Below are 72,089 nucleotides of genomic sequence, written 5' to 3' on the forward strand. Positions count from 1 at the left end.
ATGTGGATCAACTCAAGATATATGTGCGTGTGTGTGTATATGTATGTATATATATATGCACACACACACATAGATTGGTCATTTAGTTTATCATGCAGTGTATGTGCATATATAGTATTGAAAAATATCAAGACTGATTCCTTTAGTAGTTTTCTAATGAATGTGACAGTGTCTATGCATGAAGAGTTATTTTTAATGGACAAAGGGTTAGCTTAAGTGTAAGGAATCCTTTTGATAGGCGGTTAAGTCTCGTGTTATTTTTCGATTGACGACACCTCGATCTCGTAGAAATACGAGGTTACGAGCAAACGGAGGGACCTAACTCTATCTCGCAGGGGAAGCATAGTCATCCTAAAGGAAATTCTAATCCCCAGCACGAAATGTGTGTGGAGATGGAACAAGACCCACACTTGGTTCAAGGAAGCCAACGCCTTTTTCCCCCCCGTATTTCATGAGGCACGGCCGCTGGCTCAGTCCCCTAAAACAAGTCTTATTCGGGACTCTACTATTCCCTAAGTATCATAAGTTACGACTAGTAGAAAGCTACCCGACTGATCGGGTCCACCCATCCTTAGAATGGTACCGTCAGGGCATCCGTTCTCCCACTTTCCACACACTCACCCGTTCAATTGTTTTCTAATTAAGTCCTACCACACTGTGAAACACTTAAAAACAAATTCCTTTGTTAATTAATTACACTTGATTCCTTAAAAGAAATCTTCCTTAGCACAACATTGAAATCAACAAACATACTTACAGTGAAAAATATTTACAAAGACCCTAGAACCGAGCCGATATTCCAATCCAAACTTCCATGTCCAAACCATAACCACAATCCAATCACAACCACAACCACAACCATAACCACAACCACACCGATGATCTAGAATTCGATCTTCCAGCCTCAACCAGCTGAATAAACCTCACGGACCGTCTCCCCTCGTCGTCAGCCAGCCAATGAGGGCCAAGCCATCCTGTCACCCCCTCAGGTACTGCCGCTTGTACCAAACCCTCTTGCCCTTCGGAGGAGACGTCTCCTCATGAGGTGGGGGTTAAGTCACCGCACTAGCCTGGACCCATAGAACTAGGCAGCATATATACATCACCCTGGTGGTGAAATCCAATTCCCAGTGGCATAGGAGGGGATTGCCCTGGGCCGACTCCCGGCCTCGCTATATCCTCCGCCCGACTACACAGGCAAGCACGGAGTTAGCTAAGGGGGGGAGAAGCTGTACCTGCATGTTAGCAATAAACCAGTAGTATATCCAATAAAAAGAGACATAGCCTTTATTCAATGAATTCACACATTAACAAAAACCATCGTTTCGGAAAGACAATGATTCAAAAGCAAGATTATTTTCTTATAACTTTACTTAAGAGTAACCATAAGGTACTTTAGGCCATCTATACTAGGGGTTTAACCTTGGTTCCATTCCTATTATTTCGAATCTTTGCATTAAGCTTTATAAGAGAGAATTTTACTTAAACTTGTTAAATGACCAACCTGGTTATCGTTTTCATGCCTATTCGCTTCAAGAGGGGCGAAGTCGATTGCAGGGACGCGATTCGCTTCATTCCCTCCTTGGGCAGCGCGTGGTTCTTCATTTCGGCGGCGTTTCGGTGCCATAAGAGCACTAGAGTTTTAAGAGGATAGAGAGAGAACGGGGTGAATATAAGAGGTTGGGAACTTGGAGAGAAAAGAGAGAATTCTACTGGTTCAAACGGATTCAAAAACGGAGTCCGTTTGGGGTAGGAAAAGCTTGTTGGGCTTATGGGTAGGAAAGACCTCTTAGCCTAAGTTTAAGTCGCCGCATATGGGGGGGGGAATTGAGAGGTGTCCTTAACTTGGAGAGCTCTTGAGAAGAGTGTACGCCTAGGGAGGCCTAGGGAGGCCTAGGGAAGGCCTTACTCTTCCCTAGGCCTAGGGAGGCCTAGGGAAGAGTGCATGGTTAGGGAGGCCTAGGGAAGAGTAAGGCAAGGGTTGGAGGACAAGCACACTTTAAGTCTATTTACACGGGGGGAGAAGAGTGTAGGACATGTCCTAGAGCTTGAGGGAGGGCTTGCGTCTAGGGCCTTGCTGGGGGCTTTCTCGGAGAAGGGGGCTGGGAGGGTCCTTTTATAGGTGCTGGAGGGTGGACGTCCGGGTGCGGGAAGGGGACACCTGGGTGGTGTAGGTGTCTGGGAGAGAGTGTGGGTGCGAGACACCTGGGGGTGGAGGTGTCTCGAAGAGAGAGAAAGTGTGACACATGGGGGTGGAGGTGTCCCCAAGAGAGAGAGAGCGCGATACTTGTGGATAGAGGGCTCTGGGAGGAGGGGGTACGTGTAGGGGTGTGCTGGAGGGTGCGTCTAGGTCGTGTACACACTTGGGTGTCCCGGGTGGATTGTCGGTCGTTTCACGGGTGGCGCTCATGGTGGGGCCCACGCCGGCCGCCCGCCGTCGTCCCGGGGGGGGTCAAAAATTTTTTTTTGACGAAAATGTCCAGCCTTGCCCCATGAGACCATGGGGGCGTGTTCCGTTCGTTGATTAGACGCCTGGATAGTTACTATTTTAGGTCGGAAGTTCGCAGATTAAAGGCTTAAAAGCTTAATTAAACCCATTCCGGGTACCCGTTTTTAGTTCAGAAAAAACTATATTAAGCGTAAAATTACGTGTAGATTCTAAATTTGGATTCAAAATTACAAATTTCTAAGCAAAAATGGCTCATTTTCCAAAAATAGAAGTTTTTTGATCGTAAAAATGATAAACTGTTATATTTTTCAACTCTGAAGCAAGTACATTGTTATTTACAATGGGTATGTTACATTAAGAACCATAGAGTGTTTAATCCATAGAGGTGAAAAAGAAATCATTTACATTCACACATAAAGCTAATACCATAGAGGTACAAAAAGCAATCTAATTCACACTAATTCTTCTAGGATACTCAGATATATATATATATGTATATATATCATACACACTCGTGTATATATCATAGTAATTCTCTCCACACATACACACATAAGATAATTATATATACACATACATATCACACACACGCACGCATATATAATTAGTAGATACATACGTACATATCATACACATGCGCACATATATATATAATTAGAGTCTAGGGTTTAGGGTCTAGGGTTTAGGGTTTAGGGTTTAGGGCCTAGGGTTTAGCATCTAGGGTTTAGGGTTTAGAGTCCAAGGTCTTGGGTTTAGCGTTTAGGGTCTAAGGTTTAAGGTTTTCGGGTTTAGGTTTTAGGAGATAGGCTATAAGGTTTAGAGGGCTAGGGTTTAGGGTTTAGGTCTACTTTTTAGGGTTTAGGGTCTAGGCTGTAGGATTTAGAGGTTTAGGGTTTAGGGTTTGGGCTTCAGGGTTTAGGTTTTAGAGTCCACGGTGGTCTGGGATTTAGGATTTAGGGTCTTGGGTCTAGGGTTTACGGTTTGGGGTCTAGGCTATAGGGTTTAGGGTTTAGGGTCTAGGGTCTAGGGTCTAGGATGTAGGGTTTAGGCTCCAGCGTTTAGGGTTTTAAGTCTTGGGTCTAGGGTTTGGGGTTTAGGGTTTGGGGGTTGGGGTTTAGGGTTAGATGTTAGGGTTTAGGGTTTTACGGTTTAGAGGTCTAGGGTTTAGGGTTTAGTATTTAGGGTTTTGTGTTTAGGGTTTAGGTTTTGGAGTCTATGGTGTTTGGGATTTAGGGTTTAGGCTCTATGTTCTATGGTCTAGGGTTTGGGGTCTAGGCTATAGGGTTTAGGCTCTAGGGTCTCGCATCTAGGGTTTAGGGTTAGGGTTAGGGATTTAGGGTTTAGATTCCCAAGTCTAGGGTTTGGGGTTTAGGGTTTTAGGATTTGGGGTATAGGGTTTTCGGATTTGGGGTTTCAGGTTTAGGTGTTAGGGCTTAGGGCTTAGGGTTTAGGGTTTAGGGTTGAGGGTTGAGGGTTTAGGGTTTAGGGGTTTTAGGTTGCAAGTGATCCAGATGAGCTAAGGATAATCAAGGATGCTTTGAGAATTCACTGGAAGAGCAAGAAAATGAAAGAAGGAAGGCAATGGACCATAGAGGAAAGTGTTTTGCATCTCTAAAAAAGCAACTTGGGCTAGTTATTGATGGAATGGACCAGAAAAAAACTTACTTACCTCACTTTCCTAGGCTGCCTCTAAGGACATTATAGAAGACAAAATTGTGCAAATGCACTTGGTTGGTTGCCTTGTACACAATGCTCAAGTTCACTTGAGGGTTTTTTTCACATATCTAAATATCCATAATAACACAAATCTAACCATCACAATCATTCATCATGTGATAGCTAATTGGTAAGGTGCATTGCCAAGCATATTATATTTACAACTAGATAACACTGTAAGAGAGAATAGGAATCAAATAGTTCTTGGATACCTAAGCATGTTAGTTTCCTTAGGGGTGTTTAAGAAAGTGAAAGTGAATTTTCTACTTGTGGGTCGTGCACTCATGACCATTGATCAAATTTTTAGCACGTTTTCAAAAAAATTCTCTCGCCACAATGCCTTTAGTTTGCCGACCATGATGACACTTATAGAGAAAGTTTACATACCAAAGCGAGTGGTAGAGCATCTGAAAAGAGTGTTAGCCTAGGAGTAGATGACAAGGGGATACAAATTTATGGAGAGAGAGAGAGAGAGAGAGAGAGAGAGAGAGAGAGAGAGAGAGGAGAGAGAGAGACAGAGGATTTATGGTTTAGGGTTAAGAGCAATACTTATTACCACCCCCCTAACTCTTAACTTCTCCATTTAGTTATTTTAACTTTTCCTTTTGAATTGTTTTAGCTTAATTCAAAAGGCAGGCATGCACGACTCCTCACTTCTTACCTTGTTTGTAAAGTGCTTCATTATGCTTACACTTGAAGTGCATATCATTGCGTCTCACCACTTGCCATTTAGGGCCACCTTACAAGGTGTGCATCTATCAACACTAAGTTCTTTTATTATGTGGTATTCCATAAAGGCCAACATAATCTAGAGACTTGCCTTATAAGACAGTGGCATCCATATATGAATGTAATTTTATTTGAGGAAGGTCGTTCAATGCTATTCATTAGGCACTTCTTTCTTCTAATTCTTGTTTGCTTTTTTCATGTTGTGGGCCTACTTTTAAGAACTTGATGTGGAAAATGAAACAAGCTATAGCAATAATCAGATCATGGGGGGACTTGATTGAAGATACTTGGCTCTTTTAAGCATGGTGATTTTCTTATCCACCCACTACGATTTCTTATTTTCCATAGTCAATCTTATGCAAGCGGGCAGCTTACCTTCTTCTATAGCTTTCTTCTTGCACAGTTTTAAGTTGGAATCATACAAGGAAGGATGTCATATGGGGGGCTTGAAAGAGTTGTCTTATTAAGTTTGGTGCGACTATTCATAAGGAAGCATGGCTAGTCATTCATTGCTTGAAAATTTTGTAGTATGTAAATTGGAAAAAGTAGCTCTAAAGCTTGATAAGTTGTGAATTATAGTGTGAAAGTACTATGATCTATAAAGTGGCCATAGTTTTGGTATTTTGAGAGAGAGAGAGAGAGAGAGAGAGAGAGGACCTATTGGCTTTGTTGGCCCAAGGGCTAATTTTAGAAGGAATCGTAACCATAATAAATGGGTGGACCATTTATACATATAATTTTCATTATCTTAATAAATATCCCAAGTGTTCACACTTGTGTTTTATAAAATTTCCCAAGCCTCTACACTTATAGCTCAACATTTGTGAAAAAATCACCCCAAGTCTCTACACTTCCATGTTAATATCCTAAGACAATAGCCCAACACTCTACACTTAAAACTTAAGAAATGATCCTTATTTTTTTACCATGGAGATGATCAAAAGAAAGGCAAACAAGAATTCAAGAGATGTGGAGTGGTGATCCACAAGACATAAAGGAGGGTACCCTTATTGCTACCCTAGTTGAGGATGATCTTTTAAAACATTTGTTTTGGATTGGCAAGGTAATAGCTACTAACAAATATGAAATTAACAATCATACATTGTCACTAACAGTGCATTAGATGAGAACAACTCGTGCAAAGGCATTTGAGGGAAAGTATAGCTTGGCAATGGTAAATACAACAAAAGAAAAGGGCAAGCACAAGAGGGGAAAGAACACTACTAGCGCTAGTGTACTACCACTTGATGAGGTAGATATTTTGGTGTATAACTTTCCTCTCTCAAAAGTAGGTTACTTGAGAAACTCAACCATTTCTATTTTACAAGAGAAGATCCCTTGCTTCAATAACTTTGAACTTGGTAGCACATCCTTGGGTGTGCTAACATGACAACGAACCCAAGGAGTCTTAGCTTCAGGTGTACACATAGAAGAAAAACATGTCTTTGTGGATAGGGATGAAGAGGATGTCTTGTGTACCTCCTCAAGAGAAGTCACACTAACCAGTGATGGTGATGGTACAGGTAGTAGTGAGGTGATGAGGAGTCATAATTATGCCATGACTTGAATGTCTAGAAAATAGCTCATTTTTTAGAGTTGTATTAATTACTTTTTTGGATTGAAGATGTCAATGACAAATAGTCTCTATTTGGGTATATTTTTAAAAACTTATTATTAGATTGTTAGTTGTAATCTCTAAAAGCAAGAAAAACAAAATCTTTTTTTTTCATTCCATTTTTTTTTTGTAAAAAATGCGCAAAGTGTAATAAAGTAGGAACTTTATTCAATAGGGTTAATAATGGGACAAGTCCATGTATAAAAGAGGGGACTTGGACCATGGTTGTAACTTTTGATGATCATTTTTAGAAATGGAAACTTATGTTTCTTGGAGCTCATGGCTTCTCTCTTGGCTTGTGGAAGGCTATTTCCATTCTCTTGGTGAGAGACTAAACACACTTAGGCATCATGTTTACATGGTGATTACTCATAATTTTCATGCATTACATCCCTTCATTCCAATTGGTATCAGAGCTCTTGATTTTGATCATGGGCATGCATGGGTTGTTGGGAAAATTTGCTTGAAAATTTGAGTTTCTTTTAATTTTTTTCTCTTTTCTTGTAATCCTTGAGTGATTCTTGACAAATCTTCTCTAATCTTGATTAATCTCATGGGGATGGTGAGCATTTCATGTAGATTGCTTAGATTTTGAGTGATTTTGGCCATTTTTGCCCTTTCTGGACCAAATCTGGGGGTATGGACCAAATTTTTTTAAAAGTTTTGGACCAAAAATTGGGGGAAATCACTAATCCTGCTTAAGCATCACTAATTCAAAACGTTTTGATTAAGGAAGCTTTCCTGCAAACCCTAGCTATGGTGGGAGCAAACCGGGTCATTTTGGAGCACCTTTAGCACTTTCTATGAGCAATAGGGTTGCATCTCCACATGAAGGAGACTCTCTGAAGAAAACGCGCTGGTCGGGCAGCCTAACGGCGCACGGCGTCAAGAATAAGGCTAGGAAGCTAAGCTAAGCTTAGCTTAAGCTTAGCTAATGCTTGAGATAGCTTAAGCTTAGTTGATTGGTGACTTTGGGGGCTATTTGCAAGCTTCTTCATGGGAGAATGGTGGATTTTCTTCAACTCCTCCATGGCTGAAAATCAGAGGTAAAATGGCTCAAATCTTCATCTCCATCAACAAATCTCAAGCATTGAAGCTTTTCCGGGACCATTGGTGAGTTGCTACATCCATCCTTTGCAAGATTTGAAGCATTTGTGAGCAATGGAATGAATTAGGGTTTTCCACATGAAGAAACCCTAATTTTCAGAAATTAGCCATTAAAGCTTGACCATTCACATGCCAATATTGCTTCTCCATGCATTATTGATGGCAATGGTGAAAGGAATTGATTCCACATGAGCTTGGCCAATTCATAGATCACATTTTGGGGGATTTTCTTCATTATGTCTCAATTGGCATGCCATTGATGGAATAGCAAGCTTATGCAATGTTTTTGGAGTCTCTCATGCTCATCTTGATGCCATATGGACACTGTGGATGCTATACATAGCCATGCCAATGCTATGTTTTACACATGGGCATAAGAGAGCATTTGGGAAGCATGCATTTGTCAATATGATGTGAAAGGGATTGTTGGAATGCCATTGCAAATGCCTTGATTGTGGTTAACCAATGCTTATGCAAATGCCATGGTGAGGGCATTGTGAATTGTTGGTTTGTGTTGGAGCTTTTGGATGATGGATGGAGGCATGAGTCCATGCTTTATTGATGAGTTCTAAATTGTAAAAGGGCATGAGTCATGCTCAATACTTGTAAGCCAACAAACTTGTTCTATCATTTGATATTATCCACATCATTTTGTACCTACACTCACCATTGCTACCACCTCAAGTTTCTATAGAATCTAGCAATGTGTGAGGGTACCTTGGCATTGGTTGGAGAGGCCAAGGGGAGAATGGCTTGAACTCTTTGTGCCGTGATTGCCTTGGAAAAGCGGTACAAAGGGGGATTAGGTACACCGGTGTGAAGACATGGCCTCAACCTTCACCTTGGAGGAAAACTTGGTGAAGGGGTGAGAAGAGCTTGGCCGGGAGATCGGCAAGCTTCAACGCGCGTCCTCAACAATCCTCACCATCGACTTTGTGGATGCATTTGGGCAATGGGGCCCCTTTTCTGTCATATTGTGTGGATATTGCAAATGCTTTGATGGACAAAGAGTGCATATGATCGTTCATGACATGGTGGGATACAAAGAGGATTGCATTGTGATTTGAGAAGTTGCATTTCCATTTGAGATTTGGTTCCAATTACAAAGGAGACTATGGCGGAATTTTTCCAACAAGGGAGCCAAACAAGCTTATTGATTGGAGATTTACCCCATGGATACACTTGAAGAGTTATTCACAACTACCAAGGGGAGAAACACCGATCATTTGTAGCCGGATTGAGCTTTGGGACAGAATTTTGGGAATTTCTGGGATTTCACAAAACCCTAATTCAGTCCTAGGGTTTTTGGGATTAGGTCCGAGTGATTACACGACTCTATTCTACTCATTGAGAGTTTTCAATTGAGCCATAGAACCCCTTAATCGGATATCACAATCTCGGTCAAAGTAGTCATGTTGACTTTTTGGTCAAAGTCAAACAGAATATACTTCCACTTTGACTGAATCAAAATGCTTTTAGGGGTAGGTTCTATCTTCCGTTAGCTTCCTATAGAGCCGTCAAAATCCTAATTCCGACATATATTTTGCATTTTAGAGCCAAATTACTACTTTCAGCTGTCCCGCACAAACCCTAAAACAGAGAGTACTTGCCCACACCTAATTCTTACTGTGTTCATTTGGGAGGATAGTAGACACCATTACCTACCCATAGAACCTTCTTTTGTCCAATTCCGACATCATTTGGGCATTCTACCAACATCTTGCATTTTCTTCACTATGCCGAAGGGAAGACCACGCAAGGGTGGCGATGTGCAAGAAATGATCATTGGTGATGAGGACATGGAAGGTAATATGGATGCAAGGGATGCATTCATCAATGAAGAAAATGGGGGCAATGTACATAATCAAATTTCTCAAGGGACACAAGCGGTGGTCAACCATGACACCCTCATGCAAATGCTTGTACAACGGTTGGAGACCTTAGACTCCAAGCTTGATTCTCATTTTGAAACATTATCCTCACGGATTGGTGTGATGGAGGACAAGTTTGGGAAGTCTCAAGCACAAGAAAAGCATGGGAATTATGGTGACTATGAGCAAAGAAAAGGCAAGGGCATCTTGAATGAGGATTCCGTGAAGGCCGTACAAGAGGATCCATTGGGAGCATCCACTCGGGGATTCATGGCGGATGCACGGAGACCTCTTGTCAAGGATATGTTTCCTCCTTCTTTTCATTCGGGTTTGTCTCACCCTAATGCATCAAAGGGTCCTACCTCTTCTAGGGCAATGCATTCAAGGGAAGAGGATGAGGCGTTTGTGAATGATGAGGAGATTGCACTCGATTGGAATCAAATGTCCTTTGCCCAAAGACAAAGGGATGCTCACGAGAAGTGGATGGAATTGTCGAATATCATCAAGAGGGATTACAAAGACTTTGCACAATTTATGGAGTCATACTCAAAGATGCAAAGATTCAAGCCCTCTACCCAACATGATAACCCATCCCACATATCTTCCAAGGATGTCAAAGACAAAATCTCACTATCAAAGTTCAAAGGTGACGGGTCATCTCCGCAAGAGTTGGAGGAGTGGGCTACCAAGCTTGACACCTATTTTCAACTTTACCCAAAAAGTGAGCGTGATATGGTACAATTTTCCTCCTTACATCTTGAAGATTATGCTCATCAATGGTGGAGGCACTTGGTCAAACAAGGGAACACGCCATCAACTTGGGAAGGATTGAAGCGGGAGATGAACTTGGCCTTCATTTCACCTTTAGTGCTTGACCGATACCATGAAGAATGGTATGAGCTTTGTCAAAAGGGGATGATGGTGAGAGATTACATCAAGAGATTTTTGAAGCTTTCAATGTACGTGGAAGGCTTGAGTGAAGACATGAAGATGAAAAAGTTTGTACATGGGCTTGAACACTTCATCAAGGCGGATGTGTCGGCTCAAAGGCCTAGCTCTCTCAAAGAAGCTATGAGGTTAGCCGAACTCTATGAGCCAAAGTACAAGAGGTCTCAACCCATGACCTTCACCAAAGACACACTCAAACCAACCACTACTTCTTACAATTTTGGGAAAGGTCCTACCTCTACATTACCATCCTCTAATCCAAGAACTCCTACATCATTTGGGGGTGGACAGCCAAAGAATGGGATACATCAATTTGATGCCAAAAGGAGTAGTGACTTCATGAAGAAGAAGCCCTTTCAACCCTTCAAGAAGACTCAAAGAATGGATGATCCAAAGATTGAGGAGTTGAGAAGCAAAGGGCTATGTTTCAAGTGCAAAGAGAGGTGGTCACCCGGGCATGTGTGCAAATCAAAGAAGATTGTGGCCACTATGATCCTCATGGATGAGGAAGAGAACAAGGATGACTCTCATGACATTGAGGAATGGGAGGATTGCAATGAAGAAGCACATGAGGAGTCACTTGAAGACCATTCTTTCATCACGGAGGATGGTGAGTTTCCGTTTGATCCGGGAGGTGGAGTTAAGGAAAGCCTTGTGGATGGAGACATGCCTACCAATGCAGAAATTTCAGCTTGCATATGCTCTATCTCACAAGAGTTGTTGGCGGGTTGCAAGAACCCAAGCACACTAAGGTTGGTGGGGACCATCAATGGGAGGGTTGCACATATTCTTGTGGATTCCGGGAGCACTCATAGCTTCATCAACTCTAAATCCATCAACTCTCTCAAACTCAACACAAAGAAGTATACATGCTGTAATTTCTGGACAGCTTTGGGAAGGTCTACTATTGGGCCTATTTTTCTACTCCAACAAGCTTCATGGCGTATCCTAATGAAAGATTATGATGTGGGCTACATATGGCTGAGTGTACATATCATTTTCAGCCCAATATATGGAGTCTAAATGAAGGATTTTCAAGGGTCTTCATCGACTAGAAGGGCTGTCATAACAGTCCCACTCATACACTTTGGGCTTGAAGCTTTGTGGACTTGTATACATCCGGATTTTCATTGTATATGTGCTTTGGATGTACTTGAGAACTCTTAACCACTTACATTAGAGTCTCATACTTTGAGATTGTACATGTTATTGATTTTGAGGACAAAATCTTTGGGAAGGGATGGTTTGTAATAAAGTAGGAACTTTATTCAATAGGGTTAATAATGGGACAAGTCCATGTATAAAAGAGGGGACTTGGACCATGGTTGTAACTTTTGATGATCATTTTTAGAAATGGAAACTTATGTTTCTTGGAGCTCATGGCTTCTCTCTTGGCTTGTGGAAGGCTATTTCCATTCTCTTGGTGAGAGACTAAACACACTTAGGCATCATGTTTACATGGTGATTACTCATAATTTTCATGCATTACATCCCTTCATTCCACAAAGTGTCTTAAATATTGTCATTTTTGGCTACGGATGCAAGACCACTTTCAAAAAAAGGCAAAATTTTTCTTTTTTTTACGAAATCTTTGAAAGATGCTAAATGTTTCTCATTTTCATGAAATATTACCTAGTTTGCAACAACAAAGAGGTAGGCATAAACTCTCTTGAGATGTAGTGTGTTCACAGGGAACAATGTAGCGTGCCACATAAGCACCCAGTGTTGAATACTCCTAGTGTTATTCTTGAGAATGATGGTCATAGGTTAGAGTACGTGACCATAATAGCAAATTAGCATGAGTGGGCCCACATGTGCTTGAAAGACAATTCAATATTGATGTTGTGGAGACAGATGTCAACAAGACCTTGTGGGCTATTTGGAGAATGGAACCGCATAGCATGGTCATGTGTTTTGGTTTATTACCAGAGAGCAAGAGGAAGTTTGGGAAATCGATTAACCCTGCAAGAAAGTTTGTAAATGATAAAGTTGGGAAATTGATTTGGTGGGCACTCTTTTGGATCATCAATGATGTCATGAGCTTTGTATCTTGAGCCTTTAAATTGAAGCCTCGTCTAATAGAAAATCGTGTGGTTTATGCTTCACCTATAATGCTTATGTTATTCTAATTATGTCTTTATTAAGTCTCTAATTATGCTTTTAATTATTCTCAAGCCATGGTGGTTATTTTCTTTAATCTACCCTAATTTCATCACGTGTCTTACTTAGCCTCCTTAACATTATTTTCCACACTAGTCCACTAGTGTCAGCCAGTGTGCACTCCTTACACCACATGGTTTTCTAACCTGCATATAAGGCTTCAATAGTGGGAAGGTAACTTGAAAGAATTGGTTTATTCTTCCAAATCATCATTGAGCTTTTCAAAAGCTCTTAGCAAGCAGCATTGCAGAGTGTTGGCATCTTCATAGCATCACTAGCCAAGCTTGAAAGAAACGGTCTCCATTGTACACCATTTCAAGTATAGCACATAAGCTTCATCGCCTTCCTTATCTGAGGCCCAACTCAAGAAGCATCATTGCCTATCACCAATTACATGAGAGGCACATAATTAGACCATTTTCATTATAATCTTGATAGATCTCCATCGTATCCTATAGCTCCCACTACATGTAGTGTAGGCTTTAACCCTTACATCTCCATAAATCTCGTAGGCAGTGGGAAAACCTTCCAACATCTTTGTGAGAATGCTCTTATGCAATTGTTCTACCTCCTCAGCTCCACCGATGTGTCTACCAAAAATAAACAATCTAGGCATATAATAAACCTCAGCGTTGTGCAACAATCTTCAAAGTGTCTTCTTGATAACTCATAAGCTGGTAAAGTATCTTATCCTCACAGCCTGTTATGGCTCACTGTAACCCTCTTGAAACACATCCAAAAAGAGATTACCTGGTGAACCGCAACTGTCATGAGGATATTTTTGATGGTCGAGCTCCTAACCCTTGAGGTCTCCAAGCTCTACAACTCTTTGAGAAGAAATTCCACTGCGCCTCCCACAAGCGTTGTCACACCGCCGTGTTGCACTACGGGTACTCGTCCCTCCTCACACCTCACTTCACTCACACACACTCACTAGCATACATTAGGAAGAGAGATTGGCAAGAGGATTAGCAAGAGCAAGACTCAATTGCACAATGGGAGAGTATGTTGTATTATGAGAGGAATTCACTTATATACATGGCCATAAGTGTTCACACTCACTTAAATTATTGTTGGCCGGGCACGTTAGGCTCATAAGAGGCCTAATGCTATTGTAATGACTACTCTCATAATATATCCATGAAGTACATCACTTTGGACTTCATCCTAACTTGTTACCACATGCTCTTGAAGCAAGAATTGCCACATAAATACTCTGTTATACAACTACGGGCGCTCATCCAAGTGGTAGCTTTGGACACCATTGCTTCATATCTTGATTGTATGACCCTTTAGTGTATCTATCGTGACTCCTTGATGTAAGATAATGGTGGTAGATCTTGTTAAGCCTAGAATTGGGTTAACATCCCTCCCTTGCTGATGGCGATCGCGTCCTCGTGATCGCGTTGTTGAAAAACTTTGTGTGACGAGAATGGACAAGCTTTGTCGATGGCTTTGATATGTTGATTGACGCTCAATGGTCTTTGTCCCTCCGGAAGGAATAAGAAAATCTAGTTAGTGAATGAAAAGGTTAGTTGTTTATTGGGAATTCCTAATGGGGTGGGGTTTTTTGCAAAATGATTACATTTTTATATTTGTGTGAGCCTCTTTTTTTGGTCACTTTTTTTTGGCAATCATAAGCAAGGTTACATGTGATTTGTGCTAGTGGGGATGCTAAGAGATGTTAATAATGGGAGAGAAGTGGGGGAAAGATCCAAAGGAACGTAGACTTAATCATCAGAACGAGATGGTGATTGTCAGTTCCTCATTTAATTCATTGAAGCAACATTCATCATTTGGCCTTCTATGATTTCTCTTTATGTGGCAGGATTCTTATCAAATGTTGTTGAGTAGGACCTATTATTATGTTCTTATAACCATGTGCTTTTTATTTTTTAATGTATATTTAAGTGCTCTTATAAAGAAGATATACATGAAGTACAAGAATTAAGTCATATAGACTCTTATTGAACTGCTCTGTGTTGAAGTAGCCACTTGTTGGTGAGGATTGAAAGAATTACGTCGACTTGCGTGGCTAATATAAATATCTTCACTAAGGATTGAAGGTCATTGATTTGTGAAGATGGTTTTGTTGTTTGGAGAGGTTTGGAATTTGAAGAAAATATCTAGGAGATGGGTTGTACCATTGACCAGGCCACCATGGCCCCCTATCTAAAGATGTACCTAGAAGTTGTCGATGGTGAGGCTTTTGTGCAAATGTTCTCCTATGCATGATTATGGATATCTACTCATGGAGCAACTATTTCATTAACATAGCCAAAGAATAGTAAGCTATAAGCTTAATAAATATATAATGGCTATTGAAGATCATTTGGAAGGGCTTAGAGTCCTCGCTCGCTGAAGCTCCCGTTCCACCCTGCTCTGCGCACCTTCGCTCCCCCCCCTCCTCGCGCCCCCCTTTTTTTCCTTCCGCCCCCCGCTTGCTCCCCTCTGCTCGTCGCTGCGCCCCCCCTCTCCTTCCTCGCTGCTGCGCCGCCCCCCCCTCCTTCCTCGCCGCTGCGCCTCCCCCCCCTCTTCGCCAGTTCGCCCCCCTCCCCTCTTCGCCATTTCGCCCTCCCTCCCCGCTGCCGCCTGTTCGCCATCCCCCCCCGCTGCCGCCTGTTCGCCCCCCCGCCTCTTCGCCTCCTCACGCCCGCCTTCATTCAGCAGCGCCCCGCCCCCCTCCTTCTCGCGTTGTCGCCGCCCCCCCCCCCCTCTGGGCCTCTCCTCCGTTTTTCGCCGCCCCTCCCCTCCCTCCTCTGTCGTGCTGCTTTTCACCCCTTGGGGGGTTTTTGTTTTTTTTTCCTCATCGTCATCCGTCCTTCCGCCTCTTGGTGTGCAGCCCGCTTCTTGCAGGTTTTCCGCTTTCGCCTCGCCTTCACTTGAGCTTCAGACTCTGATGGAGACTCCTCCCGCCTCGCCTCAGAGGGACTCTTCCGCAGCCCCCTCGCCCGCCCCCGCGGTCATCCCCATCAGGCTTTCTCTTTCGCCGGAAGAGGAAGCGAGCCTCACCGCAGAGGTGGAACGCCTTCAGGCTCACTCCACCATCTGCCGTATAGTCGGCACTCGCCCCAGCAGAGGGGAGATCAGGGATCTACTTCAGGCTCGCCTTCTTGCAGATGTGGGCAAGATCCTGGATGTACAGCTCTTGGGCCGGGGACATTATCAGATCGAGTTCGAGGCCGCCCAGAGCGTTGCCAAGGTCCTTGCCATGAGTCCTCTGGATATCAGGGGTGCTCGGGCTTTCTTCAGGCCTTGGCAGCATGGATTTGACCCAGCTGTGGCGGAGCAGGGAGAGCGCCTCTTCCATATTACAGTTTGTTTCCCTGGTCTCCGCCGGGAGTATCTTCCGCTCCTCTCCAGGCTCGGAGCATTGGTGGGCTCGGTTCTTGAGACGGGCCCCTCAGCAGCTTCAGTGGTGGCCAGAGCAGCTGGGCTACCTTCGGTCAGAGTGTTGGTATCTGACATCTCCTCCCTTCCTAAGGTCATTCAGCTACCTAGGATAGGGGGGGGGGTGGATAGATCAGAGAGTGGAGTTCTCGGGGCTCCCGAACCAGTGCTTCATTTGCAGGCAGGTCGGTCATTTGGCCAAGGCCTGCCCTCGCAGGAGACCTCGGCCCTCACCACAGCAGCAGGCCACGGATGGCCCGCCCACAGATTCGGCTCGGCAGGCTGCCTCAGGGACACCTGCTCAGGCCACAGAGACCTCGGAGTGGCAGCCTGGACAGGGGCGCCGTCGAGGGAGACAGCCACAGCAGCACGCCCAGGTACCGCTGCAGCAGCAGCCACAGTCTCAGCCTCACTGGGTTCCCGTGAGGAACAGATTTGCTCCCCTTCAGGAGGAGACCCCTACAGCGACCGAGGACCAGGAGATGCCAGCTCCCCCTCCTTCACCTCCCCCACACCCATCCCCTCCCACCGCCTCGCTTCCACCATCGCCTCCTCCCGCCCCCGCTCCGGTCTCGGCAGCGGCTCCCTCTCCTCCTCCCTCGCCTCCCCCTCCTCCCCCTCCGCCCGCCTCGCCTTCCCGGGAGGTCCTGGCAGCTCCCTGGCGCTCACCTGCAGTCCGGAGGGCGCTGAGCACTGACCTCGCTCGAGCATCACAGAGGAGACCTATGCCGATTAGGGCCTCACGGATTTCATCTATCCGCAGTCGGCTGAGTCGCCTCGGCATTCGACAGCGCTCGGCGGCGTTTGATTATACCTTCACACGGCTTTTTGGAGCAGAGGGCCCCCATGAGCCAGCACCCATCCGAGTGCATGTAGTGATACCTCCGGCCCGCGGGGAGGAGGCACTAGACTCAGCGGTGGCCTTCTCGTTCCCTCTATGTGGACCTTGTGACCGGGAGTGGACTCTAGAGCTCGCTCTCAGCACGTTGAAGACTCAGGCAGTTGAGTTTTCTCATCACATGAGCGATTTGGAGGTTACAGATGTGCTAGGCCGACTTTGGGAGTTGGCTCATTTTGTCTTGGATCCCGGGAGTGTGGATACATCCGGGATTCAGCATTTGGTCGTGCGCATAGTTGCAGATTTGGCACGCGACCCAGGATATGTGAGTATTCACGAGGTTACTATGTCAGAGCAGGAGGCAGTCGCCATGGGTCACAGCCACCACTGGCGCCTGATCCGGGATTCTTGCAGTACACCGGGTGGGCAGACTCGCAGCCGTTCGGATGGGGACTACTCTCCATCCAAGCCGCTTGCGAAGGCCCGCCGCACGGCTGAGACAGCATCCACCTCAGTAGGACATCCATGAGGATCATCTCATGGAATGTACAGGGCCTTGGCGGAGCACACTTTATACGCTATCGAGGCTGCTTGAGGCAGGAGCTACAGAGATGCCTGGTTGGTGGCAGCATTGACATTCTGATGATGCAGGAGCACCACTTGGGTGAGAGCAGAATCCGAAGATATGGTTCGGTGATGCCTGGTAGATGGGACACTTTCTGGTCTGCAGGGTTTGGTCCTTTGGGTGGACAGGGAGGAGTATGCATGGTTATTGCAGATGCATGGCGGCAGGCCATTGTGGATCGAGGGATCATTGTGTCTGGTAGAGCACAGTATGTCATTCTGAGGATGCATGATGAGCTATTGGGTGTGCTCAACATCTATGCGCCCAATCATGCTAGTGCCAGAGCAGAGTTCTGGACTCAGGTTACAGATGCATTGCCAGAGGCCGCACATTGGTGTGTTGGGGGAGACTTCAACATGCTTGAGGACCCGGCAGATAGGGTGGGAGGCAGTCATGTTACAGTGCACGGCACGGAGCTTGCAGCTTGGGACCGGTTTTGTATGACACTGAGGATCACTGATGCATGGCAGCATGGGGCGTTCTCCCGGTCTCAGGACAGTCTTAGTTTCTCTCGGTCGGATCGCCGGCAGGGAGGGACTAATCTATCTCGGATTGATCGCTTTTATGTGGGCGATTGGTTGGGGGAGCGAGGGGGCTCTGTCGGCATTCTTGCTGGCACCTCATTTTCAGATCATGCGCCAGTTATACTGACTTTGGAGGAGGGGACACGGGAGCCCAGCTTGCAGTTGAGGATCCCAGAGAGGGTACTTGCAGACCCCAGTCTCGCTGAGGACATTGAGAGGATCTGGCATGATAGTCAGTGCTCTGACCAGGATGTAGCGGGCCAGTGTGCCCAGGGACTCATTGATCTTAGCTCTTTTCTACACGCTGCAGCTTTGACACGACTGGGAGAGATTCGCGAGCGGGAGCAACGGCTGAGACGCAGCCTTGCTTCGCTACAGCGCCTTCAGGAGCAGCAGCCTGCATGTGAGTGGGTGGCGTCCCAGCTGAGCCAGGCACGCCAGGAGGTTAGAGAGGCAGAGGAGCAGAGACATGAGTTTTACTATCGTCGTCAGGCCTATCAGTGGACGCAGCTTGGTGATAGAGTGACTGGGGAGTTTTTTGAGATCACTGGACCCCGTCATGCGCGAGCAGGGGTTCGCCAGCTTGGTAGACCGGATGGATCGATAGCTACTGAGCTCGGGGAGATCAGAGCCATTGCCACTGCTTTTTATCGTGACTTGCTTTCAGCGGAGCCAGCCACTGAGGATCGAGATGTATGCAGACAGACTGTGTGGGCCCATGTGCAGAGGAGGGTCACAGACCATATGCGCACAGTTCTAGGTGCACCTCTGTCAGAGATTGAGCTTGCCGAGGCCTTGAGGGTCCTGCCCGCGACATAGTTGCCCAGGGGAGGACGGACTGACGCCGGCCTTTTTTATGCGCTATTGGGACCTTTTGGGGCCAGGCCTCCGCAGGGGCTTTCAGCATGTTTTGGACACTGGGGTGATGCCGCAGAGCTTTTCCGAGGGCTTGATCTATCTTATCCCCAAGGGAGAGGGAGTATCAGATGATATTCGGCATTGGAGGCCTATTACGATCCTCAATACTGTCTACAAGGTCTTGGCAAAGGCCTTGAGTTTGAGGATCCAGCCCTTCCTGGGGGAGTTGATTCATGCTACTCAGACAGGATTTGTCAAGGAGCGCAGTATCCTTGACAACATCTTTACTTTCTGGGAGGCGACGACCCGAGCTAGGTTTCTTGGCGAGGACTTGGTCGTGATGCTTCTCGATTTTGAGAAGGCATACGATAGAGTTGATTGGGGATTCTTAGAGGGCACTATGCTACGCCTGGGCTTTGAGCCAGGATGGATCAGAGGGGTGGCAGCTTTGTATTCCACAGCTCGCAGCCAGGTGCTGATTGCAGGAGGTCGGGGGCCGAGTTTTGAGCTGACCAGATCAGTCCGTCAGGGGTGTCCTCTCGCCCCTTTCCTTTTTCTCTTCTTTGCGGAGGCTATGAGTATGTATTTGACGGCAGAGGAGGTTGGTTTGAGAGGACTTCAGCTCCCAGTCCGGGGGGAGGATTTGCTTGATGCTGAGTTTGCAGACGACACGGGCTTATTTTTGCATGGCCAAGAGGCCAATCTTATTCGGACAGAGCAGTCGCTCCAGGTTTTTAGTGCAGCTTCGGGAGCATTGATCAATTGGCGCAAGACAGTGGCCTTTTGGATCAGTAGTGCTCCCACTCCGGCATGGAGTCCGGACCCCGGTTTTAGATGGATTCCTCCCGGCACAGCAGTGTGGTATTTGGGATGCCAGATTGGCCTCGATTTGTCACCTGAGCAGCAGATTGCCCCGCTTCTTCTTAGCATTCGGAAGAAGCTATTGTATTGGAGTACAGCTCGACTATCCTTGGCTGGGAGGGTGGTGGTGGTAAATCAGGTGCTGTTAGCGACTATGTGGTACATTACGTCTTGCTGGATTTTCTCGAGCTCTTGCATCAGCCAGGTAGAGAGGCTGATCAGGAACTTTCTGTGGTCTGGGCGGGACGGTCAGCCAGCTAGGGCAAAGGTCGCATGGGCAGTTATTACACTTCCGCTGGCTCAGGGCGGTTTGGGCATTATAGATCCAGTCGATCAGAGTAGAGCCTTATTGGGGAAGCTTATTGTTCGGGGGTTGCTTCCAGGCGCTGAGCCTTGGAAAGAGCTCCTCTTGCAGCGACTACAGGCCCGGGCGCCTCCTGCAGGGGGTACTTGGGCACCAGAGATTCGCTGGATCTTCATAGAGATGAGGAGGACAGGCCTCAGTAGAGGATGGGAGGACAGATTTGCTTTGAGTATCCTGAGAGCTTGGGAGCTGCTGAGACCGGGGCTCTCTCAGCGGCCTCCTTCTTGTGTTGAGGAGCGGGCCAGGCAGCCGCTCATCTGGAGCCCAGCGGTTCGTACAGAGCAGGGTCATATGCTGGGTTCTCGGCCTCGTCTAGCCTGGGGACCTTTAGCGACAGGCCCAGCTCGTAGTTTTGGAGACGGCAGGCTTTCTGCAGTCTACCAGAGGAGACCCAGGTGGAGAGGTTGAGTCACTTCAGAGGGGGGTTGATTATGAGGGATGATATTCAGGAGGCACTTATAGAGGAGTGGTTCACACCTCTCGAGCCAGTGGCCCCACGGTGGATGGGAGCCTTTACACAGTTGGAGATCCTGATTGCTGTCAGAGCTAGCACTGAGGATGGCAGATGCCTCTATTATGAGATTCAGGATGAGGGCCGACTCCAAAGAGTGGAGGTGGAGTCGCCTTTGGTTGCAGAGTGCACCTTTCAGAGGATTCGGGTAGTGGTTGCCGCTTCTCGGAAGTGGCATATTGACCCCGACCCTGCTGACGTGCTCCCGGATTGGCGTATATGGGCATATGCAGCGCGCCCCTTGGCCCGGCTACAGTGGGACCCCGGAGAGTACGAGTGGCATGATCCTTATGCATCCCTTGAGGCCACAGAGATCACATTTTTCCAGTATACTGTTCGGCTGGGACGGCATATTTTGACGGCGAGGAGGACGGTTTCTCCAGCGGCAACGGGGCATTGGCGATTGCAGGGACTATCGCAGGAGTTCCTGGAGGATTTCTGGGCTCGGCTCTGGGCTAGTCGTCAGGCCCGCAGGATCTCGGCTTTTCAGTGGCTGGTCGCCCACAGGGGCTCAGCAGTTGGCACTTGGCTTGTTTACAGCGGTCTTCCGGCGGCCTGCGTCCGATGCGGCCACCCTATGGAGACACAGAGACATTGCCTTTGGGACTGCCCTCAGGCACAGCAGATTTGGCTGCGGATGCTGCGTATTCTAGCCCCCCTCTCTCCAGAGGGTATGTTTACGTGGGGTGCCGCTGCTTGGTCGACTTCGTCAGGGCCTGCTATGGGCTATGAGATGGAGCAGGGCAATCAGGCCATCAGATTTATTAGGGGCCAGCCTCGCCTGGTTCCGGCACCGGATTTCTCGTCCGCCAGCTGGACACAGGAGAGGGATTTACGATGGGAGCTCCTCAGCAGCCTCACCATCTGGTTCACCTGGAGGGCCCGGTGCTTCACGGCCTTTGAGGGGAGATTAGAGCCACCAGCAGAGACTGTTCGGGGGATTTGGCAGGAGTTGATCCACACCCTGCGAGGACAGTACGACCGCATCCCGGATGAGGCGATCTTACGGCACCAGGCCTTTCATACCACTTGGCGCTGCGGCCCGTTCTACACCCTACACATGGGATCCCCCCGTTGGCACTACAGGCCACCTGTTTGGCTCTTCCCCCCCCCCCATTGTATGATTTAGCCGCTCAGTCCTTTAGACTGATGCTTGTATGTTGCAGCACCTAGGGAGAGTCTCCCGGGCTGCCATGATGTATTCACTGCTCTTCTCTCTGTTAGGAGCAGGAGAGATCTCTTTTGTAGCCCTACGGGCGTTTTTAACATAACTAATGAAAGGATCTTTTCTCGGAAAAAAAAAAAGATCATTTGGAAGGTGAGATCGCTTAATCCGTGATATGGCTTAAATCATGAAAGCGTAGGTTCTTAAGCCATGAGACTATAATTCATGAGAAACCTGATCTTGTGAGATTGTAGGTTTTTTGGCCATGATAGGATATTCTGTGAAATGGCTTTATGACGGTCCCGAATCTAGCCATATCTTAAGCGCATAACTTAATCTAAGCAAGCATTGAAACTCACTTAATCTTGCTGATTTCTACATAGTAATACAATCAAATCAACCCTATCAAATAGCAAAAGAAGCATGCATGTCATATCCTAGATTTGTATCATATAAGAAAAGAACTCTTCATCTTATGTGAGTATTTACTTCTAAATATCTCCCCTTTTTAACGATTAGCCTTGTCCTTATTCAACTCTTCATCTTATATGAGTATTTACTCATTTTTGGGGGTTTTTCTTTTATTTCTTCATTTATGTCCTCCTTACATTTGGATGAATCTTATTGGTCCATAGGAACCTTAATTTAAATTTTTGAAAAAAATCTTCACTCCTAGGATAATGCCTCTTGAATAGATTATACTTAATTTCTAATGCACTTTCTGAAAATCTTTTTTGAACTTCTGTTTCAGGGAAACTTATTTTAATAAGATGAGATATTTTTCTATCCAAAAATATTCAAAATCTAAATATTCTCTCTCTAGAATATTTTCTCTCTCTAGGCTAAAACAGTTAGAAACAAGATCTTTTATATTTCTGAAGAGGGATTTAATTACACAGGAAGATGCTGGACATCTTGAGAGGCTGGGGAGGAATCTTACAATACCTAAAATCTAGTCACAAACTAGTTAAATCTTGGATCTTCTAATTCTTTAACTCTAGAAGTGTTTAATTTATGAGTCAGACTAAGGCAATTGACAATAGTTTGTGGAAAAACCCTGCCTCTCCTCTTTTTGCAGTGTTTTCCCATTGTTGCCATGGTTAAGCATGTCATACATCAACTTAGATTCTGCCATATACACGCTTATCGGTATATTTATTTAATCTCAAAAGAATTTAAAGCAAAATAATAGAAAGAGTGTTTGTGTACTTCCTCGATATATTTGCTGATGTCTTAATTGATTGGGAATCCATGTCTACTCTACCTTGAAAATAATTTTTCTTATTAAACTATTATACTTGATATAGTACTTGAGAAGTCATATACTTTTAACTTTCAAGAAAACTATAAATATCCATGTGTCTTCGTCTTGAGATTTCTTCAAGTAGCCTTGGAATGAACGACTTAACGACTTTCTTGTCTAAGATCTTAACTTGATATAATAAGCTCTTAACTTGATTCTGCATTTCTTACCTATCTCTTGGATAAAATCAACATACTCTGTAATCACTGTATCTTAGAATCTCAATACTATAGCATTCTTTTCTCTCAGTATTGTGCTCTCTTCCATTCATATCTCTGATAGATCTTATCTTGGATAAACAATTTATATGTTAATCTAGTCATGTATATGCTAGAGTTTAGTAGGTCTCCTAAACTTATCTTAATTCCATAAAATTTAACTCCAAATAAGAAACTAGATAGATCTTAAGTCATTACACCAAGTAACTTGATCTTGTAAATTAGTCAAGTCATCCAAAAACAAATTATGAAAATCTTGAAGTAACACCATATTGGGGAATATGGGAATTTCCCACAAGTTTGGGACACGTGGTCAAAAGTTTGGATTAACCATAACTTGAACACCACTAATCCAAAATGAGCGCTTTATAGCTCTTTAGATTCCATTTTTCAAGCGCTTTCCAATGATAGGTCATATGATGGGGTTTTGAGAAACTTACAAACATGTTATCCATGTCCCCCTTTTTTAAGTATTCAAAAATGGGAATTGGGAAATTCCCAAATTCACTAATATGGTGTTAAGTAAAGGATGATTATCACTCTTTTTCTATTCTTTAACACTTTCTATCAGCAATCCCACAACATATACATGACAACTATTAGGAGAAATATGGACTTCCATTTTGCCGAGTTTCTCTCACTTATCTCTCTCTAGAGAAAGATTCTTAAATAATGTTATAATATTAGCTCTTGTAGAATCAAGGAGATCTCATTATATTGTTTTTAAAAGAGATTCACCTATTATTTTTTTGTAGTACTGTCCCATCTTCAAAGTTATGACCACCTGTCCTTAAAATTCTCAAATCTGAAATAATAATATTCTATTTGATCTAAAAACGTGAAGATTCTAAGATGTGACACTCTTAAATGCCCACTTGACTTTTCAGCTTCTAATTCCTTCCACAAATAGATTGCATTTATGTATTTCAAAATGGAAAAAGTTAAAAAACAGAATAACTTGATGTAGATATCATATTTTTGAATTTCTTTTTACCCACGCCTACCTCTATGCTCTAAGAGTATGACTGTTAATTTTCATCCTTTTTCATTAAGTATACAGGGGTTTATGAATATTTTCTTCATTTAGAGACTTCTCTACATTTTTTAGAATAAGAAAAGTAGGGTTTTCAGTTTAGGGCATTTTTTAGTTTGCTTTGATTTTTCACTTTCCCTCCTTTGTACAGAGAAAATTCAAATCTGTGTTTGTTTTCTTTAGTAGCTATGCTCACAAGAGCTTTCTTTCCCTCCTAAACCACATTAATCAGTTTAGATATTCTCAATCATGGGGTTTCTTCTCTTCTGTTAGCAGAGAAATTAAAGGGTAGGTTGATTATTGGGTGTCATTTAGTTGGAACCACATATTCATCTTCCCCTTCAATCATCTTTTAGTTCATCAATTTCTGCAAAAGAATCAAGAACAAGAGAGCAATGGAGGTATGATCATTACTGCTATCTGTTATGTTGTTTTGTTATGGTTTAATTTTGTCTGAGTTATTATGTTTTCTTTTCTATCAATGTTAATCTTGTTATTCTAAATGTAATTTAGTCATGTGTGGAATAGAAGATAATAGTTGAGTTTAATGATGTTATTTTTATGCTATTTGGATTGTTTTGTTATGATTTAATATTGTCCTAGTTATTTTGTTTTCTTTTCTATTTTGACCATATTATTGTTTGAAATGTGATTTATTCATGTGTAAAATAGTAGATAATAGTTGAGTTTCAGGATGCTATTTTTGTGTTATTTAGATTGTGTATTAGTGATTTTTTGAGGTGAAGTATGTAAAATATAATTGTTGATTAATAGTTATGATTTAGTTTTAGGATATATTGAAGTCTATATGCTAGTGATTTTCTGAGGTGAAAGAAGTGTGTAAAATATCATTGTTGATTAATAGTTATGATTTAGTTTTAGGATATACTGAAGTCTATATGTTATGTTATGTCCCCATTCGGTGGCAAAGGCTATTTGGTAGCTATTTCTATTCATCAATCTCTACAAAAGAATCAAGAACAAGAGAGCAATGTAGGTATGATCATTATTGTTATCTGTTATGTTGTTTTGTTATTGTCTGAGTTATTATGTTTTCTTTTCTATTAATGTTAATCTTGTTATTCTAAATGTGATTTACTCATGTGTGAAATAGAAGATAATAAGTTGAGTTTAATGATGTTATTTCTGTGCTATTTGGATTGTTTTGTTATGATTTAATATTGTCTGAGCTATTTTGTTTTCTTTTTTATTTTGACCATCTTATTGTTCGAAATGTGATTTAGTCATGTGTAAAATAGCAGATAATAGTTAAGTTTAAGGAGGCTGTTTCTGTGCTATTTAGATTGTTTATAATAATAAGTGATTTTCTGAGTGAAAGAAATGTGTGAAATTTAATTATTGATTAATAGTCATGATTTAGTCTAGGATATATTGAAGTCTATATGTTATGTTCAATAATATTATTTCTCATTTATGATGTTATTATTGTGTTATTTGGGTGAAATAAGTGTGTTATTTTGATTACAAGTTACGATTTAGTTTTATATTATCTTTTTCTCTCATATAGTTTTTCAAGTTTATTGAAAGCATTATTTTTTTGTTCACAGGCCTCACGTGGATTTAGGATTTTTCACACAACATGTATGCATGAAAGACTATAAGTGTATAAAATTTCAATGAATTTAGAAGTTTTAAAAATTTTGCCTTTACTAAAAAATAAAATAAAAACTACTCTAAAAATTAGATTACTTTAAACATGGAACGAAGTTCTAGAAACCCTAGGGAATTAGTGAGATGTTGTATCAGAGGGGCTCTTATAATTAAAAGTAAATTACTAAATATAATAAAATTACTAAAAAATTTAAGATTTACTTATTTTCATTCTCTAAAAATATAAATATAAGTTATATTTTCAAGTTATAAATATAAGTTTAGAGTCTTTCGTTTGCATTCTATTCTTGTTTTATCCTCTTCAAGAACATGGCTCACACGAAACAGAATTCCAAGAGGGTTGATCCCGTGAAGGTCAGGCCCCCACCATCGGCCACACATCGCAAACGTCGGTGGAGACCTGGCACCGTCGCTCTTCCGAAAATCCAAAAGTATCAAAAGATGGCAGACCTTCTGATCCCAAGGAGACCTTTTCATTGCCTTTGTTAGGAAGATTATGGATGATTTGAACGCGAGCCGGCTATTTCGATGGCATCGTCGGGTCCACAATAATGAGGCTCCCACATGATGGAAATATTTTCAAATGAGATGAAATTGTCAGTGCAGGGGCCTTAGGGAATCTGCTGTGGGGCCAATCTCAAGCACCGAGCCCACCAATGATCCTATCCTAGAAAGGAGCAGAAGTTACTTGTTTGCGGGCGAAGTCCAGGAAAGCAAACTATGACATGAAGTAGGCGCTCTCCCCGCTCGATTGTGCTGCTGGGTCGAAACCATGCTGCCAAGGTTTGAAGAAGGCCCGAGCACCCCTGATGTCAAGGGGACTCATGGCTAGGACCTAGGCCACGCTTTGGGCTATCTCGAACTCAATCTGGTAGTGTCCACGGCCCAGGATCTTGCCCACATCTGCAAGAAGGTGGGCCTGGAGAAGATCCCAGATCTCCCCTCTGCTAGGGCGAGTGCCAACTATACGACAGATGGTGGAATGTGCTTGGAGGCGTTCCACCTCTGCGGGCAGCAAGGCTCCCTTCCTCTTCTGGCAAAAGAGAAAACCTGATGGGGTATCCTTAGTAGGGGCAGGCAAGGGGGCTGCGGAAGAGTCCCTTTGAGGTGGGGCGGGAGGAACCTCCATCAGAGTCTGAAGAAGCTGAGACAAGGGCGAAGCGAAAAACAGAGGGTCCTGCAAGAACCAAGCTGCACAAAAAAGCTGAGTGGGGAGGGGAAGAGGGGGAAGGGCAGAAGACAAAGGGGGAGGGGTGGAAGACAGAGGGGGAGGGGCAGAAGACAGAGGGGGGGGAAAAGCCCGAGGGGGAGGGGTGGAAGGCAGAGGCAGAGAAAAAGGGGGGCGAGAGCAGCGGGGAATGAAAGGGGGGGGGGAAAGCGTGAAAGGGGGGGAGGGCGGCGGCAGGTAGGGGGGCAGGACGCGGAGCAAGGGGGGAGCGATGGGCACGAAGGAGACGCGGGCTAGCGGGCAGGGGGCGATGGGCGCAAAAGGGAAAGCGGGGCCACGAGAATCACACTGGCACGGAGGGGGGGTGCGAGCAGGCAGGGAGAGGCGAAGTCACGAGGGCCGGGAGGGGGGTGCGAGCAGGCAGGGAACGACGAAGCAAACTTCAGCGAGCTGATGAAAAAAGTAGTAGAAAATCTTTTCGAGGCATAAGGTTTAAACCGTGTTCTCAGGTTTCGCTTCTATCAACCACACGGCCTTTCGCTTTCCCTTCTCTCCCGCATCCTCTCTCTCACCGGCTTTTCGATTTCCCTTCTCTCCCACATCCTCTCTCTCACCATGTGCCCTCTCTCTCTCACGGCCTTTCGCCCAGGATGAGTTGTGTGGTCTTATACTTGCGCTAAGGCAGTTCTCGAAAATGAGTTGAGAACATTCCAGATTTTTCTCTTTTTTTAATCTCCCTATAGACACGTTAACTGCCTAAGGTTAAGAAACCTAAAGAAAATTAAACCTAATCATTGTAAGGTCTTGTTGCCTCAACTAATTAATGACAAAGAAAATTTGGCACCCATATTGGAACTCACTTAAAATGAAAACCTCCCAACAAGCATTCAACATTAGAACTCATATATGTTTATGGCATGGTGACACCATAAGATGAAAGTGATAAGGGTCTCAAGGGACCTCTCATTCTATGTGTGAATACAATCTTTATACAGTGTGTTATTCCCCTATGGTTTATCTCGACACTATCACATGCATACAACATACATGAAGACTAACAGGCCTCTTTAGTTCTTTGATAAACCTATTATGCACCAAGTCACATAAAGCAATACTTTGAGAATCATCTTACATTTTTAAAATATTTTAAACCATGTGTTTGAGTAATGTAACCCTTGCTTGCTTGACTCCAATATCATGCCCCATTATCTCAACGATAAGAACATTGCACCATTCTATAACAACATGATTTACAAGATTTTTTAATCAATCTTTCAAAACATACAACATGAAGGAGGTTAATAGCATGTGGTACTTAATCATTTCTTTTGAGCACACCACTAGAGAGTCCAAACACTTCTTTTCCTTTCACAAGACCCTAGTTACCTCTCCTTGAAATACGGCTCATGCACCAAAGCCTGTTGACCAGCCTCAGTATGGTTAAAATGGTGCACTTCCGGTACGATGGATGAGGGCCGATGACCTCTTTACTTCATGACTATTATTGCATAGCTCAACATTTTGTGCTTCCATTGACTTTAGCTTTGCATCATGAAGTTATTCCATTATCACTTATCATGACCATATGTCTTCATCACCCTATCGATCATATTGCTAAAGTTTCATCTCTTAACTATTTGTTGACCAAGTGATCACACTTTCTACTTACAATTTTCTTTAAGCCTCTGCACATGTAACTAAGTGTCGCCAACTACGATATCCTATAAATCCATGAAGTCGAGGATAATAGACACCAAACAGCTAAAATCGAGTGAATAACATTTTTGAGCAAGTGAAAATAGTTTAGGCTTTGAATCTATGTATGAAAATATAAAATCATATTGTTACTATGTGGTAAGATAAACACAAAAAAATATGAGAAACAAAAGTTACCAAAACACAACCGTATATATAAACCAATCATCCCCAAAGAAATCAGGCATATTTGAGAGATTTAAAGGATTTCACTAAAGAAACACCACGCACACCAAAACATTTACTTGCGTCCAACACCACAAAACAAGTCTCATGTCTCTTCATAATCCTATCTACATAAGTAGTGCTTGAGAGCTGTAAAAGAACACACCACCAAAGAAACCACACACACACACCAAAAAATTTACTTCTGTCCAACACCATAAAACAAGATTCATTTCTCTTTATAATTCTATCTACATAACTAGTGCTAAATCCCCCATTCATCACCATGCCATATCGTCATGTGAAGTAGTGTGACCTACGGCCTGAGAGTGCTTGGAACAATTCGACCTTTGATAGATCTACTTAGTGCATGAAGCAATGAGCATGTGCATCCAAGTTGAGCCCTTCAAGAACACAAAGTTAATGTGTTTACATGGAACATAAGTAAGATGTATGCTCTCTTGTTTTTGAAATTCCTCTCACAAGTGCAATGAGGCAGCTTTGAAATCATGACTGAAAAGTTCACACCCTTGGCACGTGATCCTTAGGTGTTGACATAAAATACATGTGATTCATAATTTACACAAGATGACCGCTTCATGCACCGCTTCAGTGTTAAGAGTTTTTCCCTTTTCTATTTTGTCATGGAATTCTTTTGTCAACTACTCTCTCTAATCAAACAACCCTGCCATCTTTATATTTAGGGCACATACTACTAATTGTCCTTGGAGGGGTAGGGGGAATTCTCTAGCTCTTGGAGTGCAAGGCTCTTGACTCAAAAACAAATCTGTTTGTGGGAAGATATGTAATCTCACCATCGGTCTGACATGTTTCCAAGGCAACGGGCCACACACTAGGAGAGCGGCGAGGCTTGGTGGCCCAAGCACCTAGGAAGTATCAACATCCTATGAGTGGGTATTAATGGTGTTGTAGAACCATTTGAAACCCTCCAAAGTACCACCAAGGTAACGACGACACGACCCCAAAACCAAGCACAAGGTTTTCCTCCTACATAGATTTGCCAGTAGGATTGATTGATTTTCCACAACGCATCTTGTTCTCAAGTAACAATCCAAAGCACATGACCATGTTGTGTGGCTCACTTCTACAAATAGCCCAAAAGGTTTTGTTAACATTTTCCTTGACAACATCTCCACTGAATTGCCTTTCCTGTGACATTCTCCAAAACTACTCGAAGGGTTGTGAGCATGGGGCATTTATTTACGACACATGCTACGTTGCCTATGTTAACTTTGTTGCATCTTACGTGAGTTGATGCCTGCCTCCTCCATTGTTGAATGTGTCAAATTCACTAGCTTCTTAGTAGAGGTTGTACTTATCATCTCCCCACTATAGAACTTGTTTCTTATGCCCTCGAGGCATGGTCTAGTTCCCAAGTGCTTCCCTATAAGGTATGCGTTATAGTTTATACTTTAAGTACAGTCGCTTTGCACAAGGAAATTTGATTTTTAAATCCTACACTAGTCCTTATGTTGGAGTGTTTTGCCTCACCTTTCCTCATTTTGTGTAAGAAACCAAGATCCCCAATGGAAGGCCCTCATATCCCACCATGTAAGATAAGCTTCCAAGTAGAGAATCTCCCCCTACACACCATATTGTTTCTTTCTCAAAAAAATTTGCAGCTCTTGCTTGCACTGTTTGGCTACCATGTTTGGCTACCATATCCATGGGAGCATTTCTCCATTTTTTGCACAGAATCTTGTAATCCTTGCGAGCAGGCACATATACATTTTCTTGTGTGATTGATCATGCTCTGCTCCAAGTGGAAAACACATGATCTTTCCTTGCCCTTCATAACCTTTTTAGCACCACCATCATATACATTATGCACAGCTATCCAATTTGCACTACCAATTTGCACTAGCCTCATCTGCCAACCATGAATCAACATCTTTTAGAACTCAATTTAGGCATACCTATCTTCCACTTTGAACTCACATATTGCTATTTTCAATAGCTCACGAATGAAAGGGTCATAGACATGGGCACCCATAGTAGACCAACCTTGAACTTGGTGAACATGGTCAAGGTGAATCCACGTGTCTCTTGCAGATTGCCTTCAGGGTGCGTTCTATTGACAAAGTCCAAGCTACTCCTAGGGCCTAGAGTGGACATTTTAAATACATGTGGTTGTTATTTAGTGTCTAGCTAATTTGGAAATAGAATGCTGTGATAAAACATATATCTACATTAAGTTTTATTTTTAAGATCTAGCACTACATCCAAGCCTTTTGCACAAACCAAACTTGCCTTTTCTGCATCTTCCAACATTTTTGAACCCTCCTTTTATCCGAAAGTAGAATCATAACATCTAGAAGCTCTTTGTCACCAAACTAGCATGGCTTACATCCCCATCACCTAATAACATTTTCAGTACTAGTTCTTGGGCCACAATAACCCCCAATGTTTAGCAGAGTAGCGAGAGGATTGAATTGTGTAGATGTAGCAGTAGAGAGAGGAATGAATTGTGCATGCATAGAAATATTTTCCTCCACACACTACCTCTTCTACCTTGATGAACCCTCTTCATATTGGTGATCAAGAAAACTCAGATGCATAACACATCTTGTGGTAGAAAAGTGGTCCCTAGGTACCTAGGTATGCAATAGTAGATCACTACTGGAAAAGTCAGTATACATTCACCACAATGTCTACACGCCAAACTTCCATGCTCTATACCAACCATTCCTACTAAGAATGTTCTTTTCAATCTTCCTTTCCGTTGTGTCACGTTGGTGGTCATCATTCGAGCTAAGTTAGGGAAGTTGAGATTGAAGCACCGCAAGTGTGACCACCATATCTGCTAAGCCTAACCACATCAAAGCAATCAGATGTGTAAGTAGTGTATTCTTCCAAATGACCATCATGTTTTTGCTCTATTCCAATTATTGTCGAGCCTATTGAACATTGAGGAATCTCAAAGGTAACATATCCATCATAGGTAGCATGCAATCTTCCACATGCAATACTTATTTATAACTACTAAGTGCAACATGTAAGCTACTATTCAGAGGAAGATCACCTATCAAAAATGAAACACTCTGAATAATTTACTTCTCTACATGTGTTAACAGACACACACTCATCATTAACAACAGTAGGAGTCTTTCTTGTGCCCTGGTCAACAAAGACCTTATACAAATGCATGAGCATCTACATCAAGAATGAAACCAACTTCTCCATTTGCCAGGGTAGTAAGTTCAATTTTTACTTTCCCACTTCCTAAAGATAATGGGTAAAGAACCACACAGAGCACCCCCTAGCTCAAAATGTTGGAGGACATCAATAAGCTTTAGCTGACAAAACCTTGTCTCATTCATTATGACAAGATTTTGTCTAGGCAAACAACCATAAACTAACGATGATATGCCTATTGTAATGAGATTAATTCTTAATCATTTTTAAGTTTATACTAATCACCATTTTCAAAAACCCTAATCCACACACTCTTAATTGGTGCATAATTTATAGGTCTTGATTTAAATTTTCATCAAGAAAGTTACAAATTTAGATAAAGTAAATTTACTAAGCAAAGTAAAATTTTAAGAATCTTGGAGCCGAATTTTCAAAGTTTGCAAAGATTATTATTCAGAATTAGATCTTGGTGACATTTGGAAAGTTTATTGATCAAGAATGTGTACAAAGATTAACGTTCTTGTGCAAATCAACAACAACAAGGGATTAGAGTGCAAGAATTAATGTAAATTCTCAATATCTCAACTTATCTTGGAGTTCTTATTGATTTCTTAGAAAAGTTTGCAAAGAAAGATTGCACTGACGAAAAAATAGTTGGACAGCAACAGTTTATGTAGATATTTAACAAGTTTGAGGCTTAATCAAAATGATTAAATAATTTTGAGGCTTAATCAAAGTGATTAAGGATAAATCTCACAAAGTCTTGCTCTGTGAGATCAAGGAAAATTTGGACAGCTTCTTGATAAAGAAACATTAATAACAATAGATTAAATTGAACATTTACAAGAGATTGAAGAGAATCTAGTAGAATACAAATAGTTTATAAATCTTTTAGCAATATTTTTTAGTGTACAACCCTACTGGGGAATTGAACCTAGTCCGCTAGTGTAAGCCAATATGCACATGGTTTCCTAATCTGCATACACGGCTTCATGAATGGGAAGGTCTCGTGCAAGAATTAGTTTTCCCTTCTGAATCATCACTAGGCTTTGAAAAATCAATTAGCAAAGCGGTGCAAAGTATTGGCATCTTGATAGCATCACTAGCCACCAAGATTAAGGATGAGTATCACTGTTTGTAAGACTTCTACCAAATCATGCAGAAATGGTTTAGAAAATGTGCAATCTATGTGTTGAAGCCAAAGCATCATGAGAAAATCAAAGATGAGATTCTTGATTACTCAAAGAAGAAACCTGAAAAAATGTCATCAATAGTGGACGATCCTCATGCTTAGGAGCCACAAAACTAGTATGACTCAAATGAAGGATCCCCTAGGTCCCTTCATTGCAATTCCTTAGTGCCGATATCGTAGCCCGTGAAACACCAAAGGATCAAAGGGACATTCTACAGCTATGTGACCTGACCAACACAAGTTTAACAAATGGCTACGAGCCACTCTCTAAACCTTGGCACAACCAGCATGCTTTAGGGAGGAGCCAAACTTTGACCCTTTTTGCATTTGGAGCATAGCATATTTCTTGGTAATATGGTCTCTCAAAATTTCCATTGTACACCATTTCAAGCATAGCACATCTACATGTCATAGGGCTTCATCGCATTCCTCAAAGCTAATCTCAACCAGCATCATCGCCTATCACTAGTTACATACAAGAGGCACATAATCATACCATTGTCATTACAATCCGGATAGTGCTCCATCGTATCCTCCTAGGAAACAATCTTACATCTCCCACTACACAAAGTGCAGCACAAAGTGGAGGGTTTAAAACTTACATCTCCACAAATGTCATAGGCTTGTCTCCACTCAGTGGGTGAACCTTCGAGCATCTTTGCAAGAATGCCCTCCTTATGCAATTTTTATACCTCCTCAACTCCACCAATATGTCTGCCCAAAATAAACAATCTAGGCACAAAATCAACCTCAACATATCGCAATCTTCAAATGTCTTCCTCCTAATAACCCATAAGCTGGCAAAGTACAGAACAATCTTGCCCTCTACTAGTTCATGTAAATTCAATAATCAAATCCATTGAAATAGGGAATGCTTGTTAACTACAAATACCCAGGGGAGTTTTTTGAGAGAGTTTTCCAAGGGAATGCTTGTTTATAGAAGACTTCTAAGAGGTTATAGAAAGGGAAGGTTAGGAAGTTATCCCTTAGGTACTATGGACCTTACCCAATCCTAAAAGAGATGATAAGGTGGCATATAAGTTAGAACTTCCCCCTAATGTAAAAGTTTATCCAATTTTTCATGTAAGAAGACTCAAGAAGAAACTAGGAATTGAGAATACATCTCAAGAATTGGTCGAGGTTAAGCACTTTGTCCTTTGTTCCATCATAGTAGCCAGAGCTTATATTAGATTTTAGGGACAGGAAGCTTAGAAATAAGTTGATCCCTAAGTTAAGATTAAGGGGAGAGACAAGGTGGTGCATGACTTGACTTAGGAGTTTTTTGAGAGAGTTTTCCAAGGGAATGCTTGTTTATCCAAGACTTCTAAGATGTTATAGAAAGGGAAGGTTAGGAAGTTATCCCTTAGGTACTATGGATCTTACCCAATCCTAAAAGAGTTGCTAAGGTGGCGTATAAGTTAGAACTTCCCCCTAATGTAAAAGTTTATCCAATTTTTCATGTAAGAAGACTCAAGAAGAAACTAGGAATTGAGAATACATCTCAAGAATTGGTCGAGGTTAAGCAGTTTGTCCTTTGTTCCATCATAGGAGCCAGAGCTTATATTAGTTACTTGTGGAGGGAAATCCACAATGTCAAAGTCGATGACGTCTTCATCAACATCCCGGACAAGGTGGTAGTAGAGCTCTTCCTCCCTCAAATCCAAGACCTCAAGGACATCCTGCATGAGAAAGCACTCAACTTCATCTATAGTGATGGCACTCAATGATGCAAGTTTTGCATTCTAAGTAGGATGGGCTGTCTCTTGGTGGATAGTCGACAACTTCACAGGTAAGCTACGTGCCTCCTCTTCTTGCGTGTAGGACTGTCTCCTCTGGCTCCTTCTCTTCATAGGTGAGAAGAGGCACCACTGGCTCCTTCTCTTCATAGGTGAGAAGAGGCACCGCTGGCTGCTCATCATTCTTCTCTTCAAAATCAGAGCATAATATATAAATAGCAAAGGCAATATCCCGCTTGATGAGATCGATCGGGTTTGCCTCCTCAAAAATGAGGGGGGCATAGAGGTAGATCAGAAGGGGGGGAACATGTGCAAGTGCTCTTTGCACAACCTTTCTATGGTTGTCACCACTCTTCATGGAGAAGAGGAATTCTAGGGGTATCCACCGAGCAGTGAAGTCAGGGATAAAAAATGTGATACCATCACATCCCGCGCAAAAAATGCAAGCACTGAGCTATCCGGCTCTAGAGTCCTAAATATATTCTCTAGCTCAACACTCTACCAAAACCTAGGGTAAATCTGGTCCCACATCTGACCACCACAGGTTTCACTCATCCACCACTGTGCGACGCATCATGATGAGAAGCCATGGTGAAGGCGTAAAGGGAGCAACAAGCAAGGTGGATAGAAAGTGAGAGATAGAGAATGCAATAGAAGTGAATAAAAATAACCCCTACTTATATTTATAAATAAAGGACACTTCAATAAAGGTGTAGAGAAGAGAAAGTTTATGTGAGAAAACGGACATAACTCACAGAAGTTTTGTCCAAATGAGATAAAATTTTAGGAGGAGAGAGCTATGGTGTAGAATAACATGACTCTAAATTTTCGTGAAGAAAGAACCAAAGTTACAAAAGATATGGCAAAATTGAATTTTGCCAAAAAAAAGGGGGAAAATGAAAAGGTAATGAAATGCAAAAGGAGGGAAAGTAAAAAGTTAAACATAAAAAATAAAAAAATAAAATTCGGTTTTCAAACTTCCATGTATATCTGACATGAAATATGACATTTCTCTATTTTTTAAAGATATGGGCTCTATTATTTTATTATCTTAAGAGATTTGGGCAAAGATATGACAAAAAGATCCATGTTACATGGATCTAGAATCATAGCTCTCTCATTGGTAAGGCCAATCTTCTTTTATTCACTCCTTAAGGAGGAAAAATGGAGAGTCCATATTTCTCCTAATGATATTCTTGCTTCTTTAACAAGCTGCAAAGCAGACATCATTCAAAATTCTAAATCACATCTTTGACCGTGTGAAAGCAATAATCTTTACTATCATCTCCAATCATGCAAACCAACTTCTCATGACATAATATCTTGGCCTTTCTAGGCACTAACCAATCTATCCCTAATATAGCATCATACGTTCCCAAAGGCAGCACATGGAAATCCACTTCAACTTGAGGTCATTTATACAAAAGGTATATTCTTAACATACTCTTAGACATGAGATATTGCTTTCCTAAAGCATGCTCTACCATAAGCTTCTTTTGATAAAATTCAATTATTCCTAACTATTTTATCACGTGGGGTGATTGAAAACTATAAGTGCTTCCCGAGTCAATCGTCACTTGAAATATATTATTTGTAATCTTAATAGGAATTTTAATAATTGAAGCTTGGTTTTCAGCCTTACCTTCTTGAATAGTGGCATTGACATGTGCATATTCTTCAATCTCCTTAGCCATAGTTGTCATAGCTTTTGCTCTTACTCCACTAATGTTGCCATTACTTAAAAATCCAATTACATTCTGTTGCACATTTTGCCTTGTTTTCTGATCTCTTGTAGTTAATTGCTCACGCACCTCATGTGATGCTGGCTTGGTTTTTCACTCCATAGTTCTATGACATTTTTGTAAACAACAAAAACATAGGCCTTCATGCCATGCCTTTTCTATCATCTCTGGAAACAAATATGTGACCCATTTGCATTCTCTTATTCTATATAAAATTTCCCTTCTCATCAAAATGGATTTGTGAGCCATCTTGTGACTATACAACAAAATTGCAAAAGCTTTTTCAAAGAAAATAAACTTCTAGATGTATCACAAAAAAGAAAAAATCAGTCACCCAAGACCTGCAACATCCGCAATGAAGTGTGGATTGCCCAACCTATGCTCTGATACCAACTGTGATGGTTCCGAATCTAGCCATATCTTAAGCGTATAACTTAATCTAAGAAAACATTGAAACTCACTTAATCCGGTTAATTTCTACATAGTAATACAATCAAATCAATCCTCTCAAAAAACAAAAGAAGCATGCATGTCATAGCCTAGATTCTTATCATATAAGAAAAGAATTATAGAATCTCAAACAAACATTCACATAATAAAAACCTCTATCAATTAAAGCATATCATCTCAATCAATCGCCATGTATGTGTCTATCTTAAACATTATGTCACCATCACCATGCTCGATAACATGGTTAGTCATAATGGCCAAAATCCAGCCAATCTAGGGCTTTCTCTGATGCCCATCCACCCAACCTTTAAACTAGACATCGCGGCTATCCGGGTATGCCTCTTTCTGAATCTCGTCCTCTCTGGGTTCTACCACATGGCTCCCAGAGGGTATAGATCTCGTTCTCTGTCTGACGTTCCTTTTCTAAGGATGGCTGGCTCGAATCTCAAAATCTCATGTCGAGTTTCATTATCATACACATGCATATCAATCATTCATTTTTCAAAAAAAAGAATTCACAAGTCATGCTTATCAGATCTCTAGTCCACAATCTTTCAATACAAGCATATTCAAATCAATCAAAATCAACCTCAAGTATAGAAACAAGCTTTTAATTCAAACAGTCCTTAACTTCTCTTAGTCTTTTAATTATCACGTTCTAACTAGTAAGATTATCTCTAGTTGCTATATCTAAGTCATAACTATGCTTATGTATTAGTCCATCTGGTCTATATGGACAAGCTAGTCAATCTTGATAGTAATTTCTAAGGCAAAGCCTAATAATTGGTCTCTTTGGGAGTGTAATATCTTTCAATCTATGTAGAATTAGAGAAAGGTCAAAACTACAAAGTTTTCAAATTTCTAATGCTCTATAAAGCATGTCTCGGTGATGGTTCTCTAAAAAGGAGTTTTAAGGTCTCTTTGAGAGCATTCAAAATGGCCAAAGTTGTGTTTTCAACATGAAACTGTCAAAAATAGCCAAGTGCCCCACTTTGCACTCGAATAACTCAAAATCAAAAGGGATTTTGGCTTTCTAAAGTCGCATACACTCTTGCAGAGTTTCTTTCCATCTAAAAATTTCATGTTTACATCAAAGTCTGATTCTAAACACACGGAAAGATAAACGATTTGCAAAATAGCCTGTAATGAAGATCATACCTAAAATCTAGTCACAAACTAGTCAAATATTATATCTTCTAATTTTTTAACTCCAAAAGTGTTTATTTAATGAGTTAGACTAAGGCAATCGATGACAATGGCGGAAAACTCTCCCTCTCCTCTTCTCGCAGTGTTTTTCCATCGTTGCCAGGGTTCAGCATGCCGTACATCGACTCAGATTCTCCCATATACACACTTATTGATATATTTATTTAATCTCAAAAGAATTTAAAGAAAAATAATAGAAAGAGTGTTTGTGTACGTCCCCGATATATTTGTTGATGTCTTGATTGATTAGGAATCCATGTCTACTCTCTAGAAGTTGTGGAAGAGTTGTTTGTAGATTTAGCAAGCCTCTCAGATTCACTGTTAGGGCTGCAACCTGCAACAAGTATAACTTCATGCACAATTATCAGAAACTAATCATGTGGGTACTTAAAATTACCAAAACATGTGCGGTCTACAATCTATAGTGGGCGGAATCACCAAAGTCAGCTGTATGTGAAAGTCAGCTCCAAAAATAGATCACATTTTACTTTTTTTTATCGAATTTTAATTTTCATGTCTATCTAAACACTTAAAGTTTCCTTTGAGTATAATAAAATTTTAACTTAATTTTAACATTTGGAATTTATGCGTGCTCTGAAAAATTGCTAAAAATCTGTTGGAATTCATTACTGAAATCGATAACATCCAAAACTTAGGATTATCTTTAATCATAACTTGGTTAATCTCAAAGGTATGTTACAGGCTTAATCCTGTGAGATTGTAGGTTTTTTTGGCCGTGAATGGATAGTCCGTGAAATGGCCTAAACCCGTGAAATTGCATGTTTTTTGACCGTGAAGAGAGATTCCGTGAGATGGCCTAAACCCGTGAAAGTTAATCCCGTGAAATGGTATTTTCGTGAAAGTGCAAGCCGTGAAATGTAATTCCATGAGATGGAATTTCGTGAAAATGCAGGCAGTGAAATAGAATTCCGTGACTCGATGGAATTCTGTGAAGTGTAATTCCGTGAGATGGATTTTTGTGAAGTGTAATTCCGTGAAATTGCAGGTTTTGACCTTGATGGTTTTTTATTTTAATTGATTTTAGGGGTCAGCTAGGGCATGACTTGCGAGCAATAGGTTCTTGTGCACTTATTTTTCACATCCAAAGGGGGGATAGGAGCATTGTTATTTTGTCCTTGATGCACTCATAATCTCTGTTGCAAATATGGGAGTTGATTCTTGAATTTTTAGCTCACATGTTATCGAGGCAGTAGGTAAGATTGATGGTTGGTTGCTTGAACACACAAGCTTTTGTGTAGGTGTTGAATGCATATGAGAGTGCTTGAGTGACTTACTTGGTGTTACTTGGGCCTCCATTCTTGTCAACCTTTAGGTGAACCTATTGGGGTTTAATTCCGTGGTGAGGTTTTCTTTACGTTGTTTGATTTTGGCAACCATATGATGGGATTACCATCATAGTATCTTTGTTGTTGAAGCACATGCATAGGCACCCATCTTTGATGAACATTATAAACTGGTGTTGATGTGCTTGGTGTTGAGGCTTCCTTCTTTTTGCAAGCTTAGGAAACTTTGTGAGGCACTTGGGAATCCAACATTTGGTAGTACCCTTGTGCTTGCAGTAATTTGTTTGGTATCCGCACTTGTTGACTTGGTGGAGTTCTTTGTAGAACTCGCATAGGTTTTTGTGGATGGTGTTGTGGAGTACTTTTCTTTTTCCTTAGCCTTTGAGTGTTGTGTTGAGGAAGAGGTTTTGACTGTTGTGGCACCCAAATTTGATTGGCACCATCATAGTAGCCTTGATCTATAAGTAGTTGCTTTTCCACCCACCTCTTGATACTATTAAGATACCTTGATTGTGGTTGCCTTGGTGGAGTTTTCTTTTGGGTTGTGATGTGGAAGGTTTGGGGCCCTCCTTGACTTTGGTTAGCATAGAGGATACAGGTTTTAGACTCATGGGAATTGTTGACGATGATGATGCTAGAGTCTCTTGCGGAGTGGCTACTGTCAATGAGACAAGGCCTTCGAGCATGTGGTTTTCTCCTTCACTGAGGTTTATGGATGAAGATACATAGGCTCTGGGGCTTTTCTTTTGAGTTTCTTATCAGAGATAGATGGTTGCACTGTGAAAATGGCTATTGATTGCAAGGTTTTGGCATCAAACTTTGTAGGTGAGGATGGGGTTGAAGGAGTAGATTCTCTAATGGAGTTGGTTGTTGACGCAGATGGTAGGTCATTGTGTATAGGGGATTCTGTGGAGGAGGCTTGTAACCTCTTGCATTCAGCATCATAGAAATCCATTAAAGTTGGATCCTCTTCCTTGCAATATGGTATTGTCAACTTTTTGTCATTGACCATGATGACTCTATGGCTAGCAAAGCAAAGTGGTGCTTGGGCAACAATAGTCCATTTATGCCCTAAGATTGAATCTGCTTCTAACACATACTCAACCACAAAAAACTTGCAAGTAAGGGGGTTAGTTTCAATATACATTGTATGTTCAAAGTACCCCAAACATGGCATCTTCAAGTCTTGTGTAAAGGGAATTCTTCTAGGATGTGCCAAGAGTGTTGGTTGACCTAACAAATCCCATAGCTTGAGGGTCATGAGATTGTGTTCTCATGCTGGATAAAGCTATGCTTGAGTTGCGTTGATTTTATTTGAAATTTTCAATCCAACCAGCATCCTAGGGATCTTTTATATGTTGGAAGTTCCACCTCCTGCAAGATCTCTTCCTCCCATAATAGCCATTGTACATTGCCTGTAGGAGTGTTCAAGGTGACTATTTACATGTATTCATCTATTGAATACAATGATTCACCTATCCAAGTTCCACCAAGAGCGATATCATACTCAAGGGAACCTAGGATAACATGGAATGTAAATTCCATATCTCCACCGATTGTTAGTAGTGTAGCTAAAGTAACCTAGATCTTCAATGTTTTCCATTGGCTCCTCTTGCAAGACTATCATCTATAGGGATGAGTTTAGGTTGTCCCAATGACACCCACATGTCTATTGTCAACAACATGATATTATAACTAGCTCGAGGGCTAGTCAATGCGCGTTTGCACTTAACATCATTGCTTGCTATAGGGAAATCCAACCGTACCATGATAGAATCATCCAAAGGAACCATGGATGTTTCAATTTTTGTGTCAGCTTCAGATCCCGTTTCTATTTCATATTCCCATTCACTTTCATCCTCTTTTTGGCTCTCAGCTTTTTCAAGAGTACCCAATGTGTACACTGGCACACTTGGTTCTTTGACAATTCTAAATGAGGACTTGTTGGAAACTTGTGAATCCTCACAGTCTCATTCTATGGAGCTCTTTATATCTTGGTATAACTCATGTTGAGCCCTTAAAGGTGCAAGTGTTGATGTTATGCTGGCTTAACCCATGAGAGAAGAGCATTCCTCCAAATTTTGAGAGATTGCTTTAATTTTGTAAGAGAATTATCGAATTCCTCACGTGCTTTCTCAAGCGTATGATTCGTGAAATTTGTCTCAAATGACTCTTCTATATAGAGAGTATATCTTCCTCTTGAAAGGGGAAATCGTACTCCTTTGGGCTTTGTATGTTGGTTACTTTTTTAGAATTGGCATTATGAGGCTTACTCACAACCGGTGATCCTGTAAGACATTCAACCAAGCTAAGCATGCTCTCTTGAGCTTGGTTTTTGCATTCCACATATGTCACGTGATCATTATTATCAATTTGGGGTGGTTGGGTGGGTCTTAGTTTCTTGATTGGTTTGTGAAGGGCATTGAGTCACAAATCAAAACTTGTTTCATCCTCACTAAGTGACGTACTAGAACTTGTTTCATTTTCTGACTTCCTTTGGATTGTCACTTTTTCATTATGTTTTTCCATGCGACGAGATAGAATTTTATTTTGGGCTTTTGTATCGTGTGTTGCACATATGGGTTTTGTGGTTTGTGTGGTGGTCTTTGAGGTGGACATTTTTGCATCATGTATAGATTTTGGCTCTTTTAGATTTATGTCCCCTTTTGGGTTTATGCCCTCCATAGGCTCCTTTTGGGTTTATGTCCCCTTCTAGGTTTATGCCCTCCATAGGCTCCTTTTCCTGAGGACGTGTTGGAAACTTGTGAACCCTCACAGTCTCATTCTATGGAGCTCTTTATATCTTGGTATAACTCATGTTGAGCCCTTAAAGGTGCAAGTGTTGATGTTATGCTGGCTTAACCCATGAGAGAAGAGCATTCCTCCAAATGAGGTTTTGAGAGATTGCTTTAATTTTGTAAGATAATTATCAAATTTCTCACGTGCTTTCTCAAGCGTATGATTCGTGAAATTTGTCTCAAATGACTCTTCTGTATAGAGAGTATATCTTCCTCTTGAAAGGGAAAATCGTACTCCTTTGGGCTTTGTATGTTGGTTACTTTTTTAGAATTGGCATTATGAGGCTTACTCACAACCGGTGATCCTGTAAGACATTCAACCAAGCTAAGCATGCTCTCTTGAGCTTGGTTTTTGCATTCCACATATGTCACGTGATCATTATTATCAATTTGGGGTGGTTGGGTCTTAGTTTCTTGATTGGTTTGTGAAGGGCATTGAGTCACAAATCAAAACTTGTTTCATCCTCACTAAGTGACGTACTAGAACTTGTTTCATTTTCTGACTTCCTTTGGATTGTCACTTTTTCATTATGTTTTTCCATGCGACGAGATAGAATTTTATTTTGGGCTTTTGTATCTTGTGTTGCACATATGGGTTTTGTGGTTTGTGTGGTGGTCTTTGAGGTGGACATTTTTGCATCATGTATAGATTTTGGCTCTTTTAGATTTATGTCCCCTTTTGGGTTTATGCCCTCCATAGGCTCCTTTTGGGTTTATGTCCCCTTCTAGGTTTATGCCCTCCATAGGCTCCTTTTCCTTGTCTTTTAATTCAACCTTGGTTTCGATAGTTTGTTGTCCCTTGTTTTTCTTAGGTTTAAAAGGTTTTGCTTTTTCTTTTGGGTTCTTCTTTAAAGCATTTTCTTCTACCCATGTTGAGGTATTATCTTTCGCGTTCTTTTTTACCGTCTCTTGTGCCTTGGCTTGTAAGCATGTAAGAACATTTAAGGGTACCATGGACAATTGCCTATTTTATACACTTAAGATGTTAAGAGTTGTATTTTGTGAGACAAGTTATATTGAAGCAACTAGTCTTGGGCAATCTCAGAACATGTGATTAATGCCACATCATTCACACATGTGTCGCAAAGTGTTAGTGACTATGGGCGCATGGAAGTATTCCAAACTATGCAGTCTGCCACTTTGTGAGGTCCACAATAGTAGAAACATTGAAGTGTTTGATTAACTGCTTCCTCAGCAATTTCTACCCTTTGGACTGTTTTTGTGTTTGGTGCACGGGAGATGGAGGTTTTGAGTCAATTGTGGATGAAGTGGGACACTTTTTAGTATCATGGTCAAAGGTTTTACAATATATAAAATATAGAAAAATAGGTGTCTTGTATGCACAATGGGGATTGGGATGGTCATAGTGATTGCACTCAACACAAGGCATTTCGTTCCTCACTTGTAGAGACATTAAGGATGTCTAGTTTTAAAGGTCCTGGAGTTCATCCTCTCTTAGAGATGTCGATTGCAAGGTTTTAAGCAAGGTTGCATAGAATTCGGGGAATGAGAATTCCGAGATCGGTCTTTCTTTTACCATTGCTTCACTGGTTTAGATGAGGAACATCTCGTAGCATGATCATCTTCCAGCATGTTGTCATCTAAATGTATTGCTTTGTTACAACATTGATCAAATGTTTCCGGGTTGGATACAATGATCAAGTTGTGTAAGATGTTATTCTTTAAGCCCATCATAAAACATCTTTTCAATTGACTATCGTTTAATTTTTCCCATGACTCATATCATGAGTGTAAGAGTTTTATCCTTAGGATAAAGTCTCTAATGGATTCATTTGGTTTAAGCTCAATTGAATAGAGTTATTTTGTTGCACTTCACCGATCACCTTATCTTGAAAAACCATGGATAAATGCTGTTTTCAAGATTTTGAAATTAGTCTTGATCGCCGGCATCAATGTGATGAACCATCGACTAGATTTTTCCTCTAAGCATAGGTTCAACACACGTACCTTATGGGACAATTGGGATTTCCAAAGGCTTCACATCTCTATTCAAATATTTGAATGAATTGAACAGGGTTTGTTATTCCATCGTATTTTCTCATCATTTTGGAAATCTGTACGGCCGTATTTATGTATGAGTAACTGAAGTCGTATGTGAGTGCTCTTGTTGGGAGAGACTCACTCAGTCCTTGGGCTACCCGCCTTCCTAGACTAGTCAATATGTCCAAGGTGTGGGCATCCATGAAAGGGTTGGTAGCTATAGGATTTGTGGGAATTTTAGGTAAGGACCAAAGGCCATTGGGATCAAAGGGACAGGGGGTGTAAAACCCGATGACACACTTGTTATAGGCATGGCTGTTAAAATGCAAGCAAGATGATGAACTAAGGTGGATCAAATGCAAGAATCACCATCATTAGTAAATTATTAGATGATGATTAAGATGCAATTAGTGAGTAATTACTAATAGCTTAATGTAGGCATGAATACTCAAAAACCAGCAATTTCTCATTAGCACAAGCTAAATTTATACAAATTTGTCCATGATCTGCTCCTTGATTTGTGCCACCTCCCCTACATCTACTGGGAGGACACCTCATCCTTTATTCTCTCCACCTCTTTTGCTTGATTCTCTCCACCTCTTCACTTTTCCCAGAATATCTCCACACATCCGAGATCTTCTCATTCTACCCTTTATTCTCTCCCCAGTAGATACCTCTCACCTTTTCACTACTACCCACTCTTTTACATAATCTCTTTTACAGCCTCTTGCTAAGGGCTTGTTCTCACACACACACCCATTCACTTGTATATTTCAACACCTCCCCTCAAGTGAATAATCCTAGTACACATGGACCTTGTACCAAGTTTTCCTCTTACTTGGTAGCCCGCGAGTGCCTTAAGTCCCTAACTCAAAGTCCTTGACACTCTCTCTCTATGTGTCCAAGGCTTACTACAAGTGCCCACGACCTTGACTAAAGTGCTCACACATACATCTACCACATGGCCTACATCATCGGTGGCTTAGAGGTGGTTTTACTCTATTGGGGCAGGTTACATTTGGTTGTGGGGTTTCTCTCTCTTTCTCTCTCAGAAAAGATGTTCTGACTCCTCTTCCTTCTTACGAGTCTCCATGAAGTTTGCTGATGTCGATCCTTCTTCATTGGGTTTGCTATAAGCAGTCTCTAGCCATATGTCCTGGCTTCCCACATTGTGGCAAGTGAAGGTCCTTCCTCCTCCCCTGCCTCTTCCTCGTCCTCGTCCTCTTGAGAATCCGCCTCGGGTGTAGAAAGCTCATTCCTCTCCAGTTGTAGGGTCCAACCCTTTCTTCTCTTTGACCTTGGTCTCTTGCTCTATTAGAGATCCTTCTATCTCATACAGCTTCAATTCAGGTACATTCTTTAAGGTTTCCCCCACAATGTTTTCATATTCTCCTTTGTCCACACTCTTCAAAAGCACTGTTAGTGCCTCATCATCCTTTACCTTCTTACCAATGGTTGCCAGTGTTTGCTTAATGCTTTTGTATTTGTTCAAGAGTGTGGTTAGAGGTTCACATTCCTTCATGTCAAGTTTGTAGAACTGCATTAGCAGATTTATCTTTGCATTTTTTGCTTGAGTGCCAAATAATTTATTGAGTGCCAAATAATTTATTGAGTTTATCCCATGCATCTTTTGCCCGCTGTATCCTTGTGATGTGGTGAATGATTTCATCATTTAATTTGAGTGCAATGAGTCCTAATGCTTTCTCATTCTTTCTCTTCCACTCATTCTCCCTAATCTCCTCTGGGAATTCATCTCTTCCCTCAACTAGCCACCATAGATTTTTCTTGATGAGCAAATACATGGTCCTTGTTTGCCATGTATGAAACTTCTCCCCATTAAATTTAGCTATTTCTTATGCTGTGCTCATGAGTGATGATATGAAGGGGGTCTTACCTCTTGATTCAATTCAAGATTCAAGGATAGTGTCTACCCTTTTACAACTCAAATCTGGTGTTAAATGATAATTACAATAGATTTATCAGCATAAATTCACCAAAAATAACATAAGCCAAGGGTAACAGATCTGCACTGAATGGTTGAAGTATCAAACCATCTCTGAATTGTAATGTGAAGTTATAGGGATCTGTATTACATACCCAATGGTAAATTTGAACCCTCAATTGCACCAAAATGTAGTGATTAGTGCTGGTTAGTCAAATAATCCTTTGCTTTTTGTGTAAAAAACAGAGTGTGTGGGGAGGCTAGATCTGGGGTCTTAGAGTTCAAATGAGCTCAACTCCTTTAAAAGGCATCAATAGAAGTTATTCTAGTAGAGGATCAAGCCAAGAAATAAAAGATTTGACCAAACATTGAATACTTAATCTCTGTTTTACCAAAGTCACTTGTAGATTTGATGCAGAGCTCGATGCCACTTCTCCTTGAGGAATTTCACAAATATGAGATCACCAGCAAGTAGAGCACCCTTGAAAACCCCTGGGCCTAAGAGAAATTAGACCAATTCACCTTGTTCAAGTGTAGATCTAGGTTTTTCTTCTAGAAACAAGCGCCTGTAGATTCGTGAAATTTGGCAGCTACGAGCAGCAATTTCGCGCGCCAATTAGATGGACTGAATCGTGGGCAAGGTGGCTATGTTTGCCTACTAGAAGCATTTGCCCTAATGTTGAGGATGGAGGGAGTAATCCTATTAATTTTTCTCGATGTATCTAATTTAAAAAACCCTTTTGATGAAGTCATGTGGTACACTAAAAATTTTCTAGGTGAACCTCTCGAGGTGCATTTGCGGCATAGATCTCAATGGCTTGAAGATGTCAGCCATTGGGTTCAGTCCTTCTATGATCCCTAGCAATCCCTCCACCGTTGCCATGTTAGAGTGCCTAAATGCTCCTTAATGAGCAACACTTTTTTTTTCTTTTTTCTTTTTTATATTTTCTCACAGCCTGTTATAGCCTCAAGAGGGTTTGGCGTTCTCTTCGTTGGGTGTCAAACGGGTGTCCATTCACCCTAATTAGCTTAGGTGGTATACGAACATGAAGGACCTCTTAGAGATAATAGCCAGGAAAAGCGTATGCTAGTAACTTCCCAAATGGAAGAGGAGATCCTAAAGCCTATTTTTCATCACTGTCTTAAGATAAATTTTTTTTGGGGAATTTCTTTCCTGTTTTGCAGCATGTTTTTGAGGGTGTTCCAAAAGGAATTTTCAAAAACTTTGTATGAGAGTTGTAGTATTTTTGGAGTACTACAACTTTTTGTCCCTGAGTCATCGTGATTTTATTGTTTAGATTCTCAAAAAGTAGCCTGAATATAGTTTGTCATCGTTTTAGAGCTGTTTTTTACGATTTTCAATGGTTTTTGGGTTGTTTTTTGCCTTGATTTTTCGGGTCGAATTTTGAGGCTACTGGGTCAGAGGCCAAAATGATCGATTTTGACTTCGGATGGCCACGTAGAAAGTTCAAGAGCTCGATATTAGCTTTTCGATGAGCCCTAGAGAGCCTTCATCGGATATACGATTTAGGAGATAGAGGCCTCCAAATACGGGTGTTTTTCAAAGTCGATGGATCCCCTTTCATGTCGTGAACTAGTAGAGTACAGTTCAAGTCGTGAAGCGAAATTGATGAATTTTATAAATTTTTAATTTTTTTTTGCTGCGTGAACCAAGGGTCTTACGCCATGAATCCTTAACACTTCACGTCATGAACCAGACTTCACGAAAAAATTAAATTTGTTTTTTTTGGGCTGCGTGAATGAAGAGTCTCACGTCGTGAACCCTTAACAATTCACGTCATGAAGCAAATTTCACGAAAAAATTAAATTCTTTTTTTTTGCCGCATGAACGAAGGGTCTCACGTCATGAACCCTCAACAGTTCACGTCGTGAAGCAGACTTCATGAAAAGTTAAATTTGACTTTTTTTAGCCACGTGAACGAAGGATCTCACGCCGTGAACCCTTAGGGTTTCACGCCGTGAAGTTGCAGAAATGGTTCATAGCGTGAACCATTTAAAAAAAAATAGAATCTAGTGGGAAATACGAATTTTCTTTTTTGGGGGGAGATATTTTTTGAATTTAAAATTAAGGAGATATGGACATTTTTCTAAAAAGCTAAGTGAGAATCAAAAAAGTCAACCTTTTTATGACACCCTTTACACCAAGCTTCATAAATTACACCCAAAATGGACAATTTGACAACTCATGAGAGCATCTACTCATTATCCTGAATAAGTTATGTAAAAAAGTGATTAAAAATTAATCCAAGATTAATCCTTTCACTAATCTTTCCCTATGTTATACTAATCAAGGGCTCTAATTAACCACTAATCTATAATTAATTCACATAATTGAGCACATCATTGGATAGAGAAAGGGAATGCTAATCTTTGTGCATCAACAAATGTTTAAATTAATCTAAAATAGGAGATTAATTAGACTCTTAAATTGGTCTCCTCTTTTAAGGTAAAATTAAGCAAAGAGAGTCAAATTTCTCCAATTAATGAAACAATTGATGTAATTAGGTGTTTTGATGCATCTAGATGCTCTCAAAACACTTAAAAACACCAATTTTGTCTACTCATATGATTAATTTAGACCTCAATTAACACATTTTCTAAATTCTTTGCCTCTCTTGAACAAGATTAATCACCGTTAATGATAAAAACTAGTCCATTAAGAGAAATTAGTTAAATTCAAGGATTTTTTTAATGATTTTAAGAAATTTTTTGAAAGATTAAGCTACTCCTAATGCTTGCTAACACTCTAATGCAAAAAATTTCAATAACAAACACACAATTGTACTAAAATTAATCATTTTAGTTCTATGTTTAACACTAAAGAGATCTAACATTCACTAAAAATTGAATTCTATTGCATTTTTTGATGCAATGGATGCAAAACTGAGCCTAATACAAACTATGTGCAAGCCCTAAGAACATGAAAAACCACAATAACAATAACAATAACAAAAACAACAAATTAAGCTAAAAAATAAGCAAAAGGCATTCTTCTATTCTAAACCAAATCACATATAAACCACCATCAAATCCACCTATTTTTCATGGGAAACCATTAATAAAGATAATCAAAAATGGGTAATGCATAGATTAGAGGAAAAATGATTGAAAAAGACAAGGGATGGCTCCTTGGCAATGGCGCAAAAAATGTTATAGCTCACCCTAACTCTCCTTGAAACACATCCAAAAAGAGATTACCTAGTGAATCAAAATTGTCTTGAGGATCTTTCCAATGGCCGAGCTCATACCCCTTGAGGTCTCCAAGCTCTAAAACTCCTTGAGAAGCAATTTCACCACTCATCGTGCGAGCGTTGTCACACCACCGTGTTGCACTATGGGTACTCGTCCCTCCTCTCACCTCACTTCACTCACACACACTCACTAGCATGCATTAGGAAGAGAGATTAGCAAGAGGATTAGAAAGAGTAAGAATCAATTGCACAATGGGAGAGTATGTCGTATTATGAGACTTTTGATTTGCAAACATTTCACCATGTGCCCATTTTTGTAGAGAGAGAATCCTTAAAGGGCCCAATTTGAGTCCAAATTTCCCCTAATGTGACCTCACTGATTAACATTAGTGATGCATTCATTAGCACACACAAGGTTACTGTTACTTCATATGTGGAGTCATGGGATACACATGAGCATAGACCTAAGTTTCTTCTACTAGATCTAGTAGGCTATTCTTCTAGGGCTTTTCATGTGGGAATATTGATGATACCACTACTCATAGTTCTCATAGCTTACCTAGAAATGTTTGTGGATATAGTACATACATTTGAGCTATCAGGTGTATTGATCAGTATCAGGGTAATGTTAATTTTATTGAGGTGATATCTCATAGGAGACACATTATTATTGATATGGATCTAGAGAGTTTCACATTTGACTTAGATATTTTCTGAGATCCATTATTGATGGAGATATATCCTACCTCTATATGGATCACTTCATTGAATTTAGAGATTCTAGGGTTAGCAATTTTATAGATAATGATTCCACTTATCTCTCATATGTGGACACTTGGTCAATCTTCAATGATGATGATGATTATGATAATCCTGTTGATCATATTCTTATCTTGGAGGATCACACATACATATAGAGGGATTTACATATCAAGGGGAGGGATGTATAGTTTAGGTCATGCACATACACATAGTGGATCATGCCTCAGATTTTCCAAGTTGTGCTACATTGGAAGACGACGTTGACGATTCCCATTTAACTTTGCATGATGCTGACTACGAGCTATGTGTGTTTGGTTCCTGTGATTATCGACATGACCCTATGTTTTGCGAAGCTACGACATTTCTCTTTGGGTGAATTGTATGCCACTTAAGATGTATGGTGGATGATTATGTAGTTATACCTTTTAATGCACCCGTGACACATCATAGGCTTGGTCTATACGGTGGTTCTTTTTCACTAGGGCTGGTTGACATTCCGGCCAATTATTTCAAGCTCATTTAATAAATCTCTTCAGTGCCAGATGCACACTCTGATTATGAGGATGGGCTTGAAAGCATTCTCTTATATTTGAGCTTTCCTTTCAACCCAAGAGCTACTTCTATCAGCTTCAGAGGCATGAGATGTGTACTTTGCATGTCCATTTGATCCTGAAGGATGCTTCGTGGTGGTTTCTTATCTTTTCTATTTTATCGAGATCGCCACATGAAGCCATTGTCTTGGAGTTCGCATGCTTCAGCTTTCCTTTTGATCTATGTGGAAGCTTAGCTAGCTTCATCATTTACATTAGGTGTCTACATTTTTCATTTGACCCAGGTGGTTAGAGAGCTATTATCTTGGACTTCACATGGCTTGGACTTCCATTTGATCTAGATGGTTGCATCATTACCTTCATCATTGAAGGAATTCCCTTATCCTTTCCATTTGGACCCCATCATATGACTCATGTGTTAGTCTTATTTGACATTGACATTTAGTCATGGTTGTGATTTTTAGCTTTTTGTTCATACCCACTTGTATATATATATTTTATGTGCAAGACCACCCTTCCATTTTAAGTATGAAATCATTATAGGAGGAGATGGTTTGTAACAAAGTAATCATATATGCACATACACATGTATGGGTTTGGGCATAGGCACATGGATCTTGGGTCCCTTAGGCATAGATTTGTGGCATTGACATATTGTTAGCTAGTGTGAAATGGCTAAACACTATATAAGTAGCCATGGTCTAGCCTATTATACCTTTTATGACCATTATGATATTTTGACTATTATGTCATTTCTTGGTGCTTATTCCCAAGCTTTCATGGCTAATTCATGGTAGTCTTTCTATGTCTAGGTGCTTCTCCCTATGATGAGTGGGACATGTGTGTACTCTATGCTAATGAGTGCAATCTCCCAGGTTTCTTCATTGTGCAACTCTTTGATATTCTTCCTCAAAAAGAACCCCTAGAGACACCACTCTTCCTAAAAAAGGACGTGTGAGAGTATTCAAATTCCACTGGAATGTGGTGAGAAATGCCGATAGGGTTCACTCTATGAGCAAAGAGGAGCAAAGACTTAGAAAATGAAATATTTTAGAGTAGATGCCCTAGTTAAAGTTAAGGAATCATTAAGTCCTAGATGAGGATATACATCAATAACTTAGAAAGAAATGAAGAGGGGAACTCATTAGATGGCATGAACCTTTCTCACAGTGTGGACCTTTCTCGAATCTAAGAGAAAGTACTCTACCCTAGAATATATAAGGTCCATAGTTTGGACCCAATAATATAAGCTGGCATTGTAATTATGCCATAGCTCTAGTAAAACTAAAGTGACATACAACCTATAAACCACTAGTGGAATATCAACCATAATCTTATCAATCATGCTAGTGGAATAAGTGAGAAGATGTTTTCCAGGCACCTTATCATCCATATCCACATTATTTGAGCTACTCGATATTTCAATACTCCACCTTGAACTATACTCCATACCCTACACTCCAAGCTTTTAAACCTATGAAGCTTCTTTATACACATTGCCTTCGTGAAGAAGCTAGAGTCACTTGATCCTATGTGCCACCATAGACCAATCCACATCACATTTCCTTCGTGAAGAACCTAGAGTCACTTGATCCTATGTGCCACCATAGACCAATCCAAATCACTTATTGCTAGAACCTTCTCCCTCATAAAATGATAATGTGCATCTCCTTAATGTGCTTCCTCCTATCATAATACACTGGCTACTGGGGCCAATTGTATGATACTCCTATTGTCACAAATAATGACATCTACCTATCGATTAGATCACCCATATCTATAAGTAGCTTGTGAAACCAAGCTTCCTCACATGTCATCATTTTTAGAAGATTGAACATGGACCCTCAAGCATGCATGGCTATGGTCTTCTTAATCCAAATTATTCTGATTAAAGAGCACTAAATCTATGGTGGGTGTAGCCTAATTAACAACATAATGACAATCCTAACAAATTAAGCTTGCCTCAAGAACAATTAGTTATAAGATGGAAACTTGTACTCATAGAGAGGCTTGGGAGTAGCTTGCATTCATTTCTTGAAAATGACCCTTTTTATGTGAGGAGGGTATACCTCTTATAGATGTGCTCGTGTGGGATAATGTCCAAGTGTGATGTGGTTGCATTCTCCTTTGATCTTGGTCCTCTACTCATACCTTGCCCTCAATGGCACCACAAGTTTTAACAGCCCCCTTGGTGCCATGATGTATAGGCTGCTGCAAGGTGGTTGGATGTGAGTTACAAAATATCCACAACTTCCCCTTAGTGTAACATGCTATTTAAGGTGGTCAAGTGTGATGTTACAATATGTCATCACCCCCCTTGGTGCATAAACTGCTACCCTTAGATGGTCACGTGTGGTAAAAGCAAAAGACTATGTCCACTCATTTGGTGATCTTTTATAATCATGGGCTAAGGTGGTGAGGCTTGTTGATGTAGCTTTGGCTTAGAAGAGATGCTCCTAAGGGGATTTGTTCTTTGCTTTTGAAGCCTCCACATAGTTTTCTTCCTAGTTTTTCAGTCTGTATTCTTCTTCCTTATGCCCAAGTTTATTGTAGTGTCCACATTTGGGCTTGTGTTTGAGTTTGCACTCTCTTTTGAAGTGTCCTTTGCTTTTGCACTCGTAGAATTCTTTTATGCCTTTGTTGGTGTAGAATGTTTATTCCCTTATTGTAGTTTGTGTTCAATTCATTAGCCTCTTCTCTTCTTCAAGTAGGGATGAAATATAACCCTAATATGTTGGTTTAGGTAAATTCTTTAGAGTGGTCACTAGTGCACCGTATTCCTTTGGCATCTCGAGTTTGGCATGCTTTCTATAAGTATGGCAACAAATGCCATCCTTTTCACCTATCTTTGCATCAATGCCATCCAATTAGGTCATGATGCTTTTTGTTTTGCTTATGAATTGTGCTAGTGACTCATGAAATTCCATCTTTAAGCCATAAAATTCTATTTTCAAATGGATTTCTTGATTTTTGGCCTTGGAACCAAATATTAAGTTTAACTCATCCGATTCTTGTTTTGCTATGGTTTTGGAATCAATTTGATGAATAAGGTTTGTACCCAAGTGTAATCTAATTAATGATAGTTCATGTTCATCTTTTTTAGTCCAATCATCCATTGGATTAGTAGGTGTATTCTCCTTAATTAATTTTCATATCTTCTTGTGCATGAGAAGATACTTCATTTGTGTGGCTCAGTTGTAAAATACTTCCCCATAGAGCTTCTCAACATTCATGATAATGCTCTTACCAGAGTTTTTTTCTCGGTAGTGTCTAATTGCTTACAAGAGTGGCATTTTGAATATTGTTGCAATTAGTTATGTGATCCCATGAAATCTTCTCTAAAGGCTTCCCAAAACCTAAGCAAATGACAAATGATGAATGTTTATGTTTGTACAAAACAAATATACCCCAAAGATATTAATTTTACTCTTGATTGAACCCAATTTTAACTAATCACCACTTAATGATTGTGTTTAGTGAGAAAACAAGGTAATTAGTATGAATGGAATTTGGAGGGATCCATTGAGCTCATGGAAAGAAATATTGATGGGGGTTTTTGCATAGAGCTCTTTGCCTTGATGAGATGTAAATGCTAGAGTAGAAAGAAGTAATTTAAACAACCCTTAAACATGTGCATTAGTCAGAAAATGGGTGACCATGTTTTTCCTTCTAGTGTTGTGACCCGTGAATGAAATAGGGGGGGAAACTTTGGTTGAAGATAGCTCATACAATTGCTAAGGTACCCCTAAAGGTTCTTAGCTCAATTCGACGCACATAGGGCGAATGGCAAAAAAAACTAGTCAACAAAACAATGTGATTTTTGGGTAGAGTGATGAAATTACTTAATTCTTTTGGTGAAGTTCAATGCCTTAATGTGATGAAGTTGCTCCTTGAATGGATTGAGCAATGGCTATAAGGAAATAGAGAATGAGAGAATGACGCTCTTCAAATTTGGTCTACAAGGAGGTGTGTGGATAAGTTTGGGGATAATTAGCTTAATGAGATTTATTAACACTAAGAAACTAAAAAATGATTAGAGAGGACTAAAGCTAAGCTAGTGGAGAAGCTCATGGGAGAGGAGTGGCTCTGAGACTATGTCAAAATATTAAACATGGATCCTCAAGCATGCATGGCTATGGTGTCCTTAACCCTAATTATTTTGATTAAAGAACACTAATCCTATGGTGGGTGTAGCCTAATTAACAATATAATGATAATCCTAATGACTTAATCAAGATTGCCTTAAGCACAACTAGGTTACAAGATGAAAACTTGTGCTCATAGTAGAGAGGCTTGAGAGCTACTTGTCTTCATTGCTTGAAAATGACCCTTTTTATATAAGGAAGATACACCACTTATAGGTGTGCTCATGTGGGATAATTTCCAAGTGTGATGTGGTTGCATGCTCCTGCATACCATGCTCTCAACGACACCACAAATTTCAGCAAGCATAGAATTACCCATGTACTTAGCCCCTGCACTTAACAAAGCAACCATCTATCACTTCTTGCTACTCTAGCTTACAACACTCCTAAAAGAAAACATAAAGTCATTAGTAGATATCCTCTCTGAGACACTCCCAGCCCAAGTTGCATCTATGTGTAACACCATATTGGGGAATATGGGAATTTCCCACAAGTTTGGGACACGTGGTCAAAAGTTTGGATTAACCATAACTTGAACACCACTAATCCAAAATGAGCGCTTTATAGCTCTTTAGATTCCATTTTTCAAGAGCTTTCCAACGATAGGTCATATGATAGGGTTTTGAGAAACTTACAAACATGTTATCCATGTCCCCTTTTTTAAGTATTCAAAAATGGGAATTGGGAAATTCCCAAATTCACTAATATGGTGTTGTGTATCCATGCACATGTAACCTATAATCCAATCTCATAGAAAAGTCGATACTATGCTATGGTCTTTATACCTGAGTATACTCCTAGCCGCATCTAAATGTGGCTTACTCAGGGCCTACATAGACTGACTCATCCTAGTCCAACCAAATAGCTCTAATCTAGTCTAGTGATAGTCATGTAAAGTAAACTATACACTTATACACACTAAGGTCCTCTAGAAGAGCACCTATATTTGCAAACACCCTCATGTTCTATTCTAATAGCACTAAGATTATCTTACACTATATCATCCTATACCTAAAGAATAATACCTCTAAAAAAGCTAAATCCCATCACATCATCTAACATCTATATCAACAAAGTGTTGTAACTCACCCAAATCCTTCATTTTAAACCTTTTCTTAAGAATCATCTTCACCTCATGAATGTCATCACCATCATCACGTGTGATAATTAACAGATCAACACAGATGTCACGAGACCTTTTGTACTTCTTGAAGAAATAATTAAAAACTCACAAATATATCAAACATTAAAGCAAAGACTTCAATCAAATTGATATGAAAGAGCATAGCATAGCATAAAACAAGAGAAATAGAATAACATCACCATCAAGACAAGATTGGGTGAAATCTCCCTCCTCATGCCTATAGCTCCACTTCCACGAGATGAGTATTTTGAGAATTGTATTCAATAAATAGCCCAAGGAGCTATTAATAGTTGTGCAAAAAAAAAAAGGCTTTCTTTTCCACTTTTACAAAAATAGCTCAAGCACTAGACCTTGTTTACACACTAAGTGTAAATAATCAAAAATTTTCTACCATATGTGCTAGGAATATAGCAACACCATGCACAAGTGTGCATAAATAATTTGTATAAACATTTGGCACGTGACCAACAAAAATAACTCATAAATAACATTGTACTCATTCACACATATAATAACCTTGTGCACATTTGCACATTCCATTAAGCTGATCTCTAAACACATTAAATCAAGCAACCGTCCTCCCATTTGAGGAAGCAACTGTCCTGGACTTGTGTAGAAGAAAATGTTACAACAACAACGTTATGCTCGTACCTATCCATGTCATAAATTGCAAGGTAAACTTAGAGGTCCAAACATGGCTTAGAGGCACAAAGTCATGGCTTAGAGATTCTTAAGGCCATAGAACACCACAAACAGACTCAAAGGTTCATTGATCTAGCATGGCTTAGAGGCTCGGGCGAACATGAACTACAACACTAAAACTCATACGACACCTGAATTGGTGACCCTCACACTCATCATCAAATAAAAATAATATGATATAGACAAGATCCCTTATGTGTGACACACACACTGCTCATCACCTATTTTTGTAAACATATCACAATTAATTGCGTTTCTCTACAGTTAATCCCAATATGAAACGTTGATACGCACAAACACAACATATATTCAGCACTTGTTTCGCTATGATGAGAGTATCATTATACACATCATCTAGCATGTTGTGAGTTACCACTTGCTACACTCCAATGAGCATGGCACATCAATTGCATAAACCACCTGTCTCACTTCGATCATGTGGAGTTTTCTAGCATAGTCCACTTGTTTCACTTTCACCACAATACAGCTGTCAAGCATGGCACTACTTATTACACCTCAACAACATGCACCCATCAAGCATGGTATCGAGCTATGCCAATACCACTAGGTAACCAATATTTAATGTGGAGTCACCCATGATACCAATTCACTAGGATGGCGCACTAGCGGCCGAGCGTCACTGTACAACTAAAGGGTGGACATTATGTAACGTCCCTCCTGCTTCCCTCTTGCTTGGATAAGCAACTGGCCTTAGATGCATGTCTGCTTATCGTCGCAAGCAAAGGAAATCAATTGTCTTATACTATATGAATTCAAGTATCTTTTCTAATTATAACAAAATACATTATATTAAGGAATTCTATGTGTAATAAATTCTAGTGTCCCATACCATTATAAATTATCCCATACAGATTTAGAGATAAGTATGCACCGGAATCTTTCACATAGGATTAATCTCGTGTCCCATACCACAATACTAATACATAGTGAAAATTTCATAATGTATAGCTCAAGATGGAAGGGCTAATTCCTTCAAGAAATTCTACTTTTGATGCATAAAATCTCTCCTTGAAATTTACCAAAAGTGTTAAATAATTAAATGAAATAAATATGTTATCTCAAGAGTGAGAGTAGTCATCGTGGTATTCTTCTTCTTCATCATCATTGGTCATATTGAGTCCAAGTGAAATAAGCTTTGACTTCCGTGGACAATTTGATGCGATATGTCCAATCTCGTTACACCTGTAACATTTCTTTGAATCATGTTTCTTAGCTTTTTGTGAAACATCTACCTTGGTGTTAATACTTATGTTATGGTCATTAAGAGATGTGTCAAATAATTTTCGAGAGGTTTTAGGTTTAAAAAATGTTGATGCCGAGGTTTGGGGTGTGAATTTATCAAATGATCGAATTCATATGAAACTGGTTATTTGTATTCAGGAGGACCACAAAAGAGACCTTCCAAGAATATTATAAGAAATCGATTTACCTACAAACATTTAGTCAATATAATTATGAACTTATTTAACTATTGAATTAAAAATATTATACTTGTTAAATACAACAAGATTATATTTAAAGCATGCTCACTATTGCAAGGATAATAATGAGAAGCTTACTTGGAAAGTGTTTGATCATTGTTTGAAAGATAAAGCTTACATAGAAATATCAGAGAAACTATTCACTATTGCAAGGATAATAATGAGAAGCTTACTTGGAAAGTGCTTGATCATTGTTTGAAAGATAAAGCTTACATAGAAATATCAGAGAAACTATTTACTAAGTTACATAGGGTAGCAGCTTACTTGCAAGTGTTGGATAGCTTTGCTATAAAATACATCATTTAAAGGACACAAATATCACAAGTATATGTGATGTTTTAATTTGTTGATGATTAAAATTATTGAAATTGGAGAAACTTACTTAGGTTGGACTACAAAATATTTGTTAGAAGAAAACGAATTGACAAATAACATTTTGTATTTTATGCAAGTAATCAAATTACACAAGGTGAATAATTAATTGGTAAATCATTAGAGATATTACATATACTAGTCTACAAGTTAGTTTCAATTCATAATATAAATTCAAACTTCAATTGTTAATTTATAAAATTTAGAAAGTGTAGTTATTGCTTAGCTTGAATTCACGCGCATTTTGTAATAACTCAAAAGCTCGTATGTAAGGTTCCCCCCTTTTTCACAAATAGGAAAAACACTTAAGATAGTCCACTAAGTCTTAACTTGGAGAAAATTTCCTACTCATCGACACCTTGACCATGCAGAGATTCAAGGATAGGATTCATAGGTAAGACCTAATTCTATCTTGCAGGGGGAGCGTGGTCTTCTAAACATCAAATCACCCATAGGGTAATTGATCATAAATTGGGTAACTACTAGTCTTGATCCCTAGAGACAACGCTTTTTTCCTCATCCATGCAAGGCATAGCCGTTGGCCTAGTCTTCTAGAATAGAATTGCTCGAGAACCTATTTATCTAACATAGGGCTTTCACTTAATATGTTGGAAAGCTACCCAACTAATCGGGTCCACCCGTCCATAGGATGGTGCCGTCAGGGCATTCCATCCTCCCACTTTCCACCCTACTCACGTGTCAATTTGTTTTCTAATTAATCCTACCACACTGTTTGACATAAACAAACATGTTCCTTAATTAAGGTCCTTTCACAAGGTTTATTAAAACAGCCTTTGCCTTTTTCCACAATAATGCCAAAGACAAGATTTATAAAAACAAAGTTTAAACATGAATCAATTTCATACAAGCCAAACTGGCTCTCTTATTCTTTTTCTTTATACTGCCGATGATCTAGAATTCGGCCTTCCAGCTTCCACATGCTGGGCAAAACCCTACGGGACCATACACCTCATCGTCGGCCACTCGCGAGGACTCAAGCCGGCCTGTCGCCCTCTCAGGCTCCATCGCTCGATCCTCCCGCCTCTCAGAGGGATGTCTGCGCACTAGGGTGGGCTAATTCACCGCACTAGCCTGGGCCCTCAGAACTAGGCAGCATCACAATCACTCGCCTTAATCGGCAAACCTCATTCTCCCAACGGTATGAGGGATACCATGGGCCAGCTCCGGGCCTTACTAACGTCTCCGTCGTCCGGCTATACAGGCACAAGAACGAGGCAGCGTCAAGGCAGGGAGAGTTGTACCTGTACCTTAATTTAACCAAGATAACAATCCATTTACTCAATTAAACCATAGGACTAGAATCCATGTTACCTTCTTAAGAAAACAATTCTTTTCTCACACAGATTTTAGCATTTCAACTTGAGATTGCGATAAGACATTCTTTATTAAGACATATGCTGTTGTTTAAAAGAATACAAACTTTAAATGGTAAATCAATCAAATAGATCACTGTAGCTGGCGCCATACCTCAACCCCTAAGAATGATATATAATTGAAAAACAAAATATGTATATACCTTATAGAAATTTGTCGTCTGTCGTTGCCTTTGCTCGTTAACAAGAGCTTTAGAACTTGACATATGAGAATAGAGTCTTCTAATACCTTGTCTTTTGATTGAAATCATCCAATTATCCCCAAGCTTTATCTCCTCTTGCTCGTACTGTGACTCTTCTCTCTTTCTAAGGTCTATGGCAAAATAGCCTTCTCTTACAGGACTACGGTCTACTATTCTTTCTCTACAAGAAAAGCTATGGAGTTTTGGTCTCTTCCTTCGAAAGACCATAGAAATCTAAGCTTCTTTTCTAAGATATTAGATAAGAATGAAGGGATATATGCATCTCAAGCTCTAGGATTACCTTGAGACTACTTACTACCTTCTCACAGTTTTCTCTGTGTAGAGACCCTGACAGAAATAGCAAATTGTTTTGGCCATAACTCTCTGATAAAAACTCAGAATATGGTCATATAACCAGTCAAAAGAACGGGAAGACATCTGGTCTACAAGCCATCACAAAGAGAATAGGCAAAAACGTCTATATATAGCCACAAACGCATGATATTTAGAAACTCGTTGTTTTTTCACATTTTTAGTATGCATGGACTCTAAATGCGTAAAAGTACTCTAAATATGACCTCTTATCACCTAAATTGGAAATTATATTTTTGGGGATACTTATCTCTTAATAGGACTATTCTTATGTTCTTATTTCTTTTAGGATTTTTGGAGCTAATATTTTTATTCTAACACTTTCCTAATGTTTCTAGCCTTATTGTCTCACTCTTCTCTAATTACACTCTCTTTTCTTTTTGAAATCTATATTAAAAGAGACATATACATACATGGCTTGGGAGGGACGTTACAATCTCCCCCACTTAAAAGATTTGAGATGTCCTCATCTCGCGAGCTGGGGTAGTATCTAAGTAAATCCTCTTGTCTCTTTCAAAGTGGTGTCCCCACACTAGGTAAAAATCTTCTTTTATCTAAATATTGTTCTTAAAGAGTCATTTATTTCATGTGCTTGGCTCATTTTGTTGTGCCTCCAAAAATGTCTATTATTCCAAATTTAATTGGCCTTATTATCCTAATTTCATGCATCCATATACCTCTCATATGATACGAACCTTCGAATTCCTTATTCTATACCCCCATGTAGTATGGTACTTAATAAATTATCATGAAAAAACATAAGAGAATCAATTCTTTACGCAATTTAACCTATGATAGCAATTTCATAATTTTAGTATCATCTTGTAGAATACCTCTATTCATCATGTACATTACTCACATGAATCTTGCACCAATCCTCTTCTATTTACTCATAGAAATACTTATTCAATTCGGTTATCTTTAATCCTGCTATCCCTACTTCTTGACCTAATTTTTGCTCTAGCTCATGATTCCTTGTAGCCAGGGGTGGGCTTGACATTTCTCTTGAATTAGGAGACCTCTTCTTGATTAACATGGAAGGACTCATGTCCTTCTTTATCAAAGTCTGGTTATAATTACAGTCATGGCTTCTAAAATAGAGAATGGTTTTACATTCTTGATGAGGTTATTCAAAGGTAGACTAAACTTCCAAATGAATCGATGGAGAAGAGTTACCTCCTCCATCTCTAGAGTAAATCGGAGAAGTTTAACAAAAGTTTGGTGGTATTCTTTTAGGGTCTTCCTTTCTTGGGTTAGCTTCAAAAATTCGTTCATTTTATCCTCTCGAAATCCTAGAGGACAAAACCTTTCACGAAGGTGTACTTTTATTTCATCTCATAACTGATTCTAGCTCCAGTGGTTAGATTGACAACAATGCTTCTAACTTTCTAGCTCCAATGGTTAGATTGACAACAATGCTTCCAACTAATTGGGCATTTCTTACGATTTTTAGACGCGAGCAAGGGTGAGCTTGCTTCTTTCATTTTATCCATGAAAAGCTCAAAACTATCAAATACTTATCATAGCGCCACATCTAAAAGTACTCTGGATTAATATATGTGAGATCTTCATTTTTTTGAGAATTACACATCTGGTGCCTTGGGATTGACACATTTGGTGCCTTAGGATTGACACATCCAAAGATTATTAGGATTGACACATCTAAGATGATTGGTTTTCTGAAAATTACACATCTAGTATCTTGGGATTAACACATCTAAGAGCATGATCCTCTGGGAATTACACATCCGAGATTCATGTTGTCTCAGATGGGTTCTAGATCTTGGATGATCGTCCTAGTGTACAATATCGAATGGATGGCATTCACACGTCAACTATTCAAACCTTAATGCAGTTATAATCTTAATAATTTATAATATGCAAGTTAATGAGATATATCCTGAAAATTTCTCTAAACAAGTTTCGATCTATCCTTCTAGTCATTGAGTCTCTCACTAGTTTCTTAATTTGATCACCCTATATTTTTCCTCACAAAAGGTTTTCTCCCCAATCTCATTTCTCAATTTTATTGTACAAATATCTTGTGTGTGCACCCCCAAGATACAAGAACAATTTCATAAGATGATTGTCTCAACATGTGAGGATATTCAAATCACTTCTATGGCCAGTAGAGATGATTGATTCGTCCTCATATGATAAACAATCACTTGTTTTAATCCCTTGATAGTTAACCTTTGAAAAACAAATCCTAGGAACTAAGATCGGCTCTGATACCACTTGTAAGGTTCTCCCCTTTTTCACAAATAGGGAAAACACTTAAGATAGTCCACTAAGTCTTAACTTGGAGAAAATTTCCTACTCATCGACACCTTGACCATGCAGAGATTCAAGGATACGATTCATAGGTAAGACCTAATTCTATCTCGCAGGGGGAGCGTGGTCTTCTAAACATCAAATCACCCATAGGGTAATTGATCATAAATTGGGTAACTACTAGTCTTGATCCCTAGAGACAACGCTTTTTTCCTCATCCATGCAAGGCACAGCCGTTGGCCTAGTCTTCTAGAATAGAATTGCTCGAGAACCTATTTATCTAACGTAGGGCTTTCACTTAATATGTTGGAAAGCTACCCAACTAATCGGGTCCACCCGTCCATAGGATGGTGCCGTCAGGGCATTCCATCCTCCCACTTTCCACCCTACTCATGCGTCAATTTGTTTTCTAATTAATCCTACCACACTGTTTGACATAAACAAACATGTTCCTTAATTAAGGCCCTTTCACAAGGTTTATTAAAACAGCCTTTGCCTTTTTCCACAATAATGCCAAAGACAAGATTTATAAAAACAAAGTTTAAACATGAATCAATTTCATACAAGCCAAACTGGCTCTCTTATTCTTTTCCTTTATACCATCCGATGATCTAGAATTCGGCCTTCCAGCCTCCACATGCTGGGCAAAACCCTATGGGACCATACACCTCATCGTCGGCCACTGGCGAGGACTCAAGCCGGCCTGTCGCCCTCTCAGGCTCCATCGCTCGATCCTCCCACCCCTCAGAGGGATGTTTGCGCACTAGGGTGGGCTAATTCACCGCACTAGCCTGGGCCCTCAGAACTAGGCAGCATCACAATCCATTAGGACTTGTTTGGGGTCTTCTTGGGCCCTTTTATTTGGACACTTAGTGAAATGCTTAAAATGCTAATCAAGCTTTGACCAAGCTAGTGGCCTAGGCCTGAAAATGCATTTTTCCTTTTCTACAAAAAAGAAAATAGGCCTAAAGGTAATCTAATCATTAGATCTTCTGTCCTTGGGAAGGAATATGGACCTAAATGCCTTTTTGTCTTGTAGTGAAGTACCTTTCACAAAGAATGTTTGAAAATTTTCGTCACTTTCTTCCCTCCCTTTTTGGAGGTGCTGCAGATCCCACTCCCTCTCTACACTCTCTCTCTAAAACGCGTTTAGGGTGTTTTACTTGGGTAAGGGCTTCTTTTTCTCTCTCTAGGAGCCATGGCCTGTAGATCTGGACCTCCTACTCCATCATCCTCTCCACCAGCTCTCATGGAAGAGCTCACCATCCCCTCTTGTGAAGGTACAGATCTACACATCCTTGCAAGCTGAAGCTCTCCATCTCCATCACTAGCAAGCTCTCCATATCTATCATCCTCTCCACTAGCTCTCATGGAAGAGCTCACCATCCCCTCCTGTGAAGGTACAGATCTACACATCCTTGCAAGCTGAAGCTCTCCATCTCCATCACTAGCAAGCTCTCCATATCTATCTCCTCAAGGCCTCCATTTCTCTATATCCATCTGCATCTCCTCCACCTCCATCTCCATCACCATCTCCATCTTCATCTCCTCCATCACCATCCACATTTCCATCCTCCACCTCCATCCTCCATCTCCATCATCTCCATCACCATCCACATTTCCATCTCTGTATCCATCTACATCTCCATCTCCATCACCATCCACATTTCCATCTCTGTATCCATCTACATCTCCATCTCCATTTGCTAGGTACAATGGCTCTACGGGACATCACCAACAAGTAATCAAAGTTTCGCTTGCACGTGGACTTAGACGAGGAGTATGCCACAATGCGAAGTAATCGAACGAAGGGATGTATTCCTGTTGAGGTGCTACGACTTCAAGGTGCAAAAGCCATTGATCTTTGGACTGATGGAAGCATTTATCCCCTTGATCCATAGACTGGTGCACCTCCCCCTTTTCGTAATATCACGCAGGTCGTACGCTTCTTGGGTGATGGTTATAATGGTTTCTTAGGGTACTGTCAGAGGCTCTATTCTTTGTACTTGCAGGAACTCTCAAATCAAAATCACCTCAGGAAGCTTCTAAAATTATGCAAGGCAGAAAAGGAAGAATGTGCGTCAACTTTCATGGCCACAAAAGAACATATGCTGGCTCGAGTCAAGGATCTAGAGAAGGAGGATGCAGAGCAGAAGATGAAGCTTGATAAAGGTGTGGAAAGGAGGGATCGAGCTATAGAGAACTATCTCCGTCTTCGAAACTCAACTCGGAACCTTCGCCGATGTGTCGATCATTTCACTCACCTCCCCGTGGGATATAATGCAAGGCAGCGAAAGCGCAAGCCTCTGAGTCTTCTTTCCAAAGATGGGGGGGCTCGCAAGCGACGTGTGCGTCAAACAAGGTAATCACAGCTTCAAAACTAGCATTACATTCCTTTTTCATATAGTTATGTCATTGACTTTGAACTATGTGATGTCCAGGGAATGTGCTAAAGCAATATTAGGTTGTTCCAATACTGAGGAGTCTATCCTTGAGCACATTATTCCAGAGCAGAAAGTAATCAATATGATAACCAATCCAGTAAATGGTGCGTTGCGTGACAGGATTCAAAAGTATTTTCTCAAGGAATTCGAGCAGATTGTCAGTCCCATTGACATGCTCACTGTGTGCGACACAGCAGGTATCAGTGATAAGGGATACAGGGCTTTGTATACTTGCATCACAGCACGTCTACGAGGCAAAGGAATGACACGATCTATACTTCCAACACCATACAGTATAGTTATGGCAAGGAAGTCAGCAAACAACAATATTGCCGACTTGCTAGGCGGCTACAGATGGGTGGATGGTAGCATGCCAATGTCAAATTCAAAAGATTTTGCTTACAACAAGTTTAACAATGTTTACGTCGAGGTGGAGGCGCTTCAACGAGCTATGATTCAGTTTTATGATATGACATTAGAGGAGACGGATGGAAAGGCTATATTTGTCCTCAAATTGGATGAATGTCAGGTTGTAAAGGGCCAAAGGGTGGAACGTACAAGTCTGACACTCATGAGCAGGGCATTGAAGCGAAAGAGCTTAGACGGCGAAGATGAAACAGGTGATGCGGAGAATAACTTGCACACAAAGCGACGCAAGCAAGATTACTTTGGAGTGCAGTCTGAGAAGAACATATGGTGGCAGGCGGCATGGACCCTTCCGCACGAGGACCATGACAGTCTGAGGTGGTACTTCACCCGTACAGGTATTTAAGGAGTGATACACAGGCAATCAAATGGTGAAGTCTTGCATGTGCCTGGCACTGGTCACTTTGAAATAGAGTGGCACCTTGGTGGTGATCTCAAGACCCTCAAATGCATGTTGGGAACTAAAAGCGGTGCTAACACTTTGTTTCCATGCATCTTTTGTTGTCATCCAAGGATGCCAAGTGTCACAGTGGGGAAGGCCAAACAAGCAACCAAGGTGAAAGGTCGTAAGCAGGCAAGTGCAAAGGGCTCAAATCAATTACAAAAAGGGAAGGGTATGCACGTCTGGCTCAATGGAATTATGAGCTGCAATCAAAGCAAGGCACCATCTCGCGCAGAGGAGGATGCTACTTGGAACCCTATTCTTTCAATTCCACTGTCGCGAGTACATGTGTGTACCTTGCACGCAAGACTTAGAATTTTGGACAAATTGTTGATGCTCCACATCAATTATGCTTGGAACATGGAGCCAGAGTCACGGCGAGAAAAGGGCATCCAAGAGCTTGAAGTTGTTTTATCATCCGTGGGGCTTCACGCAGGTGCTGTCACCCTCTCTAAGGATCGCAAAAACCCATCAAGTACCCAAGATAACCCTAATAAGATATGTATGGGTGGTGCAAAAGCAAGACACCTGCTCTCAAACTATGGTGAGGCTCAAAGCCATACACATTTTGAATTATGGAAGCAGATTTGTGATGTAACAACCTATCCAGGCAATGAGGCGACACTAGGATTGAAGCGTGCACATGTGTGGGAAGCTTGTGATGAGATGATGAGGCTTCTTGAGCGCCCGTATCTTGATGAAGCAGAGATAGCTACATTCAAGACTTCGATTGACAGATTCACAAAAGAAATGATCGATGCTTGGGGGGAAACTCATATAACACACTACATGCATATTCTCTATGCGCACAGTTCCTTCTTTCTAGATGAATATGGGTCTCTTGCACTCTGGAGCAACCAAGGCATGGAACGATCACATTACCAAGCCAAGGCGGCCTATTTTAAGAACACGGGTCATGGTGGTGGCAAGGTTCGCAGCCATGCGTTTCAGGAAATGTTCAATTGGTTTTACCGTGCACTTACTGGGAGAAAGGCCCAAAAGCGAGCCGAAAATTTGTCTTTGAGGCGCAAAATCATGAAGGTGTTAGGTGCAAGGCGAAAGAGAAGGGTGCAATGCGTCAATGGCACGTGAAAGAGCGAGGCAATGGCACAGTGGTCGACTAAGAAATGGCCGTGTGTGGTTACCCACCCAATAATTCTTGTTCGCCACTTTTTGGCGCGTTCATTTTGTAAATTGACTTTTTTGTAATTTTGGCCTCCTATAAATATCATTGAGTTTATAGTCATTTTTAAAAGTCTTGACTTGTGAGCTCTCTCTCTTCCTCTCCCCTTGACTCTCTCGCGCGCGCTCTCTCTCTCTCTCTCTCGCTCGTGCAGTAATATCTCACGCACATGGAGCCCCCAAATGATCCTCCCTCCAATACGCAGGATGACATTTTCAAAGACCTTGGGCCCTTACCGGTGGCACATAGAACTGCAATCCCAAACATTTACCCACAAGCCCAAGTGGATCTGGAAGCTGAGCGTGTGAGGCTTGAGCGAGAGGCCCAAGAGGCCCAAGAAGCCCAAGAAGCGAAGAGATTACACAAAGAAGCAGAGGACATGGAGGCAGCTGAGAGAGCAAGAAAAGAAGCCGAAGAGACGGTCAGAACTCAAGAGGACGAGGCAGCAAAGAAAGCACAGGAGGATGAGGCTGCCAAGAAGGAGGAAGAAGACGAGGCAGTTAGGAAGGCGGAGGTTGATAAGAAGGCTGTAGAAGAAGCTCAGGCCGCCGCAAGCAACAAGAGAAGATTAGCATTCTTTGCTGCGGAGGAGGATTGGCTTAACAGAAAAGCTCACGGATTTGTTGCTGACCTGCGAATGGCCGGATACGAAGATGACACAATTTTGGAAGCGGCCATACAAAGTCTTCGAGCAGAATATACAAAGAGGAGAAATGAAGACACAGTAGAAAGGGAGCACCTGCCGAGCAATAGGATTGTCAATGCAATGCTAGACAGAGTCTTGGCTCGTGCACTTGGTAAAGGAAAGAGAAAACTCTCAGCTGAGGAAGTAGAAAATAAGAGACAGAAGCTTGAACGAGAAGCCAGGGCAGCAAACACACGGAGGCTTCGTGAGGAAAAAGACAGGAAAGATGAAGAGGAGCGAGTAAGGAAGGAGGCAGAGCAGCGAGCAGCTCCGAAGACTCCATCTGCAAAGACAAAGAAAACTCCAACACCTGCAAAGGCTAAGAAGGGGAAAACCATTCCTAAACGCACAAAACTCCCTTCCGATAACTTCCAAGAGCAGCGACAGAAGTTTAAAAATGACACGCCAGCTTGGACTCGCCACGCGCAAGCACCACCGCCCCCAACAACGCAGAAGAAGCAAAGGTGGAGACCAGGGACAGTTGCCCTTAGAGAAATTCGCAAATATCAAAAGACCTGCACACCAATTATTCCAAAGGCACCTTTTGGGCGTCTCGTCAAAGAGATTATCCACGACCAGCGCCGGAATGTCAATCGTGTGCAAGCGGCGGCATTAGGCGCTCTGCAACAAGGTGCCGAGGATATTTTGGTTTCGCTTTTCCAAGACGCGGTTTTGTGCATGGTGCATGCAAAACGTGTCACTTTGAAGCCATCTGATCTTCATCTAGCTAGGCGTATCCGTGGAGAGGAAGCTCTCTGTCACTAGATAGGGGAAGCCTTGTAATGCAACAAACCGTGTTTTGTAATCTCAATTTGATTAATGAAAAACCATGTCTATTTTCAAAAAAGTTATTTTCTATTGCAAGTGATTCTTGTCTTGTCAAGGTAATTGTAGTCTTTTGCATGTAATTGTTGTCGCTATGTACATTCGACCTCATGTGAACGCTCGTCTGCCACCGCCCGTCCGACTTTGGCTCGACTCGACGGGCCGATTTCTCCCGCGTATGGCCCCAGAAGGATATATCAGCTGTGCGGGGTGCGCCGGGGCCGAGGGGGGGGGCCGGTGGTCGCTCCGTGGAGCCTGTGGACCACGGAGCGACTTTTGGCTGTTTGACCAGGTCAAACAGCCAAAAGTCGCTCCGTGGCCCACAGGCTCCACGGAGCGACCACCGGCGACTTTTGGCTGTTTGACCAGGTCAAACAGCCAAAAGTCGCTCCGTGGCCCACAGGCTCCACGGAGCGACCACCGGCCCCCCCCCTCGGCCCCGGCGCACCCCGCACAGCTGATATACCCTTCTGGGGCCATACGCGGGAGAAATCGGCCCGTCGAGTCGAGCCAAAGTCGGACGGGCGGTGGCAGACGAGCGTTCACAAAAATTGATTGAAACATCATAACAGGACACGACAACAACATATAAACACATCAAGAAGATAAAACTTAAAATCAGCTCGAAAAACATCTTGATGTCATTAATTGTTTGATTTTCACAGACGAGCGTTCACAAAAATTGATTGAAACATCATGACAGGACACGACAACAACATATAAACACATCAAGAAGATAAAACTTAAAATCAGCTCGAAAAACATCTTGATGTCATTAATTGTTTGATTTTCACAGAAGGCAAATGAGTACATTGGATCTAGCCAACTCGCTTGATGAGCTTGGTGAAAGCCTCGTGGGTGAGAGTCTTTACTGATGGTTTGTCACCAATGCGTTCGGCTATCTCTTTGGCATCAGTGATGCCTTGTCCAAGGCTAAGGCCACAAAATCCTAGGAAAGACCCTGCACCTTTATCACCAAAGCTATAGATAGCTGCTTCCCTATTTACAAGAATACATTTATGGGCATTTTGGGCTATAGGGGCTTCAGACAGGATGGCGCTTAGGGCTCTGCACTTCAAAAATTCAGCTTGCGCATCATTTGAAAAGTCGTCGTGAATTACGCGAAGCATCTCGGCATTGAAGCTCCGGATGTAGTGCCATAGCGCAGCATCTTTCCCCTCCACCTCCTTTCGTGCTCCACCCTTTCGGCTTGCGAACCAGTCCATTTCTCTTGCGGTCTACAAAGTAGATAGAAGAATGAGTTGACTTCAAAAAATTACAAATTAAGAAGGGAAGAAATTGGGTGTACTACCTCAGTGGCATCATCATGATCCGCAAGGTCTGCATCACTAATATTGATGCTCCCGAGGCTGACAGAATCCGAAATGGCAAGCGGCTTGTGAGGGGCAAAGCTAGTTTCTGGCACACTCTCGTAGAAATCCTTGCACTGGGATATTTGTACAAGAGTCTCTGCCACAAGGGACTCTATTGAGGCATGATTTTCCGGGAGCGCAAGCACCTTTGTGACATCTGCGGAACTGAAGTCAATGTGGATGTCATCATCTTTGGACGGCTGTTGTGTGTCTCGCATGCCCGCGTACATAGCAATGACTGAGAGAGTTTCATCCTGGTGTAGCCCAAGGACATGGGCGATGTCATCCAAAAATAAGAACTCTACACCTTCTACTATGATGGGGTGTAGAGTTCGCACTTCGAGCTCTGGAACTTCATCCATGACATCGTCCCCTTCGATGTCCCGTTTCACAGCCTCAGCTTGCGGCTCTTCCGCCAGAGTCACAAGTGCAAGAGATGCTTCTTGCACTGGGGTGACAATCTCTTCCTTTGGGTCAGCTTCCTTGATCAAAAGATAAGGTGTGGCTTTCTTTGGAGGAGTGGCCTTCCTCTTTCCCTTGCTTTTCTCTGTTCCCTCTAAGATCAGGAGGGCAAGAGTCATGTCCCACCTCAAAAAACTTGTGCCAATGTTGCCCATTCCAAGACCTACGAGGTTATCTTCTTCCTCCTCCCTTAGATATGCGCTACTAAGGCCTTTGAGGAATCTTGCAAGCCTAAACCTGAAATTTTTGTCCGCTTTGTAGGTATGCTTGATAAGATCCACAGGCACCCAAGTTCCCTCCTCGTCTTCAAAGTTGACACAATATTCAGCCATGTATGTGTCCACGTAGCTAGTGAACGCCCCAAACACGTCATTATGGAGTTCGGCGGTGCCTTCCATGTCAATAGATGTCTGAAAGATGGGTGCAAGCTTCTCGATCAAGTGACCGAGGTCAAGCTTGTGCAATTGAGATAGGAGAGCTTGGGCGGGGGTGGCCATGCTTGAGTAGCGAAGAAGGCGAGGGGACCGCAAAGATGCCGAGAGTGAGGAGATGAACTCAAAGTGGCCAAAAGTGACTTATAAAGAGGTCTTTAAAAAATTTTTTATGTTTAAAAACTCACTTAAAACCTCCAAAAAAATAAAAACACGCGACAAAACTTAAAAGTGCACAAAATTGAACGCAAATTGCGAGTAGCCAAAATTGTTTTGAATTAATCTCTCAAAATCTGTTACATAGCTTGCTTGATATGGATACATCTGGGGAAGGGAATGCTTTTACAAAAGTAAGATGCCTCTTTCCTCTTACGTAGAGGTGTGTTATCAATCACAAATGAAAAGTCACCTTTCAGTGCAAACCTAAGGCCTAAGTACTCCCTTAGGTTCGCCATATTCCAATCAGCATTTACTACGATATCCCACACATCAGCTTGCGTGCTAACATGTACATCAAGCTGTTCTGCATCGTTGATGTCCGAATCGAGTGCTTGCCATTCGCCTCCAGTCAGCTTCCAACGTCTGTAAGGAAAGATAATAGAGAGTTGTTGCTTTCCAAGCTGGTACCGAACGACCATCTTCTCCGACACCACCATGCACTTTATCTTGTCACC

Source organism: Cibotium barometz, chromosome 7 (genome assembly GCF_041138505.1).
Source record: "Cibotium barometz isolate CiBa-2024 chromosome 7, ASM4113850v1, whole genome shotgun sequence".
Taxonomy (NCBI): domain Eukaryota; kingdom Viridiplantae; phylum Streptophyta; class Polypodiopsida; order Cyatheales; family Cibotiaceae; genus Cibotium; species Cibotium barometz.